At 41.3% G+C, this 71,098-nt stretch overlaps 1 pseudogene across 1 annotated transcript; it reads left to right on the forward strand.

Moving 5' to 3' along the window:
- The first annotated feature begins 41,490 nt into the window (after positions 1 to 41,490).
- On the forward strand, positions 41,491 to 42,594 carry LOC308338893 (ADP/ATP translocase 2-like; annotated as a pseudogene). The gene is made up of 2 exons: positions 41,491 to 41,779; positions 41,990 to 42,594. The product of its transcript is annotated as an ADP/ATP translocase 2-like (transcript).
- Positions 42,595 to 71,098: the final 28,504 nt, after the last annotated feature.

Genomic DNA, 71,098 nt, shown 5'->3' on the forward strand with positions numbered 1-71,098 from the left:
ACTGTTTTTTCAGTTCTGGGAGATTTTCTTGAATCTTTTTTTTTTTTTTTTTGATAATTTTCTCTCTTTCATGTTCTTCTTATTGTTTGGAAGTCAGATTTCCTGGGAAGATGCTTGAATTCTCTTTTATCTTTTTGTTTTCTTGTGCCCATTCTCCCTCTCTCTCATTGGTTTCCTGCCAATTTAGTGAGGTTTTAGGAGAGAGCACACATAAACGTTTATTTATTGCACCATATTTAACAACAGCCTGACAATTACGAAGAGCCAAAGTTTTGTAGGAAACTAACTGCTCCCTAAGAACTAATTGTTAACCAGATCATGGAAGACCAGTGACTAAATAAGCCATTGATATGGGATTATGCTTTTAAAATTCAAATATGAAATTATCTCACAGGAAAATTTCCATGAGGCTGCCTGGCTAAATGCCTATTAAGTAATCTAGAAAGGCATTCACGAAGTTTAGGATAGGGAAATGATTTCAGTTCCCAAGGGAAAGAAGGAAAAACAAACTCAATTCCTTGTGTGAAATCTCTACCTTGTCCCTAAGATTAAATTGGCCCCAAATATCAGTAGCATCTCTCTTGGCCACAAAATACCCAACAAATAGAATATAGACATGTCCTTTTTTACTCCTGACCTGATTTAAAAAAAAAAAAATACTACAGTCATTGGAATTTACTTTTTAATATATAATAAGAGAAGAAAAGTCAGTTCTCATTCAAGTTTGGACTTAATTTTTTTAGCCCTATGATTTGAGGGACATTCAAGAATTAATGCTCCTATAACTAATGATTGTAGCTGTCTTTTAGCTAACAGTAGTTTGCAACATTCCTGGTATGTTCTCTCAAACTTTTGCCCTGCACCCTCCCTCCCTGAGCCTCCGTGTTAACAAGGACCAGTATTTTCTATCACAAGGGTGCACACATGGTTGACAGGCACTGCGAGGAGCCTCAATAAATACATAAAGGACCTAAACTGTTTTTTCTTCTTCTTTTTTAAAGGTTTTATTTATTTATTTGAGAGAGCAAGCACGAGCAGAAGGGAGAGGCAGAGGGAAAGGGGAAGGCAGATTCCCTGCTGAGCAGGGAGCCCAATGCAGAACTCGATCCCAGGACCCCGGGGTCATGACCTGAACCAAAGGCAGACACTCAAATGACTGAGCCACCCAGGTGCCCCTAAACTGGTTCTTCTTAAGAATTGTAGCTAAGAACGAAGAAAGAGAACCCTTAAATCCTGTAAATTAAATTCAAGTTGTACTCCATTCAGACTCATTCATTCAAATATTTAATGAGCCACAGTGTATGAGACAGACAGGCAATGAACATATACAAAACATAACACAATGATAAAGGAACATACACAAAACATCATTTCCTCTGTGGAACTTGTAAGAGTGGGTGTGTTTTCTTTAATTGCTGTGTGGACAGCATTCATATATTGAAATTAACATGATTATGAACACATAATGGAAAAATGCTCCTCACAATAGGAGGGTGAATGTTGCCCATCAATAGGGCCAAGCTGTCTTCAAAAGATAGAGATGTAGGAAATTATTTCACAGTTGGATGTGGCTGCTTTCCTACTGTGATAGGGTGGGTACATGGATTTGGAAGAAAAGGAGGATCACGGAACCCAGTGGTTGATCTACGGATGGATTGGGGGGCTTAAGCCTGGGCCTGGAGACTAGGTGAAGACTACTGAATAATTCTGGGTGAGATGGTGGTGGCCAAATCAGGTCTGTGACAGCAGGGACAGGAGAGGTGACGGCACAAGAGACGTCAGGATTCTGATAAGGAGGGACTAGGTAGGGGAAGTGAGGAATGGGTTACTTGTGAAGGAGAAGGTAGGGAATTTAATTTTGGACAAGTTGAACCATGTTAACTATTCTCTAGGCCAAAAAACTTTGGTCACATCAGTGGCAGAACTTTTGGAAGAAATCCACTAGGGCAGAATGAGATACCATCCTCTCGCTCTCAGAACTTTATACATTTTGCATCTTTATATTAAGGTGCTTATCATGCTGTTTTGCAATTTGCTTATATCTCTGCTCTGCAACTTGGAAATGCTTGAGAGCAAGTTCCTGGTCATACGTTTATCTTTGTGACTGCAGAATTTAGCACAAATTATGTCCTCAAACGTACAGAATTGCCCCTAGTCAGGGACTGAAATATTGATTCTAGTCATGTCATGACGGAAAGATCCATTTAGAACTAGTTTCCCCTTAACGAATTTTGTGTTTTAAAAGCTTTCTACCAAACAAACTGCAATTGTAAGATGATCTCTGGCTTCTGATCACTATTGATATAAACACCATGCCAGTGGAGAAAATTCCAACCAAGAGAAAAGCAATTTGATGTTTTAGCCTTAGCGATGCTATTGAAGTTAAATATTAACTTCACTCAAATATGAAATACTGAATTAGCTTAAGACTTCCCTTTTTTCTCCTTAGCATCTATTTTTTTTTACCCCTGTTCATATAGCCAACTGAAGCCCATCCTCGCTGAAAAACATTCATTAGAATGTTACACCCTTCATGCAGGCTTGGTGGTTACCTCTGGGAAGAGAGCAGGCAAGAGCTGAGAGTGGTTGTGTTATTATTTCTACAATGTTGTATTTCTTTAAAAATACCTGGGGCAAATACTGCAAAATATAAACCAACCAAATATGGCTGGTGGGTGTGTGGGTGATCTAATTTCTTTTTCATATGTTTGAAAATTGCATGCTTTAAAAAATGAAACAGCTGATTTCAAGTGTCCCTTTTAAGCAACCCATATAAAAAGTTGTTGATATATTTACTCGTGAAAAAAAAAAGAAACACTGTGAACTTGTCTTCTAAGATCCCAGATTGGATCCCAGATTGTCCTTACTTTAAAAAGCATTACTTTAAAAACATTAGAATATATATAGAATTCTAATTATTGACAATCGAGAAAGATCACAAGAGATCAGAAGCTTTCAAAACCTGAAATTTTGATATGTAAAATTAAAATGTCATTAAGTCTATGTAATGGAAATGACCACCTTTATTCAGGTGGCTCAAATGTTTAGTCTAGACATCTGTGAATTCTGCATCACCCATATCCAACAGTCTGCTTTATAGCATTTATCTGAGCCAAATATGGCCCAAACAGGTCATAAACCCCTACACCTTCCCTCCTAAGCACTTCCAAACCCAGTACTCTGATTCCAGTGACTGGAGTCCTGCAAATCAGACATCCATGAAATTCCTTGATCACTAAGTCTTATAATATTAGTGTCCACTTCATTCCATGGTTTCTTTATAGGAATCTTTTTAAGATCGTATCCACTTTATGACAATTCTTTCAGTTAAGCTAACATTTTGTTCATAAATACACTTAACCTGACATACACCAACTGAAGCTCAGCTGATGTGTGCAAGTCATGAACAGACACCATGGAACAGTCATCTATCTGTATACCTACCTATCTATATACAGTAGCCAGAGCATCATCAGGCTCTGGCTGATATATATTTGTGTGTGTGTGTGTGTGTGTGTGTGTATGTGTATTTGAGAATATAGTTGAGAAAAAAATCTATTTTTGAGAATATAAATATATATAAATATTAATTACATATAAATTACATATAAATTAGTTACATATAAATATATTACATATAAATATATATAAATATGGATTATATAAATATTATATATATATATATATATTTGAGAATATGTATAAATATCCTGTTGGGATCTTTCCTTGACTTCTCATCTTTCCTTCCCTTCCCATCTTTTTCCATCTTTTTTTCTCTGCCCTCCCACTCCTTCCCATTGTGGAGATGTCAGTGAATCCAGGTCTGAGCAAGACTAGTGTGGTAAGGAAGTTCTTCCTTGCAGATTCTTTGTGTGTTGTCAGTTCTTTCTCAGATAGTAAGAAATGTGGTTTTTCTCATCTTCAATACATTTCCTTGTATGCTTAACAGTTAACTTGTTTTCTCATTGCAATAATTTTTCCAGCCACTCAGTAGTCTCCTCTGCATGCCAACTCCTTACCACACCAGTCTGATAATTCACAGAGATTGTACCAACTTTTGAAACTGTATGATCTATCCTTACTGGATCTCAAATTAGCACAACCCACTGGCAACAAACACTGCTGCCAAAGGTAAGGAAACCAAAGCCACCTGCCCACAGCAACTTTCAGGGAATTTCTTTTTTTGTTGTTTTTTTAAAAATTTATTTATTTATTTTAGGGAGATAGGGGCAGAGGAAGAGAGAGGGAATCTCAAGTAGACTCTCCACTGAGTGTAGAGCTGACAAGGGGCTTGATCTCAAGACCCTGAGATCATGACCTGACCCAAAATCAAGAGTGGGACCCTTAACCCACTGAGCCACCAAGGTGCCCTGAATTTCTGCTTCATTGCTCATGATATTTCTTTCTTTCTTTTTTTAAGATTTATTTATTTCAGAGAGTGAGAGAGAGAGAGAGCACACGCACAAATGGAGAGGGGGCAGAGGGAGAGGGAGAGAACGCTCAAACAGACTCACCACTGAGTGCAGAGCCTGCCCAGGGGCTCCATCCCAGGGCCCTGAAATCATGACCTGAACTGAAATCAAAAGCCAGCTGTTTAACCACCTGAGCCACCCAGGTGCCCCTTGATCATGATATTTCACGATCCGAGAATCAGAAAGAGCAGTAAAAGACATGTGTTGTAAATGCTCAGAAAAAGGAAGTAGGGATCCTTATGAGCCAGCAATTACAAACAAACTTCATTGTCTTTTTAAATGGAAATAATAGCTGTGATATAGATATTAACAGCTATGATGTAGATATATTGCTTTTGAAATTTAACAAGCATGTCTCATCATGTTTGGAAGACAAAAATAGAAAAAATTCAGCCAAGTGTTAGAACATTTAAGTGAATCTCTGATGCTGATTTAACTATATGGAATTTTCAGTACGTTCAGGGCGTAATCAAGGCACAGAATGCAAAATATGAAATACCTTTTTCTGCCACAGTCTGCCCCATCGCAGGAAATAGAGCTACTATTCCCCTTACTGCTTGGGTCAGGAGCCTTGGGGTTATCTTTGATTCTTCTCTTTATCTTACTCTTCATATCCAATTCATCAGCAAGTTCTGTCAGCCCAGTCGAGAACAGTGAAGGGTCTGAGACTCCCTGCACGGAAGCTGATGTATCATGTGCGAGGGTTTCATGGACACTGGCAGGAGATGTGAGACTGTGGGTCAGAGACAAAGGACAGTTTACTACAGCAATAACAGTGGCCAGAGCATCAGCATTTGTGCCAGTTCTCTGAGCTCCAAGTCCCACGGCGGGGGATGCCCAGAGAGCCAAGTGATAGCTGCCCATGCAGTGGGTTGAAGTACAACACAGGAACCCTGACATTTGGGAATTCAGATCTTTTACAATAGACAGTAAGCCTGTCTAGCCTTTGCTTTGAAGGATATACTTATTTCCTAGGGCTACCATAATAAAGTACCACAAACTTGGGGGGTGGGGGGCAAAAACAGCAGAAATTTACTCTCTCATAGTTTAGGAGGCCAAAAGTCCAAAATCAAGTTGTTGGCAGGTTTGGTTCTTTCTGGAAGCTCTGAGGGAGAATCTGTTCCACACCCCTCTCCTCGCTTCTGGTGGCTCTGGTTATCCTTGGGGTTCCTTGGTTTGCAAGGACATCACTCCAATCTCTGCCTCCATTGTCACGTGGTATTCTTCCTTATATGTCTCTGAGTGTTCACATGGCCTTGTTAAAAGGACACCAGTCATTAGATTTAGGGCCCACCCTAACCCAGTATAATGTCATCTTAGTTCATTGTATCTGCAAAGACCCTATTTCCAAATAAGAAAGAGGGTCACATTTTGGAGGTCCTGGGAGAGAGAGAGAGAGGAAAGGACAGGTGTCAACAGTCTTTTATAATCTAATCAGAGAGGTGACATTTGAGGTTATCTTTGTGGTTGTGTGATGTATACATTTGCATAGAGCCCTGTGCTTTAAAAAGCCCACACTTGGCTTAATGCTTCAGTTTCTTAATATTCCTGGTAGTTCTTGAACCAAGGGCTCTACAGGTTCATTTTGTACTGGGCCCTACAAATGACATAGCTAATGATGTCCTATCACTCTTGTAGTCTATTGGCTGGAACTGAGTCATTAGATTCAGCCTACACTCAAGGGGAGGGACTTATAAAAGGTGTAAATACCAGTAGGCAGTGAACATTGGGAGTCATTTTAGAGGCTGTCTACCACATTCTGCCAACCAGCTCCAGTGATTCGCCTCCTTCTATGTGCCAAATATACTCACCACCTCCCAAGGTCCCCCAAATTCTCATCCAACTATAACATCACCTCAACCTTTAGAATCTCAACATCTAAATCAGGTCCAGAGGTGAATGAGGCTCTCCGTGCAGTTTTCCTTAAGTACAACCCTTTGAATATCATTTCCATCTGTGAGCTGTGAGACTAGAGACAAGTAATCTGACTCCATGCACCCACCACACAATGGTGAAACAGGCATAGGAAAACTGCCATAGACAAGTTAGTTCAAATAGGGCGAAAGTGGGAGTCACAGAGGAGTTCTCAATCCATAGCAATATTGAAGTTCAGCCAGGCAAAGACTGGAAGTTCCTTGGGTCTCAAGTTCTGGGAATAATTCTCCAGGGCTTTTAGTTCCAAACTCTGAACTGTTGGTTCCATTCTCTGGTTTATCCTTCCTTTCTTCATAAAAGGTAGCATGTGTTTGGAGGTGAGTACTTTTCTTAGCCTGCTTTCTGCAAGTAGAAATTTGGGGGTCCAGTGACCTCTTTTCATTTCATACGATCTGTCCTTTTAGATTAAAGCTGCAAGTGTTTTGCTGATGTAATTCTCTCAAGTCTTGAATTCCTGTGAAACTCATTGGATTTTATTCCATTAGATAAAACCACAACCACAAGTCTCTTTGAGATAAACTCTTCTCTACCTTTCTTTGCCCATCCTTTGCATCCATCCTTTTATTTATTTTTATTTTTTAGATTTAATTTAATTTTTTAAATCAAATTAAAAATTTTTAAATTTAATTAAAATTAAATTCAAGCCCCAGCGTGGGACTTGAACTCATGACTCAGATCTAGAGTTGGATGTTCTACTGACTGGACCAGTCAGTTGGCCCCATTCTTTTAAAAATTGTAAACCTCACTTCACATTATTCTCTATTCTCCTTTCTTTCTTTATGGCATTTATTACCACTCAATATGTCATATGTTTTACTTATTTGTTTTAATTATTGTCTGTTCCCTCATTTTTCTACTCCAATTATAATACAAGCTACAACAAGGCAGTGAATTTTGCTTGTTTTGTTAACTATTTTATCCACAGTGATTAGAACAATGTCAGACGCATTCCAAACAAATACTGAATAAATAAACTAATTTCAAAAAGGATTTGAAGAGTTTCAAAACAGACATTCATCTGCTGTGAAACCTTGTAACATACAGAAATATGTAAAAGACCACCTGCTCATGAAGCAAAATCAATAGAGATGACTTTGGATGTCCTGATAAGAGAGGATTAAAAAATTAAAATAAAATACTTACCCCAACATACACCAAAAAAGACAAACAAAATACATCTCTAACAACAAAGAACACTAGTACAATCACATGCACACACACACGGATTGACACATAGACTTTGCCAGTCATTGTTGTGAATAACCAATAATTACCTAATGAGGGGGGAGAGATGTCATCAAATTTGAAATTATATTATGGAAATTATTTAGAGTAATATATAACTTATAAACAAAATATATATATATATTTGTAATATAAATATAAATAGTTATAACTTATTATTTTGTCCATACTGGATTATGATAAGGTTATCATTTTCTTCTGTCTTGTATCTTCAATATGACCATTAAAAATATTTAATGATTGGGGCGCCTGCGTGGCTCAGTGGGTTAAAGCCTCTGCCTTCGGCTCAGGTCATGATTCCAGGGTCCTGGGATTGAGCTCTGCTTCGGGCTCTCTGCTCAGCAAGGAACCTGCTTCCCCCTCTCTCTTTCTCTGCCTGCATCTCTGCCTACTTGTGATCTCAGTCTGTCAAATAAATAAATAAAATCTTAAAAAAAATTTAATGATCTTTGTTTTGTACTTATAATAATTCTGAATTAAATTCTGCAAACCCCCTCTGTTACTCTTCACGTTTTCAATTCCTGATTGATTTATTTGGCTAATACACTTGAGTTAAAATAGTCTATTTTCAAGTTCAATTCTTGGTATAGAAATCAGTAATAGACTTTTACCTTTCATACCAGCAATTCAGAATTGGGTTTTTAGGTTAGAAGCTGCATTTTTGTCTTCTCCCAGAAGTAGAATCGCATCCAAAAGGGAAAAGGTCAGTCCCACTGCATTTTGATTTTCAGAGTTCGAGCTCCTCCTTAGAAGCCAACTGAGTATAACCAGGGGATGGATCTGGGGCCCCGAGCTTCTTGTGGAACAGTTGTTGGTCTTGCTGCACGTCAAGGCTTCCCTGGTTTCCTGTCAGTCCCTGACATCTGCATGAATTGACATCTCAGATAGTGTTTGCTATGGCTCTGTAAATAGTAATGGTCATGCTGGGTTGGTTATTGGACAATGTAGACTTGTTTTGGACATCAATCCATTACTGAGGTACCAGCTTTTTCATGATGGGAAAGAACCTCACTTAGGAGGGCTTCTTGAAGAGAAGTGAGTAGCGCATTCAAGCCAGAGAAGGGTGATGTTAAAGTTTCTCCATTCCACTGGCTCTTTTAGGAAGTATCCTCATACTGTTGGGTTAGACTACTGGTATAAGCTGAATTTTTCCCCCCTCACTCCAAACTCATGTGTTAAAGTCCTAACCCCCAGTACCTTAGAATGTGACCATACTTGATACACGTTCTTTACAGAGATAATTTAGTTCAAATAAGGTCATTAGTATGGGCCCTAATCCAATATGACCAATGTCCTTATAAGAGTAGGAAATTTGAACACAGAGTTTTACAGAGGGAAGATGATGTGAAGATATAGGAAGAAGACAGTCATCTATAGAAACCAACCCTGCTGACACCTTGATCTGGAACATCTCGCTCCAGATTGTGAGGAAATAAATTTCTATTGTGTAATCCACCCAGCCTCTCATACTTTATTAATCACAGCCCTAATAAACTGTGAATTCTCATCTTCCTTTGTCTTCTGAATGCCACTGACTCACCCGGATCTTTTTAGGGAGGAAGCTGGAAGTGTGGTCTGAAGGTCTTCAGTTTCCATAGAAGCAGCTGACAGTATCAGACAGATAAACCAGGGCTGTGCCTTCTCCAGACTGTGGTAGAGCAGGGCAAGCACCTCCCTCCTCATCTTAGCCCCGCGTCATGTTTCTGCCAAAGAACAAACACATTAATTCTTTTTATTTTTATTTTTCTTCCTCTTTTGCTTCTGCCTCCATTTTCCCCCTTTTATAAACTGCCATGATCCTACTGGTCAGCATCCAATCCTAGTTAATTACCCAGTCTAGTTGTCTTGCATCACCCAAGAAAAGTGGCTAACAGAATGACTACAAATAAGTTAAAACACTAGTGATAGTAAATGATTTTTCCCAACAGAGACCTATTAAGGAAGCACTTCATCTTTAAATCATATGCATCTCATCCTGACATGCCTTTGTCAAGATAGACTCATTACTTACACATCTGAACCATATCTGATGTAGATCCCCACACTATTCTTTCTTTTTCTTTTTGTAGATCCTGGTCACAATGGGAACAATGATCTCTCTGCTTTACATCTGGCTGTATTCCCAGAGCTTCCATTTCCATGTGGCACATCTTTATGCTCGCTTTGGGTATCCCAGTGCCCAGCTTATTGTTGGACAGAGATACCTGAAAGGTAACTTTTTTGTTTCTCTGGTGTGCATTTTACCGGGGAGTGGCAGGGTGTGGGGGGGTGCGGTGCAGGGTGAAACTTGCTGGTTGGATTTCTGTATCTGTAGGATTATAGAATATTTTAAGGTCAAGCAGTTGAAAGAGTCCCCTTTTTTTCTATGATATCTTTTTGTTTTACCCAGGAGCTGGTGTGGTGAAGGATGAAGAGATGGCAATGCATTGGTTTGGGTAAGAAAGACACTAGCTACCAAAAGCAGAACTGCGGAGTTATTTCAGGAAGTGCTGAAATATAAAATCTTAGGATTTTGGTGCTTTTTTTCCTAGAATAAAAGTAAGATAGAGATATTAACTCCCTTAATATTAAAGTCTTGGTACCTTCTCTACTTTTTTCATTTGTGGAGAGGCAGGAGTAGTGGTGGAGGGAATGTGGCTGATGCCTTGAAAAACAGTCTACACCATATAAGCAAAGAATAGATTAGCTTTCAAAGAGCTAAATCAGAGCATGTGTAACATTCTAGGTCAAGAGTCAGCACATCAGTAGTTTTATTAACAGTGCTCTGTGTTAGCATTACCTTGCTTATTAAAATTTTGAGCTCTTGACCATAAGAGACACATTAATTTGAAATTTCAAAGTAGAAGTACATATTACTTATTGTTCAGTCCATTCTTTGACTTCAGTTTTATTCAACTGGTTTGTATTCAGTGTTCTAAATTTTTCACAGCTTTCTCAATTCTGAGTGTGTAGTTTTGGCCTGATAAGTCCTCACAGAAAAACACCCCATATTATATGTTCAGTTTGAGAAAATAAGAATGACTTTGGAAACAAACACTGGAACCCTTCACTGTACAATCTAGAAGTTAAAAAATGGAAATAAATAGGCTCTGAGGTGTTAGAAATTCCATTTTATTTTATTTTATTTTTTTATTTTTTTAAAAGATTTTATTTATTTATTTGACAGACAGAGATCACAAGTAGGCAGAGAGGCAGGCAGAGAGAGAGGGAAGCAGGCTCCCTGCTGAGCAGAGAGCCCAATGTGGGGCTCGATCCCAGGACCCTGGGACCTTGACCTGAGCCGAAAGCAGAGGCTTTAACCCACTGAGCCACCCAGGCACCCCAGAAATTCCATTTTATATGGAGACTGTGATAGAAAATAAGGACAAGTTAGGGGCAAAGCCAGAGTCACTTAATATAGAGAACTGGCCTTGAGTTCACACAGTCTCAATTTATTTTAAAGTGAAATTTTGTTGTAGTACTCTTTGAGATGTAATGTCCGATATGGCGTCCTCTAGCCACAAAGAGCCTGTGAAATGTGGTTAGTCTGAACAGAGATGGAAAATACACACTGGATTTCCAAGATTTAATTTGAGGAAAGGAATATAAGTTTTATCATTAATAATTCTTTATATTGATTATATGTTGAATGATAATGTGACAGAGTTAAATAATGTATATTATTTAAATTAATTTTATCTATTTCTTTTAAAACCTTTAATGTGGCTACCAGGAAATTCAAAATTATGCATGGGTCACATTATATTTCTATCAGAAGATGCTGACGTACAGTCTTTTATGATCCTGGGAAGTGTTCGATTATCTGAGAGAGAAGTGAACACATTCATGGCTTTGCTATTACCCATGAACTGATGAGCTCATTCTTCTCAGATGTTGCCTTTCTTCTTTCTAGAGTAGTGGTTGACAAACTTGGTGACATATCAGAATCCCCTGGCGAGCCCTGAAACATGTTGATGCTTGGCTCCAGATTGACTTCAGTGAGCAGAAAAAGCTCCCTGAGTGACTGTAAATGTGTAGCCAGGTCAAACCACCACTCTAGAAGTCTACAGTGGTTAGAGTAAGCACAAACCAGCAGAGGAAGCCATTTCAGGAGCCCATTTCAACACAAAGTTTAAAATGGATATTCTGATAAAGTTCACCTGCCAACAGAAGAACGAACTTTGAGAATCAGGAAGGGAATGATGTGGCTCTCTTAGAGGAGCTTGTGGTTGGTGACTGACTACTTGTTATAAATGCAACATCTGAGACCCTAACCCAGCCCTACTGGAGCAGAAACTTCATTTCAACAAGGTTTTGGGTGACTAGTATGTGCATTAAACTTAGCCTAAACAGTATTTTGGAGGCCAGGTTCTTTCTTTCATGGGACCATACAATTAAAAGCCAATTTGAAAAACCTTTCCATCTTTCAGTGATGGCTTCCCTTGTCAGGAATGGGGTGGGAAAGCATTACAAAAATGAGATTTCCTCTTGTTCTGTAAAATATAATTTATAGTTTATGACTTGTGAAATAATTTATGTCTAACAAGAAAAACACTGAAAAAAACAAAACTCACCTATGTCCTATCTCACAGTAAAGACCACTATAAATATTTTGATGGGTTTTTTTCTAGACTTCTTTCAACTGATATATGAATGATATTCCTTTAATTTACTTGAAGATTTCCCTATTTTATGTTTAGTCCTTTTTCCTAGTTTCTTACTATCACAAATTGCTTTTGGAAAGAGCCTTTCTTTCATATATATCTTTTTGAACATCTAATTTGAACATCTAATTTCATTTACCCCCCCAAAATCACCAAAAATAGAATTATTAGGTCAGACAAGGATCATTTCTAAAGCTTTTGGTACATATTGCAAAACTACTCTTTTAAAAAAATATTTTATTTATTTATTTGAGAGAGAGAGTGAGCAAGCAATAGAGAGCAAGTGAGCATGAGTAGGGAAGAAGCAGACTCCCCCTGAGCAGGCAGCCCTAAACAGGGCTTAATTCTGGGACTCCAGGATCATGAGCTGAGCGGAAAGGCAGATGCTTAACTGAATGAGCCACCCAGGCTCCCTGCAAAACTATTCTGAAAGGTTGTCTAAGTCCACTCTAGTATATGCTCATAGATTTATCAATATTATTTTTAATCACTTGTTAATCTTTGCCAACTTGAATAACAAAATAAGATGTCTCATTTAAAATTTTTCATTTTTTTTCAAAGATTTTATTCATTTATTTGACAGACAGATCACAAGTAGGCAGAGAGGCAAGCAGAGAGGCAGGCAGAGAGAGAAGGGAGGAAGCAGGCTCCCTGCTGAGCAGAGAGCCCGATTTGGGGCTCCATCCCAGGACACTGGGATCATGACCTGAGCTGAAGGCAGCGGCTTTAACCCACTGAGCCACCCAGGCACCCCTAAAATTTTTCATTTTTATCAAATGTGAAGTTGAACATTTTTTTAAAACATCTGCTGTAATTTCAATTTCTTTTCCTGCAAATTGCCTGTTCATGTTGTCTGCCCATTTTTCCTTTGGATTTTATTTTCTTACTCATTTTTCAAAATATTCATGCATTAAAAATAGCAAACTTTTGTACACTTCCTTGTATTTCTGACAACTTTTCCCCCCTAATCATAATTAACTTAAAAAAACTGCAAAGAAGGTAATGATTATATAATTCATATTGCCCAGTATGATGGCCTTTAACCACACATGGCCATTTAAATTTAAATGAATTAAAATAAAAAAATCAGTTCTTGGCGTGCCTACATAGCTCAGTTGGTCAATTGTCAGACTCTTGATTCTGGTTCAGGTCATGATCTCAGAGGTGTGAGATCAAGCCCTGCATTGGGCTCTCTGTTGGGCATGGAGCCCACTTAAGATTTTCTCTCTCCCTCTTCCTCTGCACCTCCTCCCATAAACAAACAAACAAACAAACAAATAAATATTTACCTCTTCAGTTGCACTATGTACATTTCAAGAATTGAATAGCCACAGGTAGCTAGCAGCTACTGTATTGGACAGAACAGATATAGAATATTTCTATCTTTGGAGAAGGTGCTGTTGTAAAGTACTGGCATATTACATTTATATTACAGCAGTTGGAAATAGGGCTTAAGGATCAGCTTACATTTTACTGAATTCCTAACACTCCCGGATGGTTCTTTCCTGTATTTTGATTTCCTGTGTATTTTGGAGAGAAGTGTATAATTATTTTGATATTTGGGAAAGCTGATGAATGGGTTTAGAGCAAATAAGTGATTTCAATATTCTTACATTAGTTTTTTAAAAAAAGTACTGCACATGTTTCAAATGAGAGATATTTTGTAATGAAAGAGACTTATTAACGTTTGTCTAGATCTATAAGATGGTTCCCAGTAATGGTTACATATTTGTATTGACACTGCCTTTGTTTTACTAAGGAGATGCTTTTTTGAGGACTGTTTCCTTGTTTTTAATTGCATACTCACTCCCCACCACCCTTGCAGCCCATATAACCAGTCCCCTTTTCTTTTCCTTTCTTTCTAGACAAGCCTCCAAGCAGGACCATCCCCATGCTTCCTTTAACCTTGCAGTAGGAAAACTGAAAAACATGACTGGGTCCACGGAAGTAGGGTAATGAAATTAGCTGTCTTTCCTCTTTGAGCTGAGATGTCATTCCTTCTAAACCTGCCCCCATATATTACCTGCATTTGACAGACAAAAGTGTTTTATATATAGTTCACTTCCTACTCTTGCCTTTTTATGTACTTACATTGTTATGAGTTATGATAAAAGTCACAAAGTAAGGGAATCCAAGATTCACACATATGCATAGATTCCACTGGTGATATTCTTGAGGTATTCCACAAACCTGAGATGAAAGGCCAGGTTATTTCATGGTCCTTACAGTCTCCTGTACCCTGTATGCATCATCTTTATGGCCTTATGCCTTTTTCGTATAAACGGAATGAAGCATATAAAAATATAAGTGGATAGTTCTCTCTGGGCACAAATTCTTCTTGTGTCTATTGCACTAATTCTCTTCTGGTTACTTATAGTCATCAAGAGAAGTACAGCTATTTTCTCTGGAGAAGTTCTTAATGTTTTTGAATAGTTCATAGTCTGTGACATTTTTTATATAGCTATTTTGAGGCAGAGACATTTTGATCGGGTCCCCAAAATAAACCATTAAACTTTCAGCTTGTTTTTTTTTTCCAGTAATGTAACTGACATATATTCCATTACCAAGTAATGTGTACAACCCCTCCTTTCAAACCCCATCCCTTGATCTACCTCAGACTCATGGGTAGACAAGGTTCAGAAAGAGGGAGTCTCAGTGAGGCACTGATGGATGGAGTGAGTCTTGGGAATTGATATACCACTCAGGGATATTGGTTGCATGTATTACTTGGTAATGAAATTTTGAAATGATCTCTTTGAGGCAGCCAAGTCAAAATGGTATGGTCAGTATGTTCCCTTATTACTGATGGTTAGTAGTTTTACAACTGATGGACAGGCATGTTGAACGGGGCCCCTCTCTAATTACCACTTCCAAACCAAAATATGGAATTTGCTTGCAAGAAGGGGGTCTCAGACATTACCTAAGAGTCTTGGCTAGAAAAACTCTTCTAAATAGGGAAAAAAATCCAGCCAGACTCTGACACTCTAAGACTATTTCTTCGGGTGGCTTTGGTTTTATTATGAAGACACTTATGAGGAAACCCCAATGAAATGGCACGTGTTTCCCTCAATACCTTAGAATGAGTCCAAACAGGTGTTAACCTGGCCCTTAGCCTAAACTTTTGATGCACAGGTGGTTTTGGTTTACTTTTCTCTCCATGTGACTAAACAACCGCCTCTTCTAGGGATGTAGAGATACTCCTTAAAGTTGCTGCAAGACAGGGGGTCCAAGAAGCCCAGGAACTTCTGAAGAATGTTATTTGGACTAGAAGCAACCTCTCGCCAACTTAAAGAATGAGGGTTTTTTACAAACCTTAGTATGTGTGCTCTGTGATCTTCCTGTAAGGGGACGCTTCCCGCTCCCTCACTTCCTGTGGCCTTCCAAAGTTTACTGGAACTTTCAATGGAAGTGGCTTTTAGTTATAGTTTTATATGCTGCTGCATCACCAATTTGCTGTTCGAAATCCTTTAAGCATGGTGTTGCTTGTGCTTTCCTGGGATTCAAGTTTGACCTCTTGCGGACGGAGGAGTATTTTATTTGGATTTCATTACTGCTCACCTCAGCTTAGTTTCAAGTCAGCGAGCATTCTATGAAGTGGTAGGAGGGAAAAAAGGAAGAAAACTGTCACCAGAGATTTGGCTTCTTAGATGTGTTAGTTGGCACCCACAGATCACTGAAGGAGCTAAACTCATCATTAGGCTGATCTATGGCATGTGGTGTTCTGCTTAAAATAAACCTGTTTTCATGTCTCTATATTTCAATGATCTGCTCTATTAGGTTTCTATGGTATCTTATTATATTACTTTTGTATTACTTTGTATAAAAAGTCCTGTATGAGGAAAAAATAAAAAGGCTGTGAATATTGCCAACAAAAGATAAAAAGGATAAAGTATAAGAGCTCACATTTACTGAGCACCCGCCATGTTGAAAGGTTTTGTCCTAACTGCTTTTAAGTATTTTAGCATTCACTAAAGCCTTATGAGGTGGGTGGTATTATTGATGTGGGAAACAAAGGCAGAAAAAAAATATTTAATTTCCTTACTATCTACAGCCCATTGACAAGTTCTTGAAACAGGCAGAGTGACATTCCTGTAGGGACTCAACTGCCTCAATGTTAATACTTTGCTAAGGGCAAAAGGCAACCTTAGCCCAACCTCCAGGATCCTGTAAGTGCACCTTAACATATAAAAATTCCTTAGGAAACTCCCTTTATCTTTATTCCACAAGGTACGTGTTGGCATGTATCATCCCCCAAGTATGTGACCCACTGATATATAGCTGAAGGGTCTTATCTTTCAGGCATTATTAGACAATAACAAATGACCCTTTTCCCAACAGTACCTAGCCCCCTCAAGTTCCTGGAAACCTTGCTTCCAAAATTCCTTAAAGACTTCTGTATCACTAACCTCCTCCCGACTGGAAAGTACAAAAGGGGCCACTTCTCATGACCCCAGTGTAGCTCTTTCTGCCCATGAGTCCTTTCCCTGTGCTTTAATAAAATTACCTTTTAGTACCAAAGACATCTCAAGAATTCTTTTGTGGCCGTTGACTTTGAACCCTAATATCTTCCCTACATCATTATCATTCCCATTTTACAGGTGTGGGTATAAAGGTGTGTAGAGGTCAAGTAATATGTGCAGGGTCATAGAGTGATTGAGAGGATAGGATTTTGAAAATTTTTTTTTTAAGATTTTATTTATTTATTTGACAGACAGAGATCACAAGTAGGCAGAGAGGCAGACAGAGGGAGAGGAAGGGAAACAGGCTCCCCACTGAGCAGAGAGCCCGATGCAGGACTCGATCCCAGGACCCCGAGATCATGACCCGAGCTGAAGACAGAGGCTCCAACCCACTGAGCCACCCAGGCACCCCAGGGTTTTGAAATTCTTAACTAGTTCTACTAACATTACTCTCCCAAATCTCTTTCCTAACAATTACAAAGATTCCCCAAGAGTAGCTACTTGGTTTATAGTACATAGTGAGAACTTACCTTAGCCAATAATGCAGCCACATTTTCTAAAGGTATTTTTTCTTTTTCTTTTCTTTATCCCTTCTTCTTCTCTTCCTTCCTTCCTTCTTCTCTCCTTCCCTCCCTCCTCCCTCCCTCTCTCTCTTTCACTCTTTCTCTCTCTTTCTTTCTTTTTCTTTCTTTCCTTCACATGAATTACATATTCCTAAACTTCTAAAGTAGCATTTTTAACCTTAAATATAGTTACATTTATTTATTGCATTTAGATTATAGCACAATTCTCTTCTGGGAATATAAATTCAGAAACATGTGAGGATGACAGAAGTGTTAAACCAGAATTCAATAAAATGATTAAGCTTTATGTTTAAAATACTTGTTTCACTTTTAAGTTTGAGTATCAAGTTTATACTATAGACACATTCAAGATGACTGAATCTTAGTCAATCTTCTTTTGAAGCTGCTTAAATCCATAAAGCTGAACAAAAATCAAAATGGCTGCACTAACGCTTCGGTGAAGCTCTATTTTTTTTTTTTTTTAAAGATTTTACTTATTTATTTGACAGAGATCACAAGTAGGAAGAGAGGCAGGCAGAGAGAGGAAGGGAAGCAGGGTCCCTGCTGAGCAGAGAGCCTGATGCAGGGCTCGATCCCAGGACCCTAAGATCATGACCTGAGCCGAAGGCAGAGGCTTTAACCCACTGAGCCACCCAGGTGCCCCTTGGTGAAGCTCTATTTTAAAGTAATCTCTTTCCTCTCTTTCCCAATTTCCCAACCCTTCCCTCCTCTTTTCTTAGCCTTTAGTTTTGGGACCCCTGTCCACAAGATGAGGGGCCGGGAGCACTTACACAACTCCTGTCAATACGGGCTAGATCCGATTCCTTATAACCCTCCCCTCCCCCAGCCCCTTCTTATGGGAGGGCCTGCAGTTTTTGAAGGCCGTAACCTGCCATAACCTCCTTTGCCCAGCAAAGCAATGAAGCTATGTTCCTCTTTATACCAGACTCCGAAGCATGGGCGGGGGGGGGGGGGTGGTTTTATTAACACTTTTTGTCAAAACTTGCTCAAACTCAGAAGGATGTAGATGAAATGGTCCAAGACTGCTTTTTTCTTCTGCTTTCATAGTTCATGAAGCAATTAAAACCCTTTCAATATAGAAAATCCAAAATCCATAAGCTAAATTCTTCACTTGAACCGTTGTTAAGGATTTTTGGCCTCCCCAGAACCACTTCTCAGTTTTCTTACATTTTCCCAGAGGACACAATCTGTACTGCTTGAGATAAAGCTGGGGAAATTTTATCCTGAACCATGAATATCCATTTGCATAATACTAGGGCAATCATTTTGATCACCATGTAAATATGCACTTTTTTTTTTTAACTTTCACAATGATACAACTTTACTGCATTGCATTTTTTTTTTTTTAAGATTTTATTTATTTGTCTGACAGAGAGAGACACAGTGAGAGAGGGAACACAAGCAGGGGAAGTGGGAGAGGGAGAAGCATGCTTCCCGCTGAACAGGGAGCCTGATGGAGGGCTAGACCCCAGGACCCTGGGATCATGACAGAAGCCCAAGGCAGATGGTTAACAACTGAGCCACCCAGGTGCCCCACTGCATTGCATTTTAAAGTAGTATTTCAAAGGCTTGTTTATAGTGACAACAAAAGCCCACCATTTTGAAGCTACCATAGTAATAATCACTACAGGGTGTTCAATGTCTTTATTTTAAAAAATTCCTTTAGTTGACATCTACAAATAGCTCCAACCAGCATTGGTTTTAGGTATTTTACGGTTTAATATGTGTTCTGACAGCTCTTCATTGCTGAAATAAAGTGGTAGAATAATTCAAGTTATTAAAAAAGTATAACTGCAATTAGGCGACGTAAGGACTCACTATAAAACCCCTTCGATTTCAACTTTCTTACTACTTGAGTGTTAAATAGAGCATGACCTGCCAATCCACTGAACCTGCGGAAGCCAAATCCTTCATGCAAAACCAGAGTGTGAAAGATCAGACCTCCCCGACTCCAAAGCTCTTCTCTGTTTCCTTTCTGTAGTTGGGGAAAGATTGAGGGGGGGGGTGGAGAGCAAGAAATAAGAAAGAAATTGAAGGGAGATGGGGGAGAGAGAGATTTGTTGGCTTCAAGAGAACCCAGATTTTGCTGCCCTCCTTCCTTCCCCTTTGCTCCTTGTAAACAACACTGATTGAGACTCTGCTCTCTTCTATATTCCCCCACTTTCCCCCACTTGATCTTTTTCCTTTGCAAGGCAAGTCTGCCTTGAGGTCAATATACAAAAAAATAGTTTACATTCAAGTATAGATTTATGGTACAGAGATTTTTAAAAAAATATTTTATTTATTCATTTGAGACAGGGATATATATATATATAGAGAGAGAGAGAGAGAGAGAGCATGAGCAGGGGGAAAGGAGAAGCAGAACCCCCACGGAGCCGGGACACCCTTCTCCCCGCCCCCACGTGGGGTTGGACGTGGGGCTCCATCCCAGGACCTGGAGATCATGACCTGAGCCGAAGGCAGACGCTTAACCATCTGAGCCACCCAGGTGCCCCTATGGTACACAGACCTTCAGCCTACAACTTAATGAATTTTGCACATGTATCATCTGTATAGGAAACACTCAGAGGATTTTGATTTCCAATATTCCTTCTTAGTCAGTTCCTCTAAATAGCCACTCTCCTGTTATCTATCACTTTGGATTAGTTTTTCCTGCTTTTGAATGCTGTCACATTTGTGTGTAAATTTGGTTATAGAAATTATACTATATAGTTTGTTGTATCTCTATTCATGCACTCATGCTTGTTTTAAGAGTTATCTTTGTTGCCTGCAGTTGAAGTTAGTTCATTCTCTTTCCTGCCCAATATTCCAGTGTATGATTCCACCACAATATAAGCTTTCTACTTCTTATAGGCATTTAAGTTGTTTCCAGTTTCTGGCAATTATTAAGAGAATGCCTATGAACATTCTTGTAAATGTCTTTTGATAGATATATACACTCATTGCTTTCAGATGTGTACCCAGGAATGGAGCTGCTGGGTTAGAGGGTACACATAGGTTTAATTTTAGTTTGTTCTGCCAAATATTTTTGCAAAGTGATTTTGCCATTTTACATTCCCACCACCAATTTTTTTGAGAGTTCCAGTTTCTCTACATCTTTGCCAACATTTGGATAGGTCAGTCTCTAAATATAAGCTCTTCTGGTCATTGCAGAGAATTATCTTACTTATTTATCTTACTGTAGCTTCAATTTGCATTTCTCTGATGAGTAATAATGGGGATCACATCTGTTTGAAAGTGTGAAGGGGGGTCTTAAATGGGGCATGTATTGCACGCCTCATTCTTGGAGGGATTTGGGATAGACTAACAGTGCAAAACTAAAGAGTGAATAGGTGGCTTCCAGTGGTCTGCACAGAGGTAGGGTTTTGGTGGTAAGTTGTCACCATAGGATTTCCTGGGATAGTGGCTATAAGCTTAGTCAAGAAAGCAAAGAGAATTATAACTGGTAGTTTAAACAGAATAACTTTATTATAATTGTGCTTTATTACCCAGACTCTTGTTGGGTACAATCTATACATACTGCTCTGGTAAGAAATATCAAATCAGTCCATATATATGTTATTTAGTAAGGTTCATTGAATCTTGATTCAAAAATGAAAATACTGTATTTTAAATTTTATTGTATAGTGTTATTTGGCATATGACAAAAACCAAGTTGAACTGTTGGCTTACCCAAGTTACCCTAAGGCAGCGCCAATATCTGAATGAACTTTCTGGACTCTTGGCCTAGGGTCCAACTTAATAATAGAAGGTATTGATGTAGCACTTTCAATTCTTTTTTTTTTTTTAAGATTTTTATTTATTTATTAGAGAGAGAGAGTGAGCATGAGAAGTGGGAGGGTCAGAGGGAGAAGCAGACTCCCTGTCGAGCAGGGAGCCTGAAATGGGACGCGATCCTGAAACTCCAGGATCATGACCTGAGCCGAAGGCAGTCGCCCAACCAACCGAGCCACCCAGGCGTCCCAGCACTTTCAATTCTTAATGAGACTTTGATATCTATACATTTTCATGCGTTTTTGCTTAAGAAAGCATAGTAAATCCTTCTCTTATTCTTCTACCTAAAGCTCATTCTCTTCTCTCAAGAAAGCAGGAGAGCATACTTGGATGTGTGCCCGTTTTGGAAATGATGGCACTCATTTTGTAATCTTGAACAAATGGCATAACCTTTCAGAGCCTGCATTCCCTCAGCTGTGCATTAACCACTACCCCTCAGTATCATTGTAAGGATGACACAAGCTCATGATTAAAACAGCACACAGCACAATCCTTTGCCTGAAGTGATCACATTGAAGGTGAGCACATTAAAGTTGTCTCGCATGTGAAAATGAGAGACGAGCCATTTTCTGTCCGAAGAGGACTGATAATGAAGCAAATTGTGTTTAAGCTTCAGGGCCCCCTAGCAGGGAGTCAAAATAAGATATTCTGTCACAAATGTAGTCAAAATAAGATATTTTAACCGCGGTTGGCAAGGATCACTTACTCCTTTCATTTTGACTTGCTTTCTATCACATTTGTACTTCCATCAACTGGCACTGGGGAGACATAAGCATTTCTGGGCTTCGGTTGTGGGAAAGTTGAGTCTGGGAATGTGTTTAGTTTGGGCTTCTGGGATCTATTGGACTCACACTTCTACATGTAGTTGAGTTACTGCTAGCTGTCTTGGTGTTAGAATAGCTTCCAGAGGGGCGCCTGGGTGGCTCAGTGGGTTGGAGCCTCTGCCTTCGGCTCAGGTCATGATCCCAGGGTCCTGGGATGGAGCCCTACATCGGGCTCTCTGCTCAGCAGGGAGCCTGCTTCCTCCTCTCTCTCTGCCTGCCTCTTTGTCTACTTGTGATCTCTGTCTGTCAAAAAAAAAAAAAAAAATAGCTTCCAGAAAAACTACAGCTTCCATTGTGATTTGCTTAGGTACAAGGCCAGAGGTGTGGTCAAGCTGCTGAATATGTGTATGGTACTCGAGATCAGGAGCCTGTCGGGGGCGGCCGAGGAAATGATTTGATATGTACTCATCTAGATGCAACTGGTAGAAAATTCCCCTTAACCCTAGAACTCACATGTTAAAGAAACTTGACAAAAGCCTTCCCAATATTGACCACAACCGTACAAATGTATATGAAGTTAACAGTAAAGAGTTGTGAAGCTGAAAGAACATTTTCTACGCCACCAGTAAATTTTGAACAAACCTGCTTACAGAAATATTGAAGTCTATTCTCTCTACGGAAATTACAAAAGAATTGTACAAAAAGTGGCTCAAAGGGCATGAAGTTCAAAGAACAGTATAAAAGACCAATGGAAGTATGTCAGGAAGTTAATAAAATTATATATATTTTTTGGATGTTAACAGTGTCTGTCAGTTTTTAATTTGTTATTTGCTGCAATTTCTTTTCTTAGTCCCTGATACACTTGTAGTCATTTTTGGATTCACAAGTTTGCACTTTTTTTTTCTATAAGGAACCTTCAACTTGTATGAACTTCTGGGGCACGCTATTGAATCCACCCATTTGTGATCATTTCTACCCAGTAGCCAACGAGCCAGAAGGACCTTGTTAGACACACCACAGTTTGTGGGTTTCCTTGGCTGTGAGTTCTGAAGTACCACGAAACTGAGAAACCTAAACTATGTCATAGTTGTACCGATGGGATTTTTAAAAATTTTATTCTGCATAACAGATGAACATGGCTCGGGGGGAGGCAAACTATAGAACAGACTCTTAAGTATAGAGAATAAACAGAGGGTTGCACAGGGTGGGGATGGGCTAAATGGGCGATGGGCATTAAGGAGGACTCTTGTTGTGATGAGCACTGGGTGTTGCATGTAAATGATGAATCACTGAATCCTACACCTGAAACTAATTACATTAAGTACCTGAAATTTAAATAAAAACTTGGAAGAAAAAAATTAAAATTTCATTCTGCCCTCACATTGCTTTATTTCCTTTTGGCAAGTTGAATATTGGCTCTGCATTACTGAAGGAGAAAATGGGAGTTTTAGTCCCTTTCCTTCACAGTGTAAATACAGAGAAGACTTCGTAGATCCCTGGTCATGCATAGTGAGATGGCAAAGTGTCCATCAGACAAAGGGACCATGCCCAGAAGTAAATTGTGAGAGAGTACAACAGCATAATCGTAATCACTTTGTGGATAAAGAAACTGAGGTGTTAGAAGATCCAGGGGCTTTATCAAGGACATGGTGATTGGGATTAAATCCAACTAAGCTCTGGATTAATGAAACTCTGCAACTCGTTGCTACCTTGCCAACTGATTCTCTTCAAAAACATGAAGAAGAAAGATTTACCTTGAATGTGCTTAGATATTGATGTTTCCTTGGCAACAGGTTTGAAGTTGAAAGCAAAACAGTGATTGAACATATGCAATTTTGTTATAAAACCATGGGCTCTGAGGCGGTCGTCTCAGAGGCTCCTTCCCTTCCTTTGTTAATTGAAAAGAGAAGTTCATGTTAGATGCTGCCGTGTGGCAGTTATTTTAGAAAAATCTGTTTTCTAAACAGATTTTGAAGATCTGAGGCCATTTCCCTTGAAAATCTGAGGCCACTTCCCTTATGAATCTCCCTCTGCTCTGCCTTTTTTACTTTCTGGAAGCAAATCAGAGCCATGTGTGTAATTAGCACTTAACACCCACCTCCTTGAGATCATCATCAGTACCTGTCTCCAGTTGAAGGGATTTGTTACAATTTTGTTGCAATTAAATACAGACGAGTGTGAACATAAGGTATATTATTAATAGAATACCCATTTGTGTTTTTCTACATTCCTTGGTTAGGCCAAACCATTCCAGTGCTACATTCCTTGTATAATTTTGCTTTTAAAAAGAGGGGGGGCACCTGAGTTGCTCAGTCTGACTCTTGAGGTCAGCTCAGGTCATGATTTCAGGGTCCTGAGATCCAGCTGTGCCCTGCATCGGGCTCTGAGCTCAGCGGGCGGTTGGCTTCAGGGTCTCTCTCTCCTTCTCCCTCTGCCCCTCCCCCCCACCCCCTGCCTCCCTCTCTCAAAAAGAGGTACTGTTATTGAAATGCTTTGGTTTTAGGCCATCCATTTCCTCTGAGGGATGCTGTAAGATAGAACCCCTAGAAACTACAAAGAGAGTTCACTACAGCTTTGTGAGTGAGTCACAGTGTGGACTGGGCCAGCAACATGAGTGTCTCTTGGGAGCTGGTTAGAAACACAGAATCTCAACAGGCACCCCAGCCCTATGGAATCAGAATCTGTATTTTAAGACTCCCAGGTGTTTTACAAGCTTATTGAAATGAGATGCGCTGCTCTTCATTGCTTGGTCTCTTTTGTTGGTGACTTGCAGGGAAAGTTTATTTCAGATATAACCTAGCGGCTGAATTCCTGGGTTTGAGCGAAGTAAAGGGTTTGCTTGATTGGAGTCTCCCAGCTACCAGTCAGGTGCTTTTGGGAAATCCACCCAACTTCTTCCAGGCACAGTTTCTTCTCTGTAAAAGGGAGACTACAGTAGCACCTACTGCATTAAAGGTGAATGCCCAAAATTACAGTTGCAAACGATAACCAATAAATGTTAGCTATTCTTCGTACTATCAGAAGTTTAATTTTGGTTTTTAATTGAATAGTTTGTTTTGTCTTATAGAATCACAACTGATCCTTTTGGGACAGGGGTTTAGAAAGTAGAGGAAATATAAAGCCAAATTTATAGCCCTTTCTAGCAGGTATTTGACTTTTTGACTGACCTTACTCCTGCTTCCTCTTATTTTTCATATATTTTTTTCTTCATTCCAATTTCCTTAGATATTTACGTTTCATTCTGTTCGCCATGGTATCTTCGTAAGCCACTTCAAAATCATTTTACATTGAGGTGTGACATAAAAGTAGCTGTCACAATGACAAGTTTATTAGCCCACAACTTTCACTCCAAGTTACATTGACAGCCTTGTCTTATTTATTTATTTTTCTCTACAACTCACTATAGTTCTATTGGTTCACCTAGTAAGCTCGTAAGGCGGGAGTGCTTACAATTGTTAAAGAAATGTTGTTGCCCTCATGTAACCTCGTTTACCGCCCGATCTCTAGTATAGTATCTTACACGTAATGAATGCATAGTATGTTTATTGAGTGGATGATTATATAGAAACTTAGATCATATGCCATTTATAGATTTATATCTCTTCATGATTGCTCTTTAATTCAAACTGGAATGGGCATTCCTCATCTTTTGACTTGTCCAGCACGTAGGACTCAGGTCAAGTGCCACTCTCACCAGGAAGACTTCCTTGACCCGTCAGCCCAGACAAGGGGGCTCTGTCCTCTAAAAACTATGGAATTCACTGCTTGTCTCCCTCAGCTGGCACTTGACATTCCCCCTCATATTGGTAGCTCTCCTTGAACGAGAGCATAAGCTTTAGAATCAAGAAGTCGTGGGTCCAATCCGATTTGGGCCACTTGCCAGCTGTGTGACTTTAGGAACAGCAGTTTCTCTCAGGCTATTCTCTCATCCATAAAATGGGAAAAACGAGGTGTTGTATTGCTACAATAGGTAATGTATGTGGATGATCAGCACATTTCCTGGAGATATGGTCATAATCGTGTCTTTTTTCACAAATTAAATTCAACAACCTGCTCTCATGGAACCAGCAGGAAATTATTACCGGGCTGTGAGTGAAGTACTAGTTCTGTAATTCTTGAGGATTCTTTTTGCCTCGGGCTCCCATGCTTGATGCAAGCTACTGGGGCTATATCTATTGATGATTAGCGGTGAATGTAGCTGTGATTAAATATTGTCTAGGTTTCATGTCTAGATTTCATGACTCATCAGGGGTGGTGGGGGAGGAAAGTAAGAAATAATTCCCATTACCCAGGGAACGAGGTACAACACAGTTTCAAACTCTCCCTTGAGTCCCTTTTGTTGTTGTTGTTTAAAAAAAAAAATCCATCCCTTTTTTATTCTGTAGAATAACTTTTCTTTTTTTGCATTTCTTTTCCTAAGAATATGTTATGGATACCAACATTAATTTATTTCCAAAGCAGTGCTGTGCTGTGGAGATATATATATGTATATATACATTTTTTTTTTCCTTTTGGAAGTCTTTAAAATAATCCCCAACCTCTCTGGGCTCTATGCAAGGTTCTGAAATGGAAAATGCATGAAAGCCAAATAAACAAATCTTTGAGTGTGTGAGTTATGGAAAAGTGATTTATTAAGCCCATTCTCTTATTAGAGACTATACAAAATTATCCCATGAGATGCTTTTTTTAAGATTTTATTTATTTATTTGACAGATAGAGATCACAAGTAGGCAGAGAGGCAGGCAGAGAGAGAGAGAGGGAGGCAGGCTCCCCGCTAAGCAGAGAGCCTGATGTGGGGCCCATCCCAGGACCCTGAGATCATGACCTGAGCCAAAGGCAGAGGCCCTAACCCACTGAGCCACCCAGGTGCCCCGAGATGGTTTTTCTATACACAAAATCCTTGGGGATATGGATATAGTCTACTATAAAATTGATCTGTATAGTATCAGAAATTTTTCTTATGAATATATATTTAATAAAAGAAGAGTGCTTTGAACAGCAAAAAGGTGGGCCCACCACATCAGTGCAGTATGCTCATTTTATATTTCTTACTGGTTTCTAACTATTCTAGTCTTCTCCATATGGAGACTTTTGAGATCAAATCTGATCGTTTTGCTTTCTGACTAAAGTCCAACTGTCTCCCTGTGGCCTACAGTATTAAATCAAGTATGAAAGGTTTTGTCTATTCTAGCTTCCAATAGCCTGCCTGGTCTCAACTTTGCCAAAGCCAAGGGCGGAAAGTTCCAGCTGCAATGGGGTTCTTACCGTCACTGCCTATAGGTGGCGCCCTTTCACAGCTGAGCCTTTGCATGGGCTCTCTCCTCCGCCTGCTCATCCATCTAGAAACTGCCCAAATGCCCTTTCCACTGGGAAGCCTCCCTGCACTTCCCCAAACAATTCTTCTTGCCTTTTGGGCCCCCTGACAATGTGTAGATAACATTTACATAGGCTAATAATTTTTCTCTTTACAGATCTCTGATTAGCTTATGAGCTATTTGCAGTGGGGTCTGTGTGACCCACCCCATCCAATGCAAGGTCCACCACCCAGAAGATACCCAATACAAGCTGGCCGAATAGACCCATGTGTCTACATTTATATTTTTAAAGACGACCATACATTTTGCTTCTCTCAAATTCAATTTAATTTTGTTGATCTTAAATTCATGTAATGAGTGTTAATGCAAACTGTCCTTCTATACCTATTTATAATGAATACTTGGATCTTCCAAGTAGTTGCTAAAGTACGCGTAAATCCACATTGATATCTCTATTAGACCTATTGGAAAACACAAGAGATGATTTTCCTTGTGTAAACCTGTTACTGGAAGGCACATGTCCATTCCAGGATGCCTCAGGTTGCTGTGAGCCCCTCTACTGTTATCAGCATGTCAGGGGCAGCTGCAGTGCGGATTCCCTGTTGGTCACTTAACTGATCTTTTTGGTTAGTATGGGACCAAGACTACCCTCGGAACTCCGTAACCATGGTGATAAGATGCCCTATATTAACTTTTCAACAGAAAAGATGAGATGCTCTAGCACTTCTGTGCCTGTGGTTCCCAGCGGAGTTTTGGGGAGCCATTCAAGCAGTTAAGCAATAGAATCGGGCCCCTGAACAGATAATTACTTTTTCCTTTATACCAGTACCTTTTAAATTAGGGGTGGTGACTGACAGCCCAGACAGTCCACGGCCAGTCAAATGTGAGATCTAGGGCCAGCCTGGGAGGCTTGTCATTCTTATAATACACCAACTGGGGAAAATATCCTCCAAGCCAAAGGCTTTACTTCTTAAATAAAATCGGAGTACTTACCAAAATCACAACTGTGTGTTTTTATATGTGTTATGAAATAAAACTATTATGGAAGATGGATTTGATTCTTGTAGAAAATCGAAGTGTTTCTAACCAGGATGAATCTCAGACAGAGTTGAAATGGGGCACAGTATACATTTGAGATTTGGGGGGCCATGGAGAAGGTACGGTGTCCAATATCTTCCCTTTTCTTTAGTCTGAAAATCTAATTTCCACAGTTTTTCCCTCTAAAGGTTTCCAAGCCATTGTAATATAAATTTCTTTGGGAAGGGTATCACAGCAGGGAAAAGGGGAAAATTTAGTGGTAAGTCAAAGAAAACCGGTTGGGCCCTGTTTGGACTGAAGAGTGCTTTGTATATTCCTTCAACCAACGTTTAATCATAAAAAAACCTACATTACTCCATTACCTTTAAACAACATGGGATATGGCAAAACTAAATTCTCACAAAGGCAGAAGCTACCCAGCTGCTGTCCTATTTAAGTGGACAGAGTTCTCTTGAAGTTGTCACAATTCCCATCCCTCCCACGTGTTCTCAGTAACACTTCTTTTGGTCTTCCTTGCTCATTTACTTATCCCCTTGGCTCCTGTAGGTAAAAAAAATGAAACAAACCAAAGACAGAGTTACCTTCAGTAATTGTGACAATTTGAAGGCTGATGATAAAGCATCCTCTTAGGTTTGCTTTCATGGTTAAGATACCTATAAGAACATTAAAAATGTACATTTTTAATTTTTTTTCTCACACACTTATTAAAAAATGCTTACTATTTATATTGTAGCCTGACTACCTATCTACCACAATACAAATGAATGTGCCAGAGACATCCCATTTTTACTTGTGGCTGACTTGAACTGAACCTTGAGTTTTCTCAAGCTGTTGAAAGTTACCTCAGTGGGGAACACATTATAGTTGGACCTGAACGAGGCAGCAAAACAGTTGAGGCATGGAACTTATTCTCTTAATTCAGGTGGTGTGGGGAAAAGCTGAACGATCTATTCCCAAACCTCACTCTCTATAGGAGAGGCACCCTTGCCAGGATGTGAGGCCACACTTGCCTCAGCTGCTCCCAGCCAATTACCAATCACAGTGCAGATACCACAGCCCACTCACATTTGGTGTGGGTACACCCCACCAGCTGGCTGAGACCTGCTAAGAATTGTGTTTCCCTCTGAGATTCTTCCTGCCCCATCCCCTGGTCCCTTGTTCCCTTGCTTTCACAGCTGTCAGACCTCTAGCAGGGGCTGAAGGCTCTCCCTGCTTTCTCTGGCTTGGTTCCCTACAGACCCTTCCTCCAATAAATCTCTTGCACCTCTCATCTTGTTTTGGCGTCTGCTTCTCAGAAGATTCAAACTGACACACTGTAAATGACTAATTATTATTGGGAGAGTTGTGAGGAGTTATAGAGCAATATCACATGAGGACCTGAGGAGGACTGCGTAGGTGCCTTGAAAAGAGCTTGAAAATGATAACGGTCTTACCAGTTAGCATGGATATTATGTCTCGAAGTGGTGTGAGGATCCAAGTAAATTTTAAAACAAGATTCTGGAGGTGCCTGGATGGCTCAGTAGGTTAAGCATCCGACTCTTGATTCTGGCTCAGGTCATGATCTTAGGGTCGTGGGGTCGAGCCCCATTTTAGCCTCCATGCTTAGTGAGGAGTCTACTTGAGATTCTCTCTCTCCCCGAATCCTTCTGCCCCTCCCTCCACACATACAAACACACACACACACACACACACACACACACACTCTCTCTCTCTCTCTCTTTCTCTCAAAGTAATACATAAAATAAAACAAGATTCTGGTTACTGTTCTTTGGGGCTAGCAGTGAAGATCAAATCTAGTAGAGGCTGGGCATCAACTCATTAACAGCAGATAGTACAATACATAGAAAAATTTTCAATGATGAATTGCCAATTGTTACATTCAATAGATGTTTCTGAGTTCAGAGACAGGAGGAAGAGACCATCTGGAATTTTAGAACTTTGGGGGAACATTTCTTCCTAAAACTGGATATCACAACTGGAGAAGAGCTGGTTACTTTCCCTATGGGGAAGACGGAAAGAGAGGGGTTATATGAATATTGGGGCCAGTAGTTACAAAGCAATACCTTGGAGCTGTGTTTCTCCAGCAGGGGTCTCAAGACCTCTGAGGAATCTTAAGAATCTATAAGAAATGGAAAAATAATTATGTTTTCATTTTGATGCTAAGCTAAGAATTAGTATTTGCATACTTGGGATCCCCTGAAACACCTTCTAACTAAGGGCTACCTCTCAATTTTTTTGCTTCCTTTATTTGTGTTCATAATTATCTAGGCCCCCAATAGTACCACTTTAATCATCATAGGCTGAGAAAGAGTCGACAGAAGTAGACTTAATATATAAATGAAACATTCTTGTCAAGTGAAGAACAAGTAGTGTCATTTGTGTGCTGCAGAAATAATTATTTTGCAGAAAAACTAGTTTGAATAGAGAGTAGTGGTGACAAAACTGAGTCATCATCACCTAGCACAGAATTTATATATATATATATACACATATATATATATATATATATATATATGGTACATGTATCACAAACTCAAAGACATTGTGTGCTAAGAGGTGTGATGTGGCACTTAGACTCAGGAAAACAATTTTAATTTTCACATAAATTAATGTGGTGAATTTGAATTCATTGCTTTTTAGTGTTTAGAGTAGAATTTGTAGTTTGACTTGGCTTTGTGATATAAGGCATCTAAGCTTAAGGAGTCTATAATTGGTTTTATGAACAATATGGTTCACATCGGAGTATGCCCAACGTTTCTCCTGTCCACTCCCATAAAAGAAAACTATTTGCTCCTGCTGCCAACCCTCTCCCGCACTCCGGTGGAGGGTGTGCTTCTGAGCAGATAATTGGGAAAGAACACCAAGGCAGGTGAAGCCCTACTAGGTTGGGGGGACACCAGCAGGCACGTGGATGGGAGAGGAGACCATGTTTGGAATTAGCGCCTACCTAACCCCTGAGCTGAATGTTTTCGTGGAGTAGACAAACTCCTCAGCCATGTGAGGGGTCTTCATCAGGACCTGTGAAGTGGAAAGGGAAGGAGAAAAATTCTTAGTAGGAGAAGCAAAGCACACATGGTAAAGAGCAGAAAAAGAGGAAAAAGTTGGTAAGTTTGAGGGAGTGGAGAGGGAGTTGTGGAGATTGTGTTCAGAAAAACACGTAGAGTCATTTGAGGAGGCTGGAAAATTTGGGAGCAATGCCCAATCTGAGAACTGCTTCTGGGGTTATAAATAAGATTTTCTCAACGTCTTTCCCAGAGTTGCAGGTAAAGACTAGACTTCCAGTACTGTTTGTGTTGAAGGACAGACGGGGACTCCTCAGGGATGGATCTTTTGATATTTGAGTCTTGTGAGCTGCTGATATGCTGGGCTCTCCAATTATGGACCAATTAGGTTAAACCCATGGAAACCTCTCAAAGGCAGACATTACATTTCAAGGGAGGTATTGAGAAAGGAAATATTCTCTCAAGTTAAAAGGCACCCAGGCCTCATCCAAAGTCTCAACTGCTATTATTTTCTGAAGTAGGGGAGTTAACATGTGATTTCTCTTATGCCTTGCCTGGGGGAGTGAGATGGTGCTTACCGGAAGGATAAAGGAGATATATCAGTCTTGAGTAGCTCAAGCTTCATAAATCCTTTAGGGTCACGATTCTCCCATTGCATTAGCTAAATGGAATTTTATGGTAGGTCTGGTCTGCGGGAAGAAACCTATGGCAGAGAAGGCACCTAGCTGCCAGGTAAAGTGCAATTAGCAGAGCATATGGAGTATAATTAGCATCCTTTGGATCGTAATCCCAATAGCTCTTGCACCTGCCCCTTTCCTCTCCATCTCTATCCCTTTCATCTCATCTCCACCATTAGAATAGTTTTTAAGTGGATTCCTGCTTCCAGGAGGCTTGTTTTCCAACATTTGCTTTTCCCCACTCATTGAGCCTATCTGTCTATTCCGTTCAGCGACTGGTGGCTTACTTGTTAGACCCTACGATGAGACCACCCCAGTCTCTGCCCCTGCCCAGGTGACACCCCAGTGGGGACAGATTCGTTAAATGAGTCATCATTCAAATGCTGAGTGTGATGGGCTTCTGGGATCTCATCACAGGGCAAGGGAAAGTTGGGGGGTGCAGAGAAAAGTTCAAGAAGATTGAGGCCACAGGGCAAGCGGGGCAAGATGGGCAAGAACACTCCAGCACTGGGAGATGCTGAGTGGTGCCCAGAAAAAAAAGAAAAGACTAGAATTTGGGGGTCAGGTGGATTAGGTAGGTCAGCCTTCAAGCTCAGATCTGGAAGGGCCCTGTAAAAAAAGTGAACATTTGCTGACTAATTGAACATTAAAAATAATAATAATAATAGTAAAGTGAACATTTGGTTTTTCATTCTAAGGGCTGTTGGAAGGCACTTGAGGTTTTTAATCAAGAAGCGGTAAGATTGGCGGCAGAATGAACAATTAATCACACACGCTAGTCTTTTTTGAGTGCAATCTGATTACGTTACTCCTGTTTTAAAACTTTTAGTAGTGACTTCTTAATGCCATCAAAATGACATCTAAATTTTTAATGAAGCTTGCCAGGCTCCCTGCTACCTTTCCAGGCTCATCTTTGATTCCCTGCCCATGAGGGGCAACAGAATATGCTACCCCAGAATGTGCCTCTTTGGCATGAGGAGATACACACACACACACACACACACACACACACATATACACATACACACATACATACATATATTTACATTTACATTTATATTTATATAGAGATAGATAGATATTTTTCTCCCCTACAGAAAGAGCCTATGTGAGCATTGGCCGGGGTCGGTGGGGGAGGGGGGTGGGCAGAGGGAAAGAATCTTCAACAGGCTCAGTGCCCAGGGGAGAACGCTAAGGGATGGGGGCTGTTTCAATCTCAGGACCCTGAGATCATGACCTCAACTGAGGTTGAGAGTCCATGGATTTACCAACTGCGTCACCCAGGTGGCATGGAGATAATTTTGAGCCAAAGATACTCAAGGCCCCTTAACGGCCAAAGGGGATTTAGAGAATCATTTTGATTGGAAATGGGATGAAGGCAGAGGAAGAGCAACAAGAGTTGAGAGCTCAAGGGAAACCCAGATGGAAAGCTTGCCTTGTGCTTTTGAATTCCTTTTAAAAACTTGGTTGCCCTATAATTTACTTGTAATAATATTTGTTCTAACTTGAAGGTAGATATATGGGAGGCACAGAATCTTAAAGATGTTGTAACTGAAATTGAGCACCATTTTACTTGAAATGAATCACAGTCAAAGAGTTCTGGTATTTAAGATTTTTTGTTTGCTTCTATATATCTAATTCAAGGATGTTATACAGGTTATATTCAGGCACTTGAAGTGCTTGTGTATCTTAGAACACTTAAGGGTTAATAAAATACATGGCTTAGCCTTATCACTTACCTTTTACTGCCATCCTGTGGCCATTTCATTTTCTAGCTTAAAAATCCATTTGCAAAACCTTATTTTCTATCCTTATCACAGAATATGTTTTCGGATTTTATCAGTTCTCAATGAACGTAGATATACTTGGATGCACGTATTTGGTAGTATTTTGCTATCTTAAGATGCTCCATTGGTAGTATATACTTCTCATGGAATTTTAATTCTGAGCGAGCTTCCATAAAATATTTCCAAAGAGCCTTCCCTCAGATATCTTTCCTCCATCCCTCCTTCCCAACCTGGCTTTTCAGTGGATGCTTAGGCCATAACAATTTATTGTAGTCTTGAAGGGTTGTCTCTCTCTATTTGAAATACTCACAGATACTTTTTTTTTGGAATCTGGGTTTGGATTTCCTTTCTTGGATCTCCCCTCTTCTGATCCTCCAGACTTCTAAGTCCCAGAGCCCTTATTGGTGAGATGACAGGCATAGGTAGGATCAGGCAATGTGCCCACGACAGAATGTGCTCTTGTTCTTCTGGCTTGTGACCATCGGATTCTGCTTCTCTGTGGAGAAGTGGGGTGTATGCGGGCGGAAGGGGGCAAAGGGCGTCTGCTGCGCCAGGAGTTCTTTGTCAGGAGGTTGATTTGGCCTCTATAACCAGGAGGCTGATAGCAAGCACATTCTATGAGAGCAAGTTTTGTTCATGCTGTCTACCCAAGACCATGAAGACCTGGAGTCTTGCCCAATAGGGGATGATAATTCTGACAAATCACAGAGATAATGGCTAGTACACATTGAAGCTTTCATTTACATGCCACATGTTATTCTAAACACCTTCTATGCATTATCTCAGGCTTTCAACAATCTCATGAGCAGAGACCATTAGCATTCTTATTTGACCAGTTAGAAACCCTAGGTCTTAGAGCGGTGATGTTCTTTTCCAAGGTAAGGCAGCCGGGAATTGGCGGTTTTGTGGAATGAACCAGTGAGTGAGTATCTGATGCCCAGTGTGTGTGCCTCCTTCAAAATCATTTCCTTAGAGTCAAAGACCTGGAATTTTCTTTATCCAGACCTTGAATTTTCCTGATGCATCCAAAGAATACATCTCCCCCAGCTTCTGGGGCCACCTGAGTGTGTCTGTCCCTGGTCACAGTCCCATTATGACCTCTCTTGGGCCAGACTCACCCTCATCACCCTGTGGCATCTGATTCTAAGGATCTGGCTCTGTCTTTTGTTTATCATTCTGCTCCTGATTTCTAACTTTATGTCAGGTCTTTGGCACCTGACTTTGAACCTTCTCTTCAGGGCCATGTCTTAGACTTGCCCCACAGGTCTGGGAAAGGGTAGTACTGGGCATAAGTGTGAAGGCTCAGGAATCAAGCTGCTGGGATTTATTTCCCAGCTTTGCCACTCAGCACCGTGTGACCTTGGGCAAGTCCAATGAACTCTCTAACTCTCCCCAGTTTTCTCATCTGTAAAATGGGAATGATTAATGGGAATTGTGAGAGTATTGTTTGGTAATCCATGTGGAGTACTTACAGGGCCTTACAGATTGAAAGCCTTTGCTCATTTGTTCCTTTCATTGAGAGCCTCTTATGCACCAGCTGCTGCTTTACTTCTGGGACTATAGCGGTGAACGAAGCGGACATAAATCTCTACCTTCTTGGGCCTTAAGTCCTATTATGAGTCTCTGTAATAGCAGAAAACAAGTTAAATAAGGACATATCTATATTTCATTAAATAATGATAAATGATAAAAAGAAAAATAAAGGGAGAAAAAAGGGAAGGTGTTGAGGGGGTTGGTTTGTGACTTTAATTAGAGCATTTAAGGAGGCCTCAGTAAGAAGATATTTGAGTAAAGACTGAATGAGGCGGAGAAACCAGCCAGGCAGTTTTCTCAGGACCAAGTGTACCAGGCTGAAGGAACAACCTGTGCAAAGGCCCTGAGGCAGGAGATTTGGTGGGTTAGTGAAAAAGTAAGGCGACCAATGTAATTAGAGTAACAGAATTTGCCAAAGGATCGCATATAGCATGAGAGATGTGTCAAGAAAGATGCCGTGTTCTTTGCCTAAGCAATAGTCAGGATGTAAGCTTCACTTACTGAGATGGGAATAATGGAGGGAGGAGCAGGTGTGGGGAGAAGGTAGGTCGATGGAGGGAAGGTGGTTGATGTGGGTAAGGTCAGGACCTCAGTTTTGGACAGTTGCCGTTGAGATGCCAATTAAACCACCCACAGTGAGATGTTGGGGAGACCTTTGGAGTTCAGGAGAAAGGTCTAGGCTGAGATGGAAATCAACAGCCTGTCACTGGTATTGAAAGTCATGAGACTGAATGAGATGGTCAGAGAAGTGAGTTTAGTTAGAAAAGCAAAGAGACTAAGGTTTAGATGCCTGGGAGATAAGTAAGCATTCTGAAAATGGTAGCTGCTGGCGTTATGATCATCATGGCCCCCCATTTGTCCTTACCTGAGGTGCACTTGCACTCCAGCTGTCCAGGTCTCCATACAGGGCCATTTGGAAAAGTCCCACTGTGTGCCGTGTCTTTCAGTTTCTCTCCAGGATGACACTGCTGTTGTAAACACTGCTTCCGGCTCTGGCCATCCACCTGGGACACAGTCCTTTTCCTGACAATGCCTCCCATCCCAGCTAAAATCAAAGTACCCTGCTGATTTAATGCCTGCCTGTCTACTGGGGAGAGTCCCCGCCATTCCCCTGGCTATCTTGAGATGATCGTCCCTTGCCCCCCGCCCTACTCTGGGAAGTGAGCAGTCCACCATCTCACCATCAGGGGTTCCATCCTCTATCTGACAGCTTTGCCCTCTCTCTGCACAGGGGACAAGTCCCAGGGAGCTAGCCCTCCTCTTCTCTTTGACCAATGAGATTCTTTTTCTCCCTCACATTGAATTTCATATTAATTTTCCCTAAGGATTTGGATTCTCTGCTTTGAAATCACTTGTTATACGTTTTTGTTTTTAACTTTTTACAAAGAATTTTTTTTAAATCAAAGTATAATTAACATAAAACATTAAATTAGCTTCAGGTGCGTGACACAATATACATCACTCAATGCTCATCATGGTGAGTGTGCTCTTAATCTCTTACTCATTTCACCTATTCTCCTACACACTTTCATTTTCATTTTTAACTTTGAATTGCAACATTTGTCACATTTTGTACAAATTAAATACTATTAATAAAATGGATACTTTGAATCCACCCAACTTAAGAACAAGGACATTCTAGTGCCTCCGAAGTCCCCTGTGCTCCTCCTTCATGCAGGAATATTGTGCAAGATATTCTCTTGCTCATCTTTATAGTGATGCAGGCTGAGGGGTGTTTTATAGAAACGACATCTTCTACCTTTCCCTGAAGATCTGGAAGGGGCTGTGGGAGAAATGGAGGAAAAGCCACTAGCCAGCCTCCTGAAGCACTGTGTGGATGGCCCAGCCAGCGGTCTCCAGGAAAAGCTCAGAATCCAATCAACTGAGCAGGGCTGCAAAGAGGCAGCTGCAGGAGATAGTCAAAGTGACTGCCTCTGCATGGGGGCCTGTGAGTCCACTGACAGCTGCCTGTGGTCAGCCAAAGTGCCCCACAGTGGACAGAAGGGATGGCGGTCGTGGAGAGGAAGTGTAAGCAGGAACCCAGACCCTCAGTGTCTGTCCATCAGCCCATCTGAGTGCATGTACCCTGCAAGAAAACGGGCTGCTGCTTCACTTCTGCCTCCAGTTTCTTGTTTAAGTTCCTATTTTGGTCCATTTAACCTCAAACCCTGCAGGGAACTCTGGGATTTGTAGTTCCTAGCTTAGTCAAGATGGCCATAGAGTACACCAGCACTGCTGCCTATGAGTGAATCCTAAAACAATGTACTGTTGAGTTTTGGCTGGACCTTAAAGATTTATTTATTTAATAAATAAATTAAGAGAGAGAGAGAGAGAGAGAGAGAATGAATGAGCAGGAATAGGGGAGAGGGAGAAGCAGAATCCCCACTGAGCAGGGAACTTGATGCAGGGCTGGATCCCAGGACCCTGGGATCATGACCTGAACTGAAGGCAACACTCAACTGACTGAGCCACCCTGGTGCTCTTAGCTGCACTTTATTATAATAGGAATCATGCAGCTTATTTTTTTCTATGACTTACTTTTATCATTTTGTTGGTGTTGTTAACCTCGGTTTTTGAAATTCCATCCTGCTGATCCGTTCACTTGTAACTACTATATACAGAATTCGAAAGTGTGAAGATGTAGATTATTTATTCATTTCAGTATAATTAGATATTTGGTGGTTTTTTTTCAGATTTTGCTTTTGTGAACAAAGTTTCCATGAATATTGTATATATCTCCTTATATGTGTAAAAGTTTTTCTAGTACATATACCCAGCAGAGAAATTGTGGGGTATAGAGTATGTTGTGTGTAATTTTTAAAATAATTTTTAATTTTTTATTAACATATAATGTATTATTAGCCTCAGGGGTACAGGTCTGTGAATCGCCAGGTTTACACACTTCACAGCACACACCACACATACCTTCCCCAATGGTTATAACCCAACCACCCTCTCTCCACCCTCCTCCCCCCAGCAACCCTCAGTTTGTTTTGTGAGATTAAGAGTCTCTTATGGTTTGTCTCCCTCCCGATCCCATCTTGTTTCATTTATTCCTTTCCAACAACCCGAACACCCCACTTTCCCTCTCAACTTTCTCATATCAGGGAGATCATATGATAATTGTCTTTCTCTGATTGACTTATTTTGTTCAGCATAATACCCTCTAGTTCCATCCATGTCATTGCAAGTGGCAAGATTTCATTTCTTTTGATGGCTACATAGTATTCCATTGTGTATATATATACCACATCTTTTTTATCCATTCATCTAGGTTCTTTCCATAGTCTGGCGATTGTGGACATTGCTGCTGTAAACATTTGGGTGCACGTGCCCCTTCGGATCACTACATTTGTATCTTTAGGGTAAATATCCAGTAGTGAGATTGCTGGGTCATAGGGTAGCTCTATTTCCAACTTTTTGAAGAAACTCCATGCTGTTTTTCAGAGTGGTCGCACCAGCTTGCATTCCCACCAACAGTGTAGGAGGGGTCCCCTTTCTCCACATCCTTGTCAGCATCTGTCATTTCCTGACTTGCTAATTTTAGCCATTCTGACTGGTGTGAGGTGGTATCTCATTGTGGTTTTGATTTGGATTTCCCTGATGCCGAGTGATGTGGAGCACTTTTTCGTGTGTCTGTTGGCCATCTGGATGTCTTCTTTGCAGCAATGTCTGTTCATGTCCTCTGCCCATTTCTTGATTGGATTATTTGTTCTTTGGGTGTTGAGTTTGATAAGTTCTTTACAGATTTTGGATACTAGCCCTTTATCTGATATGTCATTTGCAAATATCTTCTCCCATTCTGTCAGTTGTCTTTTGGGTTTTGTTAACTGTTTCCTTTGCTGTGCAAAAACTTTTGACCTTGATGAAGTCCCAGTAGTTCATTTTTGCCCTTGCTTCCCTTGCCTTTGGTGATGTTTCTAGGAAGACGTTGCTGTGACTGAGGTCGAGGAGGTTGCTGCCTGTGTTTTCCTCAAGGATTTTGATGGATTCCTGTCTCACATTGAGGTCCTTCATCCATTTTGAGTCTATTTTCATGTGTGGTATAAGGAAATGGCCAGTTTCATTCTTCTGCATGTGGCTGTCCAATTTTCCCAATACCATATATTGAAGAGATTGTCTTTTTTCCATTGGACATTCTTTCCTGTTTTGTTGAAGATTAGTTGACCATGGAGTTGAGGGTCTACCTCTGGGCTCTCTACTCTGTTCCATTGATCTATGTGTCTGTTTTTGTGCCAGTACCATACTGTCTTGATGATGACAGCTTTGTAATAGAGTCTGAAGTCTGGAATTGTGATGCCACCAACTTTGGCTTTCTTTTTCAACATTCCTCTGGCTATTCGAGGTCTTTTCTGGTTCCATATAAATTTTAGGATTGTTGTTCCATTTCTTTGAAAAAATTGATGGGATTTTGATAGGGATTGCATTATATGTGTAGATTGCTTTAGGTAGCATAGATATTTTCACATTATTTGTTCTTCCAATCCAGGAGCATGGAACATTTTTCCATTTCTTTGTGTCTTCCTCAATTTCTTTCATGAGTACTTTATAGTTTTCTGAGTACAGATTCTTTGCCTCTTTGGTTAGGTTTATTCTTAGGTATCTTATGGTTTTGGGTGCAATTGTAAATGGGATTGACTCCTTAATTTCTCTTTCTTCTGTCTTGTTGTTGGTGTATAGAAATGCAACTGATTTCTGTGCATTGATTTTTTTTTTTTTTTTAAAGATTTTATTTATTTATTTGACAGAGAGAGATCACAGTAGACAGAGGGGCAGGCAGAGAGAGAGAGAGGGAAGCAGGCTCCCCGCTGAGCAGAGAGCCTGATGCGGGACTCGATCCCAGGCCCCTGAGATCATGACCTGAGCCGAAGGCAGCGGCTTAACCCACTGAGCCACCCAGGCGCCCCCTGTGCATTGATTTTATATCCTGACACTTTATTGAATTCCTGTACAAGTTCTAGCAGATTTGAAGTGGAGTCTTTTGGGTTTTCCACATAAAGAATCATATCATCTGCAAAGAGTGATAGTTTGACTTCTTCTTTGCCGATTCGGATGCCTTTAATTTCTTTTTGTTGTCTGATTGTGTGCAATTTTATTATGTATTGTCAAACTGTTTTCCATAAGGATTCTGCTCCCACTAACAATGCATGAGTGTTTCTGTTGCTAAATATCTTCATTATAAAGACACTTAACATTGTCAGAAACTTTAAAATTTGCAAAAGCAGGGAGGTGCAACATGCCATCTGATTTTGATTTCAATTTCTTCTGTCTTAATTACGCATTAAACTGGACATCTTTTACTCTTCTTATTTTAATTAATTAATTAATTAATTTGACAGAAAGAGAGTGATAGAAAGAGAGCACAAGCAGGGGTCACAGCAGAGGGAGAGGGAGAAAGAAGCTGGCTCTCCAGTGAGCAAGAGCCCCGATGCGGGACTAGATCCCAGGATCCCAGGATCATGCTCTGAGCAGAAGGCAGATGGTTAACAGTTGAGCCACCTGGGTGCCCCTACATTCATTCATTTATTTATTTATAGCATTTCCCCTTTTCTAAAATGACTGCTCTGTCTTTTGTCCTTTTTCCCCCCCTTAGAAGGCTTCTTCATAAATTCTAGATAACAGTCTTTTACTGATTGCTTATATTGCAAATATTCTCTCTCAGTTTGTAGCCTGTGACCAGTTCGAATCATTTCTAGCTTGCCACGGTATTCTATTCCTTTACTGACCGAACCCTGTTCCATTTCCACACTGGCTTGTCTCGTCATATGCTCCTTATAGTGTCTTTTAATGAACAGAAGGTCCATGTTTTAGTATGGTAAAATGTGGCTGTCCTGTCCTCCTGCTTTGGTGATTTTGAGTCTTGCCTAAGAGATCCTTCTTTTCTTCCATATTATAAAGATATTTGGTATCGCTTTCTAAAGTGTTTCACGTTTTGTTTTTCACAAAGTCTTTAGTTTTCCACAGATATGTAATACATGCTCCTTTATATCTGAGCTTTCGTGTATGCATGAGTTTGTTTGTGGTCTCCAGTCTGCTCCTTTGGTCTTGACATCTGCAAGGACAAGTGTCCCCATCTCGCTCTCCTTTAGCATTGTCTTGGCTTTCCTTATTGAGAAAAGTCATTTGCTTTCCTGCATAGATTTTAGGATCAATTTGTGAAGTTCTCCAAAAATATTCTGTAGTGATTCTGATTAAATTTACAGGACAATTGAAATCTTTATAGACTGCTCCAGAGTTGCCTGTCTTCTCTCTCTTTTCAACATGACAGATGCCACTTAGTTCCCTTGCCAAGGATTTGCTAGTGGGAGGAGAGGCCATGGGTATCTCCAAGACCGTGCTTGCACCCATCCAGTGGGTCAAGCTGCTGCTGCAGGTACAGAATGCCAGCAAGCAAGTCACTGCTGATAAACAATACAAGGTCTGTATAGACTTCATGCTTCCCATCCTCAGGGAGGAGGGAGTCCTGTCCTTCCAGCATGGTAACCTAGCCAATGGCATCAGATGCTTTCCCACCTAGGTTCTCAACTTTGGCTTCAAAGATAAATACAGGGATGCCTGGGTGGCTCAGTCATTAAGTGTCTACCTTCAGCTCAGGTCATGATCCCAGGATCATGGGATCGAGCCCTGCATTGGGCTCCCTGCTCGGCGGGAAGCCTGCTTTCCCTCACCCACTCCCATTGCTTGTGTTCCCTCTCTCACTGTGTCTCTCTCTGCCAAATAAACAAAATGTTAAAAAAAAAGATACAAAGATAAATACAAGAAGATTCTCCTGGGTGGTGTGGACAAGAGAACCCAGTTTTTGTGCTACTTTGCAGGGAATCTGGCTTCAGGTGGTGCCACGGGGACCACATCCTAGGGTTTTGTGTATCCTCCTGATTTTGCCTGTACCTGTCTAGTAGCTGATGCTGGCAAAGCTGGAGCTAAAAGGGAATTCAGAGGCCTCAGTGACTGCCTGGTTAAGATCTACAAGCCTGGTGAGATGAAGGGTCTGTATCAAGGCTTTAACATGTCTGTGCAGGGTATTCTTATCTACAGAGCTGCCTACTTCTGTATCTATGACACAGCAAAGGGAATGCTTCTGATCCCAAGAATACTCACATCTTTCTTAGCTGGATGATTGTGCAATCCAGCAGTTGCTGGGTTGACTTCCTGGTCAATGGACACTGTTGGTTACTGGGTGATGGTGCAGTCAGAGTGCAAAGGAACTGACGTGATGCATACAGGCGCACTTGACTGCTGGAGGAAGGTTGCTCATGATGAAGAGAAACCAAAGCTTTTTTCAAGGGTGCATGGTCCAATGTTCTCAGAGGCATGGATGGTGGTTTTGTGCTTGTTTTGTAGGATGAAATCAAGAAGTTCACATAACTTATTGCCTAGATTCTCCCCTTATGAATAGACCTGTGGTATCATATATCATATCTTGAGAATTCTTTTTTTTTTTTTTTAAGATTTATTCATTTATTTGATAGAGAGAGAGTGTGCATGCAAGCAGGGGGAGGAGCGGAGGGAGAGAAAGAATCTTAAGGAGACTCCACACTGAACAGGGAGCCCAACTTGGTGCTCAATCTCACAACCCTGAGATCATGACCTGAGCTGAAATCATGGGTCAGACACTTAACTGACTGAGCCACCCAGGCGCCTCTCTCTCGAGCATTCTTTTATTTTTCCCCCAAAGATTTTATTTATTTATTTAACAGAAAGAGACCACAAGTAGGCAGAGAGGCAGGCAGAGAGAGAGAGAGAGGAGGAAGCAGGCTCCCTGGCTGAGCAGAGAGCCCGTTGCAAGGCTTGATCCCAGGACCCCAAGACCATGACCTGAGCTGAAGGCAGAGGCTTAACCCACTGAGCCACCCAGGTGCCCCTCTCTTGAGCATTCTTGATAGACTGTTGGCTGTTTATCAGTGACAACTGTTATTGGTTGAAAATGGGAAGCAGCAGTGGGAGGAGTCAAGATGGAGAGAAGTAGCAGGCTGAGACTACATCAGGTAGCAGGAGATCAGCTAGAAAGCTTATCAAACCATTGCAAACACCTACAAATCCAACAGGAGATCGAAGAGAAGAAGAACAGCAATTCTAGAAACAGAAAATTGACCCTTTCTGAAAGGATAAATGAGGCAGAAGAAAGAATTAGTGATATAGAAGACCAAATGACAGAGAATAAAGAAGCTGAGCAAAAGAGGGACAAACAGCTATTGGACCATGAGGGGAGAATTCAAGAGATAAGGACACCATAAGACGAAACAACGTTAGAATAATTGGGATTCCAGGAGAAGAAGAAAGAGAGAGGGGAGCATAAGGTATATTGGAGAGAATTATTGGAGAGAATTTCCCTAATATGGCAAAGGGAACAAGCATCAAAATCCAGGAGGTGCAGAGAACCCCCCTCAAAATCAACAAGAATAGGTCCACGCCCCGTCACCTAATAGTAAAATTTACAAGTCTTAGTGACAAAGAGAGAATCCTGAAAGCAGCCCTGGAAAAGAAGACTGTAACATACAATGGTAAAAATATTAGATTGGCAGCAGACTTATCCACAGAGACCTGGCAGGCCAGAAAGAACTGGCATGATATATTCAGAGCACTAAATGAGAAAAACATGCAGCCAAGAATACTATATCCAGCTAGGCTATCACTGAAAATAGAAGGAGAGATTAAAAGCTTCCAGGACAAACAAAAACTGAGAGAATTTGCAAACACCAAACCAGCTCTACAGGAAATATTGAAAGGGATCCTCTAAGCAAAGAGAGAGCCAAAAAGTAACAGACCAGAAAGGAACAGAGACAATATACATTAACAGTCACCTTACAGGCAATACAATGGCACTAAATTCATATCTCTCAATAGTTACCCTGAATGTTAATGGGCTAAATGCCCCAATCAAAAGACACAGGGTATCAGAATGGATAAAAAAACAAAACCCATCCATATGCTGCCTACAAGAAACTCATTTTAGACCCGAAGACACCTCCAGATTTAAAGTGAGGGGGTGGAAAACAATGTACCATGCTAATGGACATCAGAAGAAAGCTGGGGTGGCAATCCTTATATCAGATCAATTAGATTTTAAGCCAAAGACTATAATAAGAGATGAGGAAGGACATTATATCATACTCAAAGGGTCTGTCCAACAAGAAGATCTAACAATTTTAAATATCTATGCCCCTAACGTGGGAGCAGCCAACTATATAAACCAATTAATAACAAAATCAAAGAAACACATCAACAATAATACAATAATAGTAGGGGACTTTAACACTCCCCTCACTGAAATGGACAGATCATACAAGCCAAAGATCAACAAGGAAATAAAGGCCTTCAATGACACACTGGAGCAGATGGACATCACAGATATATTCAGAACATTCCATCCCAAAGCAACAGAATACACATTCTTCTCTAGTGCACATGGAACATTCTCCAGAATAGATCACATCCTGGGTCATAAATCAGGTCTCAACTGGTATCAAAAGATTGGGATCATTCCCTGCATATTTTCAGACCACAATGATCTGAAGCTAGAACTCAATCACAAGAGGAAATTTGGAAAGAACTCAAATACACGGAGACTAAACAGCATTCTTCTAAAGAATGAATGGGTCAACCAGGAAATTAAAGAAGAATTGAAAAAATTCATGGAAACAAATGATAATGAAAACACAACGGTTCAAAATCTGTGGGACACAGCAAAGGCAGTCCTGAGAAGAAAATATATAGTGGTACAAGCCTTTCTCAAGAAACAAGAAAGGTTTCAAATACACAACCTAACCCTACACCTAAAGAAGCTGGAGAAGGAACAAGAAAGAAAGCCTAAACCCAGCAGGAGAAGAGAAATCATAAAGATCAGAGCAGAAATCAATGAAATAGAAACCAAAAAAAACAATAGAACAAATCAACAAAACTAGGAGCTGGTTCTTTGAAAGAATTAATAAGATTGATAAACCCCTGGCCAGACTTATGAAAAAGAAAAGAGAAAGGACCCAAATAAATAAAATCATGAATGAAAAAGGAGAGATCACAACTAACACCCAAGAAATACAAACAATTATAAGAACATACTACGAGCAACTCTACGCCAACAAATTTGACAATCTGGAAGAAATGGATGCATTCCGAGAGACATATAAACTACCACAACTGAACCAGGAAGAAATAGAAAGCCTGAACAGACCCATAACCAGTAAGGAGATTGAAACAGTCATCAAAAATCTCCAAATAAACAAAAGCCCAGGGCCAGACGGCTTCCCAGGGGAATTCTACCAAACATTTAAAGAAGAACTAATTCCTATTCTCCTGAAACTTTTCCAAAAAATAGAAATGGAAGGAAAACTTCCAAACTCATTTTATGAGGCCAGCATCACCTCGATCCCAAAACCAGACAAGGATCCCATCAAAAAAGAGAATTACAGACCAATATCCTTAATGAATACAGATGCGAAAATTCCAGACTTCAAACTCTATTACAAAGCTGTCATCATCAAGACAGCATGGTACTGGCCCCAAAACAGACACATAGATCAATGGAACAGAATAGAGAGCCCAGAAATAGACCCTCAACTCTATGGTCAACTCATCTTCGACAAAGCAGGAAAGAATGTCCAATGGAAAAAAGACAGCCTCTTCAATATAGGGTGTTGGGAAAATTGGACGGCCACATGCAGAAAAATGAAATTAGACCATTTCCTTACACCACACACGAAAATAGACTCAAAATGGATGAAGGACCTCAATGTGAGAAAGGAATCCATCAAAATCCTTGAGGAGAGCACAGGCAGCAACCTCTTCGACCGCAGCCACAGCAACATCTTCCTAGGTAGGAAAAGAAAAAATGAAAGAAGATGGGATTGGGATGGAGACAAACCATAAAAGACTCAATCTCAAAAAACAGACTGAGGGTTGCTGGGGGGAGGGGGGACGGGAGAGGGTGGTGGGGATATGGACATTGGGGAGGGTATGTGCTATGATGAGTGCTATGAAATGTGTCAACCTGGCGATTCACAGACCTGTACTCCTGGGGATTAAAATACATTATATGTTTATAAAAAAATAAAAAAAATAAAAAAGAAAGAAAATGGGAAGCAGTAATATTCATCTGACCAGTTTTCTCCTAAAATCATTTCCATGGTGATGGGACTCAATTATATTTTTTATTTCAGTCACTTCTGATAAATAAATTTGAAGAAATAAAAAAATCTCAAAAACCCCCAAACTTTACAGACTGCTTGCTAATTTGTTCCCACTGAATCTGTTCTTTCTGCTCCTGAGCTTATGGCTGCCATTTGAAGACTCTCTCACCCTCCTTGGCAGCTAGTTTTGGCCATGTGTGGTAGAGTACTTGCAAATTGATTGTCATTATTTCCTTCCCTGTCTCCACAGGCGACTTTGCTGTTCTCCTTTCAGTAAACAGAATATTTCTCTTCCCTTGGAGTATGAGCTGACATTATGGCTTGCTTTGCCTAACAGGATGTAGTGGGTATGATACTGGGTCAGTTCTGAGCCCAGGTCTCAATAAGACTTCTGTGCCATTGCTTGCTCATGGACATTTGCCACTGTCTGTGAACAAGCCTGGGCTAGCCTGCTGGATGGCTAGAGACACTGAATTAGTCACTTCATATCCAGGCTTTGCTGTGTGCTAATGGTTTGACCTTAAGCAACGTGCCCCAGGCTCCTCATCTCTAAAATGAGGATCATAATAATACCTAGGAAATAGTGTTGTTGTAAGGATTAAGTAAGTTAACATATGTAAAACACCTAGAGGAGGGCCTGGCACCTCACAGTCTCTCTGAGGGTTTGTTATTACCATTATAATGGAAAAAATTGCACATCTTGGAGAAAAACAAAACCATTTGCCTAGAATATAGACTGCGTGATGAGTTGGGAAGAAAGTGCTGGGAAGGTAGGAAGGAGCAAGGCTGTGGTCGCCTTAAATGCCTGCCTCAGATACAAAGATTTTTATTCCACAGATATTAGGGAACCATTGCAAGTGTTGAGCATTTAAGAAACATCGTCAGAGTATGCAAATATTCAGATAAGTTCTCACATTAAATAGTCTCCCATAATTTTACCAGTCTTTCTAACTGGAGACTTCTTGGAGATATATTTGATGGCAAGGAATCCTGAAGTGTTCATTTATTTTGGGATGGGGGTAGTTGGGTGGGTCTGCTGATATTCACATGGTTGAGTAGCTATTGCTTTTGCAATGAAAGCGAAAGAATCTGGTGCAGTTTATGTTCGAGAACTGGGCAACTTACAGTGGGCCATGAAGCAGTGTTGGAGACATATGTCCTTGGTCATTGCCAGAACTGTGACAAATAGTCAATATGTTTACATACATCTTCAACAGATATTGATTTTACCTGCATTTTATGCAAGAAATGAAATAAGCAAAGGGAAGACATGATCCTCACTGTTCTGAAGCGTATAGTCCATTGAACAATAAAGACACATAGCTCCTGTGTGTTAATAGCATGATGAATGCTGCATAATAAGAACATCCATTGGATGTTTGGATTTAGAAAGACATGAAAGTTGAGATCTGGTGGATGATTCAGAATTTTCCAGGGAGGAGGAGGTGGTGGGTTTCAGACAGAGGGAACAGAACGCATCGAGGCCTGAAAGCAAGGAAAAACATGGAGAAGATTTTATAAATCTGTATATATGGGTGGGGATATCATTTGTCGATTATTAATATTCTAATGTGTCTCTCCTGAAGTTACATTAGGGACAGTGTCACAAAACCAGGTGGGCTGCATGAAGCCCGCAGGCTGTGGGTTGTTTATCGTTGTATTAGAGTCTTACCTAAACTACCTTTGGTAGGGGAAACACACCAAAGAAATAGATCTCTAAGAGTCTAAAGAGGTAGTGTGGGGGCACAGGGAAGGCTGTCCCCAAAGGTGCCACTTTGGCATAGTTATTATTTTGAATTAAAGTTACTTAAGAAACAGCCAGCGAAAGAACACTTGGACTACTTCTGGCTTTGTCTCCGGAAATTGGGAAATAAATCTCTCACGGGAAACATCCCCTCCCTGCCCTGCGAGGTGGAGGGACATCCATTTTGTCAGAGATGGAGAATTCAGGGCTAAAAAAGCCTATCTGAACAAATCCTGTTACTTTTACTAATTTACTACTCCAGCTTCCCGCCCAAATTCTGTTTGGAACCCCTTATTCATTGAAGCTCGCAAACACGAATTTTCTTTGTGCTGTCAGTTCCTTGCAGATTTATGTTTCTTAGTCTAAAAAGTATAAAAATGTCTGCCTTGGTCATTTCTTTAGGTCTGAACTTTATTATTTGGCTTCTGTGTGCATGTACTTAAACTCTTTATGACTTTGAAACCCAAGTGAGAAACAAGGATATCCATGGAAACATATCCAGGATTTGGATGCAGAAGGAAAAGGGGTCAAGCTAGAGTCTTAGGAGTTGTGTCAATCAATTCACCGGTAGGGGGTTTTGTGTACTATTTATATGTACGTGTACTGCCAGACACAGTGAATTTCAAATATAAGGTGCTCTAGGGTGTTTGGTTTTATAATATTAGATTAACCAACTGTTCTCTAATGCTTTATGCTAGTGGCTCTACTTGGCATACAGTAAGTCCTTAGCTAATATTTACTAGCTGCTATTATCATTTTATTATTGTTAAGAACAACATGTGATTCAGGGCGCCTGGGTGGCTCAGTCGGTTAAATGATGGACTCTCGATTTTGGCTCAGGTCATGATCTCAGGGTCTTGAGATCGAACCCCATATCAGGCTCCATGCTGGGCATGGAGCCTGCTTAAGATTCTCTTTCTCTCTGTCCCTTCACCCTCCCTACCCTACTTTCTCTCATGCTCACGTACTCTCTCAAAAAAAAAAAAAATTAAAAAAATTATTAAAAAAAGAACAACATATGATTCAAAGTAATATAACAATAGAATCACGCAGAAGGACACAGTTGGAAAACACTGTAAGTATATTTGGCTCTTGATTCTTTTTTCTCTTTCCCATAGTTATTTTATTATTCATGGATGTTTCTACACAAAGAGGATACAGAAGATGTGATTCAGCTCCAGTGAAAGATTAGTGTTGGGAGTTGTATAATTCTGATCCCCTGAACAAGCCCCAGTTCCATCACCTCTCCAAAACAGGGAGTGCTGGTGAATTACACATCAGGGTATTTTCCAATAAAGCTGCTGATAGGGGACTGCTTGAGTTATAGCGCCGAAACTGTTGTCTACATTACTAAAATTAGTCAGATTGGCTCAAACATTAAAGCAAGGCTGCTACTCTGGTTAGAGTGTATTTAAGAAATATATTCTAGGATGGATCGATACAAAAATGTAAGTATAACTACACATAAATTTGCGAAGAAAAAATACCCAGATTCTAGAGCTATTGGGAAGACCTAAAAACAGAAATAAAACAAACCCTCCTCTCCTACTCTTCCATCCCTAAGTTCATCAATACAAGAACTGCCTCCCCCCCAAAACTTCACACTTTCCACATTACGAAGAAGGAAAAAAATTATATTTTATTTTATTATTTGGCAGATGAAATGGAAAGAGAAGTTTATAGTGGGTCATATATGTTGTATTTATCATACATAGATTTTTTTCAGGGAAATTTGTACCATGTTTATGAAGCACAGAATTTAAATAGTATAACTTATATTTATTGGGCATCCTGTAAATACAGATACTAAGCAAGGAGTACAGGGGATACGGGGGACACAGCTAGGAAGCACAAACCAGCTGGCTTACTGTTTAAAGGAGGAGATAATCAGGAATCAAATAACCACACAAGGAAATGTCAGAATGTAAGTGTGGTAAATGCTACAGATGAGAAACATATGCTCTACCGAGATCAGGTAGTGGTACCTTTGACCCTGTTTGGGATAGGCAGTGTTGACTGAGTTCTGGAGGATAAACAGGAATTAATTAGATACGGAGGGTGGGCTGTGGGGCTGGAGGACAGTGACCCAGAGAAGAGGAGCACATGCAAAGACTTTCTGTTGGGAGGCTCTGGGAGCGGGACCGTACAACAGAGCTCAGGATGTGGGAGTAAGCACTGAGCACAGAGCAAGGGGGGACTACACAGATAAGTAGGAGGCAGTAATAAAAGCCCTAATTTCAAGCTTGCCCGTGACTACTTGGAACAAAGGACTACATTTCTCAACTCTTTTGCAGCTAACTTTTGTCCAGTGAAATTTAAGCAGATATATTGATGGCAACTTCCAGGAAGTGTCTTTAAAATGGAAAGACATGTCCTTTCCCAACTTTTGCCCATCCTTTCTGTTGGTACAAATTTGGAGAGAGCAGCCATTTTGAAACATGAAGTAACCTTGGGATAGAAGTGCCCTGGGTGGCAGAGCAACAAGATGGAAGGGACCCAAGTCCCTCACAGTGTCAAGAGTCATACTGGACTTGACCTGACCACCTACACTTCTTGCAGAAAGAAATAAAACTGTCCTCTCTTGTTTAAGCCACTGAAACACAGTGTTTTTCTGTGATTCACAGAGGACCTAATTCTAATAGGTAAACCTGGGGTCTAAGAAGTTTGGAATTGGCCTGGTCAAATCCATAGACTTTTTTGACTTTAGCGCACCCTACTGGGGCTTAGTTCTTTGTGTATGCCTACAGAGGGGAGGAGACTGCTGCCACCCTCAAGTTCTGTTTGGTCCTTGGCTTCATTTAGCCCTGCTGTGAAGCATTCCCTGCATCTTACCAGGGTGGGATCCTGAGAAAATATTTAGGCAAAATGTGAAAACCAAACTATCATATGATGAAGTTAAAAAATATTCCACATAATCCAAGGATGCCCTTTAGTTAAGTAAAGTACGTTTTAGTTAAGTGAAGCCTCCTCTCCTGAGGAGAAAGCAGAGATTCTGGAGGAGTGGATGTCAATCAAAGAGAAGACAGGACCTGGGAGGAAAGAGGAAAGTTCCATGCCCTTCCCTCAGTCTATGTGGATCCTGGTGAACTATTAGCTGTACTTGGAATGGCAGAGAGCCCTGGATAAAACACATGCTACATAGCATAATTTCATGTTTCTTAGGCCGTGCCAACCTGAGGCAATGGTTTTCACATTTTCTCTAAGCCGTGGAATACTTTCTTCAGGAAAAGCTTACTTGGAAGCCGTATGTACATAAAGTTGGCGGACCTGCTGCTTTTCTGATTGGCAGAGACATCGAGGATACAGAGGCTTGTCTGAATCCCCTCCAGATCTTCCCCCAGTTGTGGCTCTCGGAGGGGCTGGAGCAGGACACCTTAGGGCTCCAAGGAACACAGTTTAAAAAACCATCTGGGGCTCTTAAAGGGAGCACGGTAATGGTTACCAAATGAATTTTTTTTTTTTTTCTGGCTCTATCCTGACTTTCTTTGGAAAAAGTCTAGCTCTGCTTCCATTCCTCCTAATTTTTTTCTGAGCATTTCTGAATGGTATTGGCTAAAATGTTACCCTCTCGAAGAGGCCTTTCTGGATTACCTTGTCTGGGGTAGCATTCCTCAGTCACTCTTTACCCAATCCCCAGATTTAAAATATTTATTTGTAGGACTTTTCATTCTCAGACAGCTTCTTGTTTGTTTGTTCACCAGTGTGGTTATCTCTTTCCTCCTTGTAAGAAAAGCTCTATGAGAGTCTTTGTTTTTTTACTGCTCTATCCCCAAGACCAGGCATGGTGTTTGGCCTAGTGAATGTGCTCGGTAAACTTTTTTTTTTTTTTTGCAAATGTATTACTTTCTTGGAATTGTCTTAAAAAAATTACCATACACTGGGGGTGCCTGGGTGGCTCAGTAGGTTGAGCATGGGAGGTCATGTTGCTCCATAGGGTTTGTGAAGAGAGGCCTTTCTCGGCCTCTTCTAGCTTCTGGTGGCTCCAGGCACTCCTTGGCTTGTGGCTAAGTAACTCTAGTCTCTGCCTCAGTGTTCACAGGGCCTTCTCCCCTACCTCCCTGAGTCTTTCCTCTGTGGACATTTGTCACTGGATTTAGGGCCCTCCCAGATAATCCAGGAGGGTCTCATGTCAAGTTCCCTAACTTCATTACAACGGAAAAGTCCTTCTTTCAAATAAGGTCATGTTCCCGGGTTGAGGGGGGTAGAATAAGGACATCTGTTTTGGGGAGCCACCATTCCATCTACCACAGCAAGCAGGCTTGAAGGATGCATGAAACGAACAAAGTAAATGGCTCCTTGGCTCCCTATGTTGACTGTCATTTTCCTCTTCTGCTCATGTCTGGAGTCATGTTTCCCGTCACCTCTGATGCCCTAAGGGGATAGCTCTACCTCTAGTGGCCACTAGGGAAGGGCAGTCAGCAGGGATAGCCAGAGACACTAAGGTGACAACTTTCTGAAGATGGGGTCCTTCATGGCTAAGCCCCGGATGCTGTCTCTGGGCACTACCAAAACAGTGCTTCTTCTCAGGGAAGGTGTCATGCCTGGGGACTTGATATCTTGGAACTGGTGAAGGAGGGGTGAGCCTTGGGCTCATCATTGCAAAGAGCAAGGGAAGGCTTGGAGGGCTGAGCAGGAGATTAATCTGAGTGACAAAAACTATACTGTGTTCCAAATCAGCCCCCACCCCAGCCCTCCTTCAAACGAACTTGTATCCCCCAGTCTTTCCTCCAAAGGAAAAGTTCCTACCCAGGTGTGTCTTGGTACTTTGTGTAAATAAATTCCTGTTGGGTCCATCTCTGTTCTCCAGACACCCCTGGCACCGAGGCTGAACCCTTTTATTATTTGTTCTTAGCATTATGCAGCTTTATTGTTTATTTTCACCAGTGTTAGAGGGATAAAGACTCAGGAAGCAGAAATATAGGAGCTGTAGAAGTCTGTTTACAAGCAGGACACCCTTGACTTCGTGTTCTCTCCCTTCTGTGTCTGCGGGCATGGATCTAAGGAGAGGGCCCCTGCTTGCAGTCCCGGTGATGGCTCTCCTCCTGAAACGCAGGGCTAGTGAGGATGCTCTAGTCCTTTCTCCGGTCCTTAATCAGTTTGCTCTGCCTACTACTTTCCTGTCAAGGATTGCGAGGCACGTTTCAGATCTCTCTCCCAACCAGAAGTCATCTTTTTGATGTCCATGTCACATAGGACTCCACTGTCTAAACTAAACCTGAGGCCTGTTTGGGTTTTTAAGTGCTTGCTTTCTTATCCCACGAACTTCTGAGAAAAAACCCTGGTTACTGGGGAAGGAAAACAAACAGAATTGAATCCCAGGTATTTGCTCTGAGGCCCAGAGCTCTTTTTGTCTTCGTGGAGTCTTCCCGGAGAGAGCTATGACGCCCGATGACCACTGGGGGGCCCCAGCAGGCTTTTCCAATGCTCCAGGGGCGCCACGCTCCCCGCCCCTCGGGTTCCTTCCCGCGGCTGCCTGCGGGGGAGGGGGAGGGGGAGGGGGAACAGAAGCCTGGGGAAGCTGTGACGTCAGCGAGCCCGAGCGGTGCTGCGGCTGTGCAGGGTAGAGCTAAGCCTCGGAACAGCGGGGCCTGGTGCTTTCCCCGCGAGCCCAATTTTCAGCTTAAATCATCGCCCTAATGTGATTTTAATGTGCTTGGGGGCCCCCGGTGGGGCGAGTGGGTGGCAGGGGAACAGCATTTAATTTCCTTTGGAGTTTGGAATGTACCCGACGCTTCTCGAGTAGTCAACCGAGTAAAGAGAATCTATAATCCTTGAAGTAGCCAGCAACTTTGGGAGACCTTTTCCTTTTTGGGTGAGCCTCATGGCGAAGTTAAATTTTTGCTAGAGGAGAAGAAAAAAAGAAGTGAGCATTTATTAGACGGGGGAGGGACCATGCTTTTTACCTTCAGGATATTACTTAATCTTCAAAGGAACCTCACGAGGCGGGGGTTATTGTACTTTTTTTTTTTTTTAATTTTTAACTTATTATTTGATAGAGACACAGGGAGAGAGGGAACACAGGTAGGGGGAGTGGGAGAGGGAGAAGCAAGCTTCCCTCTGAGGAGGGTGCCTGATGCGGAGCTGATGCCAGGATCCTGGGATCATGACCTGAGCCTAAGGCAGATGCTTAGGCCACCCAGGCCCCTTGGGGGTTATTGTTCCTAATGTGCGGATTAGGAAGGAGACATTCAGGGAGATGAAGCAATCTGCCTACTGCTAGCCTGCTAAGGAGCAGCCTCTGAGAGCCCGCCCTCCCCGTCAGGCTGGGGCATTCCTGTCTTTGGCCTACAGCCCTCAGCCTTGTGGCCTGACCCTGAGGGCTCTTGCAAAGGAGTGTATTCCAAGTACATAACCCAATCTGTTTCTATAACGGTGAAGCAGTCCTTCTGCAAATCATAAAATGAGAAGTCTACATGTAATCAACCAAATGCTTACAAAGCACCTTTATTCACCAGGCCTTGTGTCTGCTAGAGGTTCAGACAAGGACCATAGGTCCTTCATTTGGGATAAGAAAGAGGAACTACTGGGGTGCCTGGCTGGCGCGTCCTAGAGAATGGGACTGTGGATCCGGGGGTTGTGAGTTCAAGGCCCACACTGAGCCTAGAGTTTACAAAAAAAAAAAAAAAAAGACTATTTTAGGGAAAACGGGTTATCTTGGCCTAGATTGGCTGTGTTAACATGAAGTCAACCAAGGGAAGAGAACAGTTATCTGATGAATTGCTGCAGAACAGAAACTCATGATTCTGTACCACAGAGAACCAAGAGAAGGGGAGCTTGACCAAGAAGAACATACAAGGCTTAAGAGTGGAGAAAAGCACCAGTCAGTACTCTAGAAATTCAGCACCAGGGGAAAAAATATAAGGGTCCATTTTAATCAACTCTGTTATAGGTCCTGGTGCGGAGGTGGGTCTCCTTCAGCGTTGACCCATAGTTAAATGATATTTTTTAAAAAGGTTGATGGGCCTGCAGTGTGCCTCCCTCACTACCCTCAGCTGAAGTCACATTTGTGTGGCCTTAATTTAATCTGCCCTCCAAATGAAAGCTTAAAATGAGAAACCAAACCTAAACACTTTACCCACCATCATTTCCTGTTCTCATTTTCCTCCCATGGTGTGAACAGAGAAAAGTATTCCTTATCAGTCACCCAATGATTACATATTTATAGGAAATGTGCCCCATCTCCAAGAACTATTCCTGCCACATGATCTGGTTTGATCCTACGGAGATCCCAGTGGTCCTGAAGGTGAAATGACTCCGAAGTCCCTTAGAAGAGGCATCTTAAAAAGTCTACATCTCCTGGAATTTGAGGGAGCTACACTAGAGAAAGAGGGGCTAATGACCAAAATATGTATTATGTAATTTTTAGTCACTTGTACATGATTGGGAGCTTAACCATGGTCATCTTAGGAGAAGATGTTAATGATGGACCTTATTTGAGCTTATCTTGTGTGTGATCTCCTGATCAAAAGTCTTTACAATTAGCTCTCACTTATGCCTGTAAAATAGATAATCCAGTAGGACTCTTTGTAAAAACATTAATGCCTCCTTTGCAAGGAAAACAAAACAGAGAAAGGAGAAAAAAAAGATCTGAAAAGATAATTCAAAGGCAGGGTCTAAATTCATCTGTGCTCATGGGTGGTGGTAAGAGGTGATGCCATTTGGGAAGTAAGATGCTTGGAAATTCAGCACCTTGAAAATAACAATGTCAATCTTTCCTCCTCACTTTTAGATTGGTAAAAGGAGAATAGTAATAACAACATTTGCCATTTATTGAGCGCTTACCATATGGAAGGAAGTAACCTGACCCAAACTGTAAAATAACAATTTCTCTGAATTCTTAGGAGTCTGATGACACAATCCCCATGTGTAGGAGGAACACAGCCAGACAGGTGGAATACTTCTGCCTACCATTCCACAGCTAGTGAGTTCTGACAGTTCCTTGAGCTGTAGGGAGGATTTGGTGGCACAAGTCAGTGTCACTGTGCTGCTGTCTCTGGGATACGTGGTCATGTGTTAAACAGTGGTGACCTTGGCCTAGTGTTAACAAAAATAATAGCTACAGTTGGTTGAAAGTCTACCGTGAACCAGTCTCTTCACCTACATCGTGTCTTAATTTGCACCAAAATATCTGCAAGAGAGGTTTTATCTTTTCCTTTTTACAGAATAGGAGACTGAAGCTCATAGGGCTAGGAGGTGTTGGAACCAAGAGTCAAACCTAGCACTGTCTGGTCCCAAAGCCTGTGTTCTTTCCACTTCTTCGACCCCTGGCTGCTTGTGAGGATAATCCCACCTACCCGACCTGCTTGCACAGGCCACACGCCCCCTGGCGGAAGTGTGGGAGATGCACATACAGTCAATGCCCTCGCGTGAGTCAGTGAGTGAACTCAAGACAGCCACCTATCTTTGCTCCTTACTTTCTTTGTCATCTCCGGATCCTTAGCCAGAGACCCAAAGATGCATCCTCTATTTGTGACTCACTCTGTTTTTCTGTTTTGCTTATTATTAATAAAAATAGCCGACAAAACAAACAGTAAGACAACCCACAAAACATGAATGAACAACACATACCCACAGTCTCTCCTTTTTTTGTTCTGTTTTGTTTTCTTTCCAGTTTTAGACACTTGGGGTGGTTAGCAAAATCTACCAGAATATATCTTACTTGTTTTTAGGATCTGTCAGAAAAATTGTTATGCTGTTTTGGATCTTGAGCCTTCTTTTTAGCCCACACCCTTGTTTGGCATGAGGTAAGCCTAGGAATAAGAGAATAAACAGTTGCTTGTATAACATTTCCATAGAGAGTAAGTTATTATATGACATCTAAATGGAGAGACTCATTCTCTCTTTCTTTCTGAAGAACTCTCAGGGACCAGGATTCTGATGCAAGAGGTCTCCTCTCTGCTCTGGAGCCCTGAGCACAGAACCATCTTCCCAGCCCAATCAGGGGTAGCAAAGAGAGTGAAGAGTCAAAAAATTTTCGAATGGGAGCACGGACAGATGAAGAAGCATTTTCAGAATGACATTGTTCAAGTGTACTGTGTTGAGAGTGGGCATGAAATTAGAGATGGAAGAAAATGATACTCCATTTGTTCTAATGCTATAAAAATCTGGGTATACTGTGTACACAAGCTGAAGAGTAGGGTGCATGTGAGCAATACATTGAAGGAAGAACTGATCGGAGGAACAAAGGAAAAGCTAACACCACATTTAGAGAATCTGATCTTCACTGATGGAGGAAAAGTGACTCTGTTGACAGAGGTAGGGTAATGAAGAAGCTCATTTGGGGAAAATGAATGACGAATTTTTACTCACTGCCGAAGTTGACATCAGTTAGAAGTAACTATTGTTTAATTTTCCTTTTTGCAAATACTTTTGGAGTCAGGCATTCCTCCTTTCAAAATTTAGGTTTGGAGGGTGTTTAGGTTGCTATATACCCATAATTTGATGGCCCCACAACCTGGTCTGATGCATGTTCCTTTCTCACTGAATAAAGACCCTTTTTTTTTAATTTTCCAGGTAATCTTCCTTTGTTGATGTTGACATGTGAAACTTTTACCTTAGAGAAATATGTATGAGTGATGACAGTTTGAACAGGTGGAATTAGTCACATTCTCTTTTTTAAAAAAAAGATTTATTTATTTATTTATTTTTGGGGTGGGAGGGTCAGAGAGAGAGAGAGAAAGAATCTTAGGCATACTCCACGCTGAGCGTGGAGTCCAGTGTGGGGCTCAATCTCATGACCCTGGGATCCTACCTGAGCTGAAACCAAGAGTAGGACACTTCACTGACTGTACTACTGAGGCACCCCTAGTCAAATTCTTTAAGTTCAGATTCAAGTCTATAGATCATTTTTTATTAAAAAAGATTTTATTTACTTGAGAAAGAGAGAGAGTGACAGAGAGAGAGAGAGAGAGAGAGAGAGAGAACATGAGCAAGGGGGAGGGGCAGAGGGAGAAGCAATCTCCCCACTGTGTGGAGAGACTGTTGCAGGACTTGATCCCAGGATTCTGGGATCATGATGCTTACTGACTGAGCCACCCAGGTGCCACAGTAGATGGGTTTTTATAACCCAGACCACAGTCCTTTCTTTAATGGGAAAAATATGCCACGGCTTCACGTAGTTGATACTCTTCAAAGAGAGCAGACAACACATCCTTCCCTTTACGTAGGCATATGCCACTCTTCCCGTTAGGAGGTGGATTCCAATTCCCTTCCCCTGAACTTGACTGGCTAGGTGGCAGGCTTCCCCTAATGGGCTTAATGGCAGAAGTGATCCTCTGTGAGGTCTGGGCCTAGCCCTTCACAGCCGGGCATCTTTTGCCTTTGCTATTTTGGAACTTGGCTGCCGTGTTGTAAGGGACTCTGGGCTCTCCTGCTTTAGAATAAGGTGATGGGAAAAGGTCATTGATGTTCCAGAACCATATAGAAAGAGAAAGCCTGTGAAAGAAAAGCAAAACACCCCAGGTCAGTGCTGCTTCCACAACCCTAGATCCAAGAGTGAGGCCTTCTTGGACCGTCCATCCCAGCCCGTGCCCCGCACCCCTGCTGAGTGTAGATTCATGAGTGACTCTGGCCTCCACCACATGGAACAGAGGAACTCTCTCATGAGCTCATAAAATTGGGAGCAAGAATAAATTATTGTTTAAGCTGTAGGTGTTACATTTGTTTGTTATATAGCAATTAATAACTTACATATTTAAAATTCCTTTTTATCGTGTGATAATTAACAGATAAAAAGAAATATAGGTCATTGTGTGTAATGGAAATAAAATTTCTCCTCTCCACTCTTAGGGTCTCTGGTTGGGAATGACATAGATTAACAGGAGAGAAGCATACACATTTTATTTAATAACATTTCACACGTACATGGACACCCAGGAAAGCGAAGCCCTGAAGAAGTGTCCTATGGACTTACCTACTAGGTTGAACAGAGAGTGGCAACTGTGGAAAAGTAACTAAGATTTATGAGGACATTAAAGGGAGGTCAGAGTTACTCCAGTTGGTTTGTAGCAAGTTCTCTTGGCTTCTACTCATTGTTCCTGGTGATAAGAATGTTTCTTTGCTCTTGGCTTATTGAGGGCGCATTTCACATGGGCATTTCATCTCCCAACTTCAGGAAGAAGAAGGAAAGTCAGAATGCCCTTCTTACCTCTGCTATTTTGCAAGTGTCTTTAAGTCAAAACAATCAATATGCCAAAGCAGCATTTTGCATGATAATATGAACCTGCCTTGTGAGAACTAGAACACTTGCAAAACCACTGAAGCTCAATCTGTGACCCTTCAGAGATAATCACTATCTTTAATGCTGTATTGATTGTCCTCTTGCTTTTAACAAATATGTAGTATTATCATTTATCTGTTACCAAATAACATAACGACTGAGTGAGGCGGACATCTTTGGAGAAAACAACGCTTCTGGGCTCTCTTTGCGACCCTCCTAAAGGGAGGGATATGGGATTCTAGCTCCTCAATTTCAAGACCAGAGAGGGAGACTTGAGGTGGAAGATGCAGAAAGCTCAGTGTGTGATGCCTGCAGCTGGGAGTTCAATGGGCCAGTGTCTGTCTCTCACCAGGCAGACCTAGAGGATGAGAGATGAGCTGACTGCTTTGGTGACACAATGACAGGAGTTTCTATTGCTTTGGGACATAGCCTTGCACTCCCAAGGTTTTTCAATGCACAGGTTCTGCAAAGGTTTTCCATGGATCGTAGATCCTGAGAGAAAGACTGAGGCTGGGAGCAAGAGTGTGAGAGGCAAACAGTCACACAGACAGACAGACAGACACACACACACACACACACACACACAGAGCTTTTAGTCTTGGCCAGTGGGGGCATCCCAAAGGCCAAAAGGGACCCTAGCGGCAAGAAGACAGAAGTATATCTGAGATTCCCAGGGTTGGTGAAGGAAAAGCAGATGACAATCAGAGGAGAGATGTGTAAGCTGGGTCAGAGTAACTGAAGTCAGAGAACCCCAGTGACACACATCTCCTGAAGAACCATGAGAGCAACCCCAAGATGGATTGCTTTAAAAATCTACCAGGCCCTGAAGGCCCACAGCCAGCTCATGCTCATACGAATCCACATAGCACAGTTCTGATCCTCGTTCATGTCCTCTGACTCCCTGCTGCCGAGAGTGTGGCACTAGGAGGAGGAACACCAACTCCTTGGGAGCATACTCGAAATGCTAGACCTCAGCACACCCTCCCCAGGTCCATGGAATCATCTGCAAGTGATCTGAAGACACGTTAGAGTTTGAGGAACAGGGTAACCCCGCGCTGGGGTTCACCTGGGATTGAGAAAAATCAACTCCCCTTCCCATCTGGACCAGAGGAAAGTCTTCCTCACTGAACACATCTTGAAGAGGAAGTAGGAGACAAAAGCAAAGCTACAGTTTTTTGTTTTCTTACATCCCTCATGTTGTGTTTTTTCAAAATCCTGGAGGCAGGCACTTTGTAAAGGCTGGTTTCTTTCTTTTCTTTTCTACTTTTAGAATAGCTGTTTTTCAGAGCGTGGGCTGCTTCAAAACCACCTGGGCTGCCTGTCTCCGGAGCTGATGAATTGGACCTGCTGGTGCATTCTTAATAAACACCCGAGGTGACCCTTTCTGGACGCTGACATGAAAGATGGCTGCCTTAGTGCTCCCTGGGCCCCCGAACTTTGCCCTGCGGTTACTCCCGTCTCACCCCACGGTTTCTTTGCCGCTAACCTAAAGCCGGTCACATCAGAAACCAGGAGAGAAGGAAACCGGTCCCTGCAGGTGTGGAGTACGACCCTCACCCTCTGTCTTGCCCCGTCTTCCATTCTGTTGCTTTGTGGACACGTTAGCCCATCTTTCTTACCCAGCCCGCGAAAGGTCTTCATCTCTGAGCCCTCTGGTGTTTTAATGCAGGGATCCCTGCCTCAGTTTTGCTGGGTGGTAAGAGCGCATCGGAGGGCGGCTGGCCCTGCCCAGGCTGTGGCCGTGAGGTGGAGATATGGTTTTCAGTCTTGGTTGAGACTCTGAAAAACTTTTTTTTTTCTTTTTAAAGATTATTTATTTATTCATTTCTCTATCTGAGAGACAGCAGAGTAAGCAAGAACACTAGTAGGAAGAGAGGCAGAGGGAGAGGGTGAGCAGGGAGCCTGACGTGGGACTCCATCCCAGGACCCCAGGATTGTGACCTGGGTCGACGGCAGCTGCTTAATGGTCTGAGCCACCCAGGCGTCCCCTGAACGACTTTTGTTAAAGAAACTGTTGAATGTTCTTAGTTACGGTAGACTTCAGATCAAGTCTGTGGCCTGGTTTCAGTCAAAGACCAACACTGATAATGGTTTTTAGTGGAAAATCCATCAGATTCTGACTTAGTGTGTTGGAGTCCAACCTGTTTACAAGCTGGGGACTGCTTATGGTACAGTGTGTCGCAGCTTGCCCATGACAAGGTGAATTCTCTCACTCACCGACTCCTTGGGCTGTGATAACTGTCTTCCTGAGCAGAAGCTTACTATTTCTTAGGAACACCTGCTGATCCCTCATTCCCGGGCATATGGCTTCCCTGAATATTATACAGCATTCGGCTCATGATGAAGACCAGCTTGTCATCAAAAAGTGCAATTCTGATTTCTAAATAGGATTTCAAAATCAAATGCCTTCTTAGTAATTTGTTTTTGTTTAAGATAAGCCTTGTAACACTTCTTAAACTGTGGAGAAGCTAGAGAGTAGAAGGCTGCGTGGAGGAAGGTAACGAGCATCTGGAGAGCCCTGGGAGGGTGGGGCCTGGGCTCCTCCTGGGAACAGCTTAGCCAGAGAGTAAGACTCCGCAGGCTGCCTGTTTCCGAGGGATTACTGCAAGCCTGGTTGCTGTCAGGGACAAAGCGAAACGCAGAATAATGTCAAAGCCCCGTTGCCCAGGCTGTCATGCTGCAGACACAAAATGGAGATTACAAAGGAGGAAAATGTCATTTTTACAGATTTACACCAGGTCTTCCGAAGACTCCTTGGTGTCTTTCTTTCATCTTTTTCCATAAGCAGCTCACACACAGAGGGAGAGAAGTCTATTTTCTCTAAAGACATTAGAGAAATAGTTTTTCACCAATGAAGTTTTATTTACATATCCTTTGAATATATATATATATATATATATATATATATATATACACATACACACACACACACAGAGCAGTGTGTTTTCGTGGAAGAAATATGTGTTTTAGGATCAGACAGAGATAGGTATAAATCATGACTTGCCTACTTGTTAAATTATGTATTCTTGGGCAAATCATTGACAGTTTATCAGGTTTTCTTATCTAAAAAATGGAAATAAAAGTAGCTACCTCATAGGGCCATGATGAGGGTGAAATAACGTGATGACATCTAGCACATGCTGTACCCACACAATGGGGGCTGGATAATGTTTGTGTAATATATTGGGTATTTAGCTTTCCAGTCTGAGACCATTTTCATGTACACAGTAAGTTAAAAGCAAGGTATTTTTAAAATGAAAATCGATTCATTGTGGTCAAAATGTCAACTTTTAGAGTAAGAATAGAATTTAACTTAATGATAGTGCCTTGCTTTGACGGGCTAAGGATGTATTTTAATTTTATATTTTCTACTAACTGCATTTCTGGATTGACTATACATCATGGAATAAAAACTCGTGGCAAGACATAAGGGAATAAGACATTTCCTAAAATCAGGGCACCTGGGTGGCTCAGTTATTAAGTGTCTGCCTTCGGCTCAGGTCATGATCCCAGGGTCCTGGGATCGAGCCCTGCATCAGGCTCCCTGCTCAGTGGTGATTTCCCAAAATTGTGTGTAAATCTAATAATAAAGATGGGATGATAGGGAATAATAAGAAGTATTAGATTGAATGAAAGGTTGACTAACTGGTTGATCCATCAATCCCAACCATTTTTTTTTCTTCTTGTACCTCAAATAAGCCAATTGAGTTGTTTTTCATTTTGAAGAATTGACTGCTAATCACTGCATAAAAATAGGAAAAAACAAAAAACAAAAAAGAATAACATGAGGGAGATTGTAAGGCTTGGGACATTGTAGAGGTCTTTATACCAGCGTCTTTACATGTAGGTCTATATCTCCTGACTTCCTGCTGAAATGGTCAGTGGAAACATGACCCTATGGGTTCTTTATGCTTCAAGTTTTAGAATATTTTTAAACTTACTAAATCTTCCAATGTCTCCACTCTTTCATCTGACCACCTCTGCCAGCTGCTGCACACACCAATTCCTCCTCAATGGCTCTTCTCTCCAGTCCAGAAGATGCCAACAAGGCAGAACAAGAAGAGACAGGTCTCAGGTGAAGACTCTCCAGTGATGGTAACAACTGTAATGTAGTGTCAAGCTTCTACTCCAAATATCCATAGGATTATCTCATATATATTTATTTTCTACTTTAAGATATCTATGTTTGCATGTTGAAATATACTCATATAGGGACACCTGGATGGCCCACTGGTTAAGTATTCTGCCCTGGATTTTGGCTCAGGTCATGATCTCAGGGTTGTGAGATCAAGCCCTGCATCTGGTTCCACGCTCAGCATGGTTTCTGCTTTAGATTCTCTCTCTCTCCGCCTGCCCCTCCTGCTCTCTCTCTTTCTCAAATGAATAAATAAATATTTTTTAAAAAATACATATATTCATATATTTAAGCAGAACTTTCTAAGTGCCTATGTGGTGGCTTTGTACCATGTTAGCATCACTAAAACTGGATCTATGTTTTCCAGAATTCTCTTCCATGTATGTTTCAGGCTTAGAGTCGTCTACAGAAGAAATCTGCATGAAATTTGAAAGACAGGAAAGAAATACAGCCATTGTTTGATGTTCTGAAATTTGGAGGCAGGGTGGCAGTCACGGCAGCAGCCCGTGAACATTGTCACCAACCTGCTGCCTGACTTTGGTGGCCAGCTGGGCAGCACCTGGGCCTGTAGATTCTCTAAGCTCTTGCTGGCCTGTTGGCTTTAGCTTCTCTATTCCCCAGGTGATGTATGGGCTGCCTTGGTCATTGGCATTCGCTTCTGTGGGTCACGTGTGTCATTGAGACTGGAAGTGGTGAGAGACAGATGTGGCCTGTAGTTTATCTCAGTTTTCCCTTCTTTTACATCTAGATGTTTTTTTAGCTACCGTTCTAGCTTACCAATCACAACTTCAGGCTCCACATCAGATGAAGGAAATGAGCTCCTTTATTTTATATCATTCTTCATTTTATATTGTTTTATATCATGGTTCTGTTGTTGACCCATGATTGATCTAAACGACTTATGCCAGACACTGCTGGGGTTTGGGAATGCCAGTGGTGAGCCAGGGAAGTATTGACCTTCTTCTTTGTAGAGCTTATCATCTAGGCTAGGATATTATTATTATAACACAAAAAGAGTAACGCATGTTGGTTTTCATTTTTAATCAAGCTGAAAGTTCTTGGTAATATATTTTATAGCTTTTTTTAATGTTTCAAAGACTTTTCTTGTTACTTAGCCACTGTCACAACAGCCTTACAGATGTAAAGAGGACTAAGCTGGGATTTAAGACTTTCCTTAAGGCTAAGCAGGGATTTTAGACAACACCTATCCTAAGGTCATAAAGTTTGTAAGTGGCAGAAATTTATCTTCTGGTTCATCTTCTAGCACGTATTTAAATGCAAAAGGTGTGAAAATAAACCCAACTTCTCAGTTTCATGGAGCAAACATTATTATCAGTTGTGTCTATGCATTGCCAAAATATTTATCAGTCCAGAAAATACATAAATCCAATAGGATACCTGGCACCATACAGAAAACCATACTGGATTTTTCATCCCAGTAGATGTGACCATAGAAATATGAACAAACAAAATGCCAGTTGTTTTGGCGACCTTTCCTTTGTTGCTAAGCTTCACATAATAGGCACCTACAGGTTCCATTTTTAGATCATGCCTTCCCATGAAGTTGCGGAGAGATGCTGAGGTTGGTGCTGAAACTGTCATTGGAGGGGATTATCTCCAATCTGTCCACACCAGGCAGAGCTGAAGTGATAGGCACTTCTGCCAGATATGCCACCTAGATGGAATTTCACAAAAAGTGATCATCATTATAGTGTTTCCTCTACTGCCCAAGAACTGCTGAGAGGGTCATACCAATCGTCCAGCCAGTGATGGCTCTCAAAACAGAGCCATTGCTTTCTGTGATGTTATTCCTTAAGAGCTGGGGTACATGCCTACCATCTTTAATCTGTTCTTTAAAAATTTTTTATAATAAAATTATTATATGCTGGTTTGTAAAATTAAACCCTATAGAGAAGTGTGTGGATGAAAAAGAAGCCTCCCCTTTACCCCATCTCCCATCCTAATCCCCAGGTTAGCCATTCTCAAAAAGTCATGTATATATATATTCAACGAATATTTATTGAATGCCTACTGCTTACCAGAAACTATTTTGGGGGAATGGAATTATGGCCGTGAACAAAACAGACCAAAAAACAAAAACAAAACAAAACAAAACCCACCCCCCCAAACCATTTAGTTTATGTCTTAGTCTGTTTGGCATGCTATAACAAATTACCACAGGCTGGGTAGCTTAAAGAACAAAAATTTATTTCTTACAGCCAGAGGCATCCTAGTCCCAGACCAAGGTGCCGAAAGATCACTGTCTGGTGAGGGTCCCTTCCTGGTGTGCAGATGGCCGTGTTCTCATTGAATCCCCACACAGTGGAGAACAGAGAGCGGGAACAAGCCCTCGTGTCTCTTCTTAGAAGGACACAAATCTCATAAAGACTCAACCTGATCATCTCCCAAAGGTCTCACCTCCTGGTACCATCACCTTGGGGGTTAAGATTTCAGCACACGAATTCTTGGGGGCAGGGTGTGACACAAACATTCACTCCACAATAGTCTACATTTAGTCTATGGTCATATCTACGCATGTGTTAGTTAAGGTGAGCCAATAGTTGTAACACAGAGACCCCAAATATTTGATAGCTTCAAATTATAGAAATTCATTTCTTGTATGGGTAACATGATTAGGCTGTGGACAGCCATTCAGACACTCTTTCTGCCCTTACATGAGATGAGAGCTTGACTCCACAGGCCGGGTTTTAGCTGCAGCATCATCCCACTCTAACCCTGGGAAACGGATTGCTCCCATTTGTTCTCAGCCCTCAATTCATCTTACCTTCTCCAAGCTGGGCCAGGAGCCTTGCACCCCGCACTCTGGTACTTCCTCCCTTTGAGGAATCTTTTGCTTTACGCAGATTGCCTCTTTCTTTGTCTCACCTACCAGAACCCGTCTTCTTGCAGTGTGGTCTGCAGAGAACCTGTATAGAAATCACCTGGTGAAAGAAAGAAATACGCTTTCTTGGCTTTGGGGGTTGGACCCAGTAATCTGCATTTTAAACCACTCCGTAGATATTTTTAAGCACGGTAAGATTTAAGAACCTCTTCACGTGGTTTTCTGCAGGGAAAGACTCTTATCCATCCCTATTTCTAGGGGGCCTGATATTTATTAAGTATTCATTAAATATTTCTTAAAAAAACTAATGAACCAGACTGTAGCTCCTAAACCAAACCAGCTCCAAGGTGTTCATCTCTGTATCCTTGGCACCAAGTATTTGGAGCATTGAACAAGCTCAGTTAGTGTTATAAATGAAGTTTTAAACGCATGCATAGATAGCAAGCGATTAAAAGAGATAGGTTCTAGTTATAATTCATTTTAATCTGGTTCTCGGACTTTGGGCGATTCACAAAATCTCTGTGAACCTGAATTTCCACATTAAATAGATGTGATGATAATATTCATTCACATGTCCCAAAGCTCATTGTGGATATCAAATCCTCGAGTGAAATTATTTGTAAAACCCAGTCAGCATGAGGTCCGGCAAAGAGCAACTGCTGAACAAAATGGCGTCCACCATAACCGCTGAGAGTAATACCCGCAACGGCTTGGTAAAGCGCCATGCAGGTGCTTGGAGTACTAGGATTATTTTCATTATGTGTTTAATCAGGCAGGCTGCATAGACAATTGAACTTTGCTCTGCCCATTAAATAGGTGGTTTCTAGAAATGGCATCAGGAGGGGTTTGACGTGCAAAAGGGTCCAGAGGAAGACAGGAGGTGAGACGCAGCCTGGAACGACTTGCTGTGGTCCAGTAGAGAAAGCTCTGCACCAAGACCATATCTGGACCAACTGACTGACTCACAGGAGCACTGGCATCCTTCGCTCGTGGGAGATGCTGTCCCCTAGGTCCAGAAGCGGGGGCGGAGGGGGGTGACTACAGAAGTGCATTAGGACCTGACGACGTCTCCCCATTAGCTTCTTGCCCTAAAGTGAAAACAAAACACAGATTTTGCACGTGAAGAAGTCGGTTGCAAGCCTTGCTTTTTCATATCTTTTCAGTTTAGGGGTTGTATCATCCCTCCACGGACAAATCATGTTTTGATTCACTTCAAAGGGCTTTTCCATTAAAGGAACAAAACCCAGGGCTTCAGGGAGTCCTTGTATCTGCCACACTCTTGCAAGGCTGCTGTGTGGGTCTCCACAGCTGCCCTAATGGATTTCATCGCTTTAAGTAAGCTACATGTTTTGAGGCTACTATTTAGAAGTTTTGGAGATGACAAAATTGTCCACAGTAGATAGCAATCAACATATTTCAGTTACAGGGGGAATCCTATATCTAAGCAGATACTTCTTGATCAAAATTAGTGAGAAAAAAAGACCATCTAATGGAAAAAAGTCAATCAAAAATGTTAATCAAATTCGTATAATCATGAAACATAACTATCAAAGAAGTAAAAATTAATTAGTTGAAGTGCTATATATAATTCAGAGCACTTTTCTTGAACAGTCTTCTGGGCAAATTTACCCCTGGGCAAATATAATCTCTGTGTTATAGCCATGTTTCACGATGTATGACACTGTCCCAAAGGTCAAGTCTAACTGGAGGAGGAATAGGCATTTTGCCCCAGAAACATCTTTGCATAGGCTGGCCTACTACAGCTGTGTCTTGGCTCAGGGAGATGAGCTGGCCAATTGACTCTTCATCTTGAGAACCTGAGTGAGTAGAAGGAAGGTGGCATTCAGCATAGCATGTAAATCTGAGCATGACATGGCCCCCAGAGCCATGTGTAAACTGTGCATGCAAAGCCTGACTGCTGGGAGAAGAACTTGAAGCAAGAATATGGGGAGGTCAGCAGTGGTCCCCAGAAGCCAACAGAGTGTTACCTCTATTCCTTTTGGTTTCCCAGTTCTTGAATCTAGAAGGTGTGATTGTTCTTGCTTCTTTGCTCCAAGATTCCACTCTGCATGAAATCTTCTCTTCTGAACTGGGGCTTGGGTAAGTCTTTTCTTTCAACCAGTAGAAGTCTCATCAGGACAATCGAAAGGATCAGTCTCAGTGGCTTTGTAGTGTAGTGGTTAGAACACAGGCTCTGGGATAGGTTTCTTGGGTTCCTAATCCCAGCGTGGTCACCAGTTGGCTGAGTGAGCTTGCGTGAGTTATCAAACATTTCTAAGGCTCATTTTCTCATCTGTAAAACAAAACCACCTTGTAGGGCTATCTTGAGGACTGAATGAGTTTATTACACACAAGAACACTTAAAATAATGCCAGATCACATAGCAAACACTAAGTGTTTATAAGAATTAAGCAGACACACACACACACACACACACACACACACACACACACATTAGAAATAGAGACCATGGGGAGGCAGAGAGAGAAAAAATGCTTGGGTGAAGATTGCGATGACCTTCATTTAACTATATCCAAGGCAACATCTCCATCCTCATCTCCCTTCACCTTTTACAGTTGTCTCTGTTACCAAACCCACTGCCAACTTTCATCCTGGCTTGCTGACTACTCTCTTTTCATTCTTCTTTGCTGACCTCATCCCCTCTCTCTGACTGATACTGGACCTCCTCAGGGCTCACCTCTGAGACATCTTTTCTTTCTTCCCTAAATTCTTCCTCTGGGTGATCTTATCCATTTTAAAAAAAAAAATACCATCTGTATTCTAAAGATTCCCAATTTTTTTTTTCCAGACTCGTCCTCTCCCATTACCCAGACTTCTTACCTGTATGTTTACCTGGTTGTCACTGACCCACACTAGTGCTCTTAGTTCTTCTGCCTCCCATATGCCCCTCCCCCTCCTTCCCTTTGCACAAAATGACATCAATCATGACTCATCATGCAGCTGGGTCAGCCCAAACCTTGGAGTTGTCCTCAAGTCTCCCTTTTTCCCACTTCTATTCAATCCAGTGCCAAGTCCTATTGATTTTTCCTCCAATTTTTTTTTAGCACAAATTGATCACTTTTTGCAATCCCCACTGACCTGCTACCATCATCTCTCACTAGACTGTTACTAAAGCCTCTTCATTGGCTGCCCTACCTCCACCCATGTTCTGCTAAAGTACATTCCCACACTACAGCAAAAGTTATCTTTACCTGTCGAAAAGCCATGCCACTCTCCTACTTAAAACATCTCTGTGGCTTCCCACTGCGCTATACCAAAACCCACCGTTCTCACTCTGGTTCATACATCCCTCCATGACATGGGTCTTGCCGACCTCCCTAACCTTGTCTCACACCTTCCCCTTACTCTCTGGCCTTCCTGTGCTTAGAACAAGCCAAGCTCACACCTTCTTCCAGTCATTTGCATTTTTATTCTCTCTACTGGAATATCCTTTTCCCAGTCTCTTTGCACATCTCTTTCACTCACTCTCTTCCCATCCTTCCCAACTCGGCTCTAATCTCTTCCACTTGGAAATGACTTCTCTGATCATTCATGCTGCAAGGTCATTTCCCAGTTACTTTTTATCTCCTCACTCTGTATTTCTTTCATAGCCTGAATCACAACAACTCAAATTTTGGTTCTTCACATTATCTGCCTTACTCAGTAGAATGAAAGCTTCTTGAGGATAGGGACCTTGTCTGACTTGTTCACTGCAATTTCTCAGTGCTTGTCACAGTGTTCAGTGAATGAATGAATGGATGGATGAATGAGGTCTTGACAAGTTCCCTGGTTTCAGTCCCCACTGAGACCAGAGCTAACTTTCTGATCTTGGGTGCTGTGGGATATTTGTACCCTTGGAAATGGTACAAATATCATTTTGTACCATTTTCTAAACAAGTCTGAAAGAGTTTTTGTAAAAACAAAACAAAACAAAACAAAACCAAACCAAAAACCAAACCAATAAACATATTTTTTCAAATATGTTTTTTTCTACTAATTTATATAGAATCTTGAGTGAAACACGTGAAAAATATGGAAATATTGGCCTGAATAAGACTGCTGCACATACAAAGATATGGCACTGAAGAATGGAACCACTAGAATCAGGCAGCTTTCCTGAGTGAAAGCTTGAAATTGTCCTTGGCTGATGAGCAAGTCTGAACTTGGCATATGAAATGTGATTTGAGTGTTGTTTCAAAGTTCACTTTGTTTAAGGGTTTGATATACAAAGTCACACATCCCTAAGCCTTTGTATATCGAGTTAATCTGACACAGAGCTGCTTTATTTGTTCCAACTTTACCTTTAGCTTTCCTCTAAACAGCAATGATTTGTCTAGAAAACGTCTCACGTTCTATATGTGCCGAAAAACTACTCACCGAGATGTCTGGATTTAGTGTTGCTGCCTTTTTACTTTTGTTTATGAATTCACCTTTTCTCACATTTATGAAGGATATGAACTAATTTTATACTTCATTCCTTAACAATCTGTTCTTCTTCTTCTTTTTTTTTTTTAATATTTTGACCTTGTGTAGATATTATTTTCTCCTTTTTACAAATGGATCTCAGGAAGTTAATGTTCTTCCTGAGTTTACAATGAATGAGGGGCATACACTGGTCTGGGAGGTTCCAAACCATTTTATTCAAAGAACAATTAAAAATTCATTAATCAGGGGCACCTGAGTGTTCAGTTGGTTAAGCGTCTGCTTTTGGCTCAGGTCATTATCCTGGGGTCCTGGAATTGAGCCCCAAATGAGGGGGGTCCCCTGGTCAGTGGGGAGTCTGCTTCTCCCTCTCCTTCTGCCCTTC

Source organism: Martes martes, assembly GCF_963455335.1.
Source record: "Martes martes genome assembly, chromosome: 2".
In the NCBI taxonomy this organism is placed as follows: Eukaryota; Metazoa; Chordata; class Mammalia; order Carnivora; family Mustelidae; genus Martes; species Martes martes.